The sequence below is a fragment of the Corvus kubaryi genome, unplaced genomic scaffold (assembly GCF_017639235.1).
Source record: "Corvus kubaryi isolate FWS band 111438036 unplaced genomic scaffold, C.kubaryi_AGA036_p1.0 136, whole genome shotgun sequence".
Lineage (NCBI taxonomy): Eukaryota > Metazoa > Chordata > Aves > Passeriformes > Corvidae > Corvus > Corvus kubaryi.
This window is the reverse complement of record NW_024580670.1, coordinates 4,410,671-4,482,759: the sequence shown is the minus strand read 5'-3', so window position 1 is coordinate 4,482,759 and position 72,089 is coordinate 4,410,671. Positions and strand designations below refer to the sequence as shown.

The 72,089-nt window shown below is 41.1% G+C and overlaps 1 protein-coding gene across 2 annotated transcripts; it reads right to left on the bottom strand.

Annotated features, from left to right (window-relative positions):
- Window positions 1–21,083: 21,083 nt before the first annotated feature.
- Window positions 21,084–69,156, bottom strand: MDFIC2 (MyoD family inhibitor domain containing 2). 2 transcript variants are annotated; one of them, XM_042014065.1, is made up of 5 exons: window positions 68,880–69,156; window positions 68,118–68,205; window positions 33,781–33,849; window positions 28,619–28,840; window positions 21,084–25,075 (listed from the first exon to the last, which is right to left on the bottom strand). In XM_042014065.1, exons 2-5 carry the CDS (start codon window positions 68,203–68,205, stop codon window positions 24,816–24,818), a joined length of 639 nt encoding a protein of 212 aa, XP_041869999.1. In that variant the 5' UTR covers window positions 68,880–69,156; the 3' UTR covers window positions 21,084–24,815. The 2 variants fall into 2 exon arrangements, 1 of the variants encoding a protein (XP_041869999.1); XR_006013780.1 differs by lacking the exon at window positions 21,084–25,075 and having other exon boundaries at window positions 28,729–28,840; window positions 33,781–34,054.
- Window positions 69,157–72,089: the final 2,933 nt, after the last annotated feature.

The window sequence follows — 72,089 nt, the reverse complement described above, 5'->3', positions numbered from 1 at the left end:
TTCATTTCCAAAAATTTGCAAAGATCTTCCTTTCAAGAGGATCTTTCTGTTGGCTATGGGCTTCGTAAGCTGCTGACTGTGAAACCTTCCTGTTTTATCTATTCCAAACTAGTACTGCTCTGTTAAAGCAACTCTATTGCTTTTCATGCCTCTCAACTAGCTGGGTTGCAGTGCTGCAGGAGCAGTCTTGATCACAGAGTGAGCTTTAAAAGCATATCATTTAATCTAAGAAATTTGAATGGAAATATTCTAGGGCAATGTTTTCACTTTTTCTAGTAGTTAAAAGGCATTAGGAAATGTTAGCTTGGAGAACAGAGCGCAAATAAAGCATTTGTACAACACAGATAAATTAATATCACCCCATTTTACTGAAACAGAAATTGTAACTTTTTTTTAAAGAAAATTGTGAATATGAATTTGTAATCCAATATTTATTGGCCTAGGTTTCTTCAAAATATATGGTTTCCAAACCTGAATTTAAATATTTATACTCTAGCACATATTCCTGATATAGCTAATATAAGTAATATATTTATCTTTCAAGGCAGCAATATTTTTTCACTCAATCTTGACTTTTAAGTTAAATATGCGGGTGGGAAGTGGTGCTATCTGGAGGTTGTTGTCACTTATTTCTATGTAAAAATCAAGATAATTCCAACTACTCTTTTAAGAGGTAGCATTTTTTTATTTCTGTGCTCCAGCTGATCAAGCAGATTGTAATAGTTCATTGTTACTTTTCATTTTTCTACCTTGAGTTGGACATATTTTTGTATGCACCTTCCAAAATGAGGAGGTGAATTTCCACAGCTACTGGAACTGTTAGAAAAAAGTTTAATGGTAAACTATGCTTTTCCCTGTAAAAATCCAGGATAAAATTTTCATACACGTGAAGTCTGTCTTGCATCATTCTCACACTCTAAGGGGCATATGATGGGTATATATTTAGAAGAGCATGAGAAGGATTTAGGGTAACCGAGACTCTTGTCCATATCTCTGAGTAGGTGGAAACATCTGTTTCTGTAGGATATTGCTGATAGATCCCTGAAATATTCTTGTTTGGTATTAAATCCAGTGCATTTATAGCCATTTACTACTGCTTAGGAAGTGATCCTGAGACCCTCTACTTCTTGTGTTTCCAATCCTCAGTTTTGCTTTGCACTGAATTTTCTTTTTATCAGACAGAATCCCTAGATGCAATAAATTTTTCTTTATTGTCCTTGTGCTCGAGGAATAACTTTTCCCCCAGAGAGGCCTTCCCTCCATCAGTTTTTCTCCCTTCCTTTTATTTTTCACTCACTTGTACAGCACAAGCAGATGGCAATGGGATCTTTTTCCCCTCTGAGTAGGCCACTTTTGCCTGCACTGGTATCTTGGTCAATGACTGAGGGACCGTGTGCTCACTGCCTGGGGAAGGGATGGATCCCTTTCAGCAGATGACTGGCTGGGTACATGGGGAAGGAACATGCCAAATGGCATTCTTGTCCTGGGAAGCAGTTTTGTCCTCTTTTGGAATGTGACAATGCTGGTTTTCTGCTCTCCTGCTGAGGAGGTTTGAGCCAGCTCTGGGAAACAGCCCAGTCAGCTCTTAAAGAGGTGTGGCTCCAAAACTGATCCTTGTCCTTATTGTCCACATAGCAGAGTAGGTATCAGCTCTCACATTCAGAGGTGCTGGTTTGTAGAGGGAGCTCACATTGGGTTTCACTGAATTTTTGCATGTGCAACCCACCAATTAGTCCAAAAAGAATTTCGTGGGCTGAAGATTCTGCAGCTGCACCTCATTCACTCTATCTTGAGCTCTTCATATGGGAGGACAGCAGTGAAAAGTCTTCCCTTCCCCCTTCCCAAAATGGAAAGTGTCTCATACAGCAGCTTTGTGAAAGAAGCATTATTCTGTCAATACAATGGCCCTTGGGATGTCAGTGGTAAAAGTTAAAAAATCCAAAGTCAAGAGAAAAGCCTAATACAGTTGCACTGACTTTGCATACACTTTGAATGAGCCATCACTGTGTCAATCAAGTGTCTAACACAGAGCAATCTCACAGTGTCAGTGCAAGCTCTGTGCTAAAATCAATGGCAGAGTTCCTATTAATATTTGGAATTTCTATTTTCTTAGACTCTTAAAGCTATTTTCATATCTCTTGAATATTCAGTAATGCATGTGAGAAATATTGCTGCTCTTCAGCAGTCTTGTTTTCTGCATTAGAAGTTGTGTGACAGTAAAGGTTTTTTTATAAGCCCACTTGCTGTCTCCTTTTTTTACAAGGATGCCTTGAAAAGATCTCTGCTCAGCTCTGTGCACATATGCTAAAAGAAAAAAAAATGTTCCCTGTGTGGTGAAACACCCTGAGGTCTCTAAACCTGCCATCACTGCCCCTTGCAAGCAAGAATCCAAGCAACTTTAGAGAAGAATTTAATTTGTGAAGGCTTGAGTGTTGAGTCAGGCTTCGTTCTGCCCCTCTGCAGACAGCCCTGACCCAAATGCCTGCAAGAACTCACTGCACAAACCCAACCACCTGGAATTATCTGACTCCTCCTGTAATTCTGTAAACTGTAGGGGGACTTATCAATGGCTTTAAAATCATTACCCAATGCCCCATTAAATCTCCCCGCAGCTGAGTTATAAGATGGGAAATAAGAGGCAGCAAGCAGAGAATATCATTCCTCAGTATGGTACAGCCACCTACCACACCAAGGGAGCAGGAGGAGAAGCAGCACCGGGTTTCTGGAGATAATGCTGGCACATCAGCATTAGGCAATAATGGGGAATGTATTCCTCATCCCTCTTCTCCCCCAGACAGCTAGAGGTGATATATCTTTTGGCACTGTCAGCCTAATCTAGGTCAGTCCTATTGTCAGGCTCCTCAAATAGTACCTGTCCACAGTTAAAATTTATGTTGGAAAAGCATTAATGCAAGCTTTTAATAAGATGAAGAATTTAACAGTATGCTGTTATCTGGAGATGATATATTTTATATACAGGAGACATATTTAATTAGCTCTCGAATAGGCAAAGTGGCTTGTGCAAAGCCATGGCTGCACCTCCACTCCTTCCCTTCTGTAATTAGAGACCGCAAATGCAAAGCACATATTAACTTTTCTGGTGGCTGAGCTGCCTTGTGTGGACCTTCATACACTCTGCTGCTCAAATATAAATTAGCTCTTGCAAAGTATGCTCAGTGGATAAATAAAAAGGAGAAAAAGGACTCCTTGAAGCTTCTCTGTTAGGTACCCACAGCAGGGGAGGATCCAGGAGCTGCATGATCTGCAAGCAGATCAGGTCCTGCAGGGAGGAGGACAACCCAAAGGGGTGGGTGAGATGCTCCCTGTCCAAGGCCCTTCCTGCATTCAGAGCCACCCCTACAGCCAAATCTTTCTCACAATCATCTGGTGGGAATGTAGGGCGCAGGGCTGTTCCCATATTTGTGAAACCCTTCATTTCCTCCTGTTCAGCCTGTTCCAGAGGAATGATGTTCAGACACCCATCAGAAGTGAGGGGGTCACCTCCCTCCTGCCTGGGAGATGCTCTGGAGTCAACGGTGTGGGTGAAGTCAGCGACACTGTCAGCTGGAGCTACCACGATGGTCCTGTGCAGGTCATTACAAATGCCACTTCAGCTGATCCCATTTCTCCCTCAACCCTCCTCTCTTCCTGTCCATGTGTTACAGAGCCGGGAAAACACACATTCCACTCATGCAGAACAGTGGCCAAAGGCACCCTTGAGACCCTGTGAGTTTTTCTGCTCATCACATACAGCCCATGCCAAGGCTTTGCTCCAGACCGCAGCCCACCTGTGCATCAAAATGAAGTCCACATGAGTCAGAAGGTTGCAGGGCTGAGTGTGGAGCAAAATGACCCCACATCGCTTCTCCTCCCTTATCTTTTCCTGCCCAGGAGATGGTAGATACCCTCCACAGACAAGGTGATGTTTCTTTAAGCCGCTCACCCCCGTGCACAGCCCAGGCCTTGGGGTGCTCTGTGTCACCATGGGTGGGGTCACATCTGGCAGCTGATGGCTGAGGGACTGTTTCACTTGGACCCCATAATGCGACAGCCAAGGTAAGCCCAGCTTTGCTGTGATTTTTGTCTCTAGTTGTGACCTTTGTCTCTGAGGACAGCTTAAACACTCTGTGAAGGACTATTTTAATACCAAAACTCTTTGTATGGATTGGTAATAGCCAGCAAGCCTGTTTCAGAGGAGACCCATTTATTAATGCACCACCATGGAATATCTGTATAGAGAAAAGTCAGGAAAAATACTTTAGTCCTCTCATAATCATGATATATCTGGGGTTAAATAGACAAATATGTTTTATAAATATAGTCTTCTAGGCTATTAAGGCTTTTCTCCTGGCTGAAAAGATACAAGAAATCACCATAAACTAACTAAATTTAAATGGCTTCTGTTCAAAAAAAACAGCTCGCTATTAATAAGTTGTTGAATAACAGGCATTTAAAGAAAGGCATAACTATGATATTAAATAGATAAATGTAAAATAATCTGTGTGCATTTAAATGTGAAGATCACATTAGGAGTAGAAAATTACAAAAATTTAAATACTGTAGGAGGTTGTTATGTAGGTAGTCTATAAAAAACAGGCAATTTGGAATTCCTCTAAAGAACATAAACCCTAGATAGAGCTGCTAGTTCCTTTGATAAAGACAGGTCTCAAGCTGAAGGTTTGATGTATAAAACCCCCAAAAGGTGTCTGAGCTATCTTTTTCTAAGGGATTATATAAGATAAAAGCTTGCACTGTAAGTCCCTATTTTAAGAAACAGAGTTGCTAGGAAGTTGCTAATACGAAAAGGCTAATTGTGCATGCAATGAAAGTACTGCTCCATTCACAAAATAAACTGCTAACATTTTAATAAGGGCTGAAAATTGTCTGCTCAGGAGCTGCTGCAGGGTGTATGTCACTCAGGGACTGCTGCCTCCTTCCCCTGGCACTGGGGCTGCTCTTTGTCCAGTTTCAGCACTGGGATGTGCCACGGACATCACGGAAGTGCTGTTGTCACTTACAGCGGTGTTGGGGGAATAAGAGGGATATCCAGGTTTTGTGCAGTTCAGTCATCCCAAACTGCTCACGTCTCAATTACCTACTTCTTTTATTCAATTCACCACATTTTCTTCCCCTTCCAACTTCCAGTTTCTCCTCCAGAGTTCCCATTTTCCTGCATCAATTAGCTTGTTTGCCCTGGGATACTTTCTCTTTTGGGTGTTGGGTCAGAGCTGTCCAAGGTACAATGCAGTTACTCAGCACTCCCTTTGCTGTCAGTGAAATTAGATTTTCACCCCTCAATTAATTTTTCATTTCCTAAAAAGGGCTGAATACCCATCTGGTTAGGTCTTCCTCGTTCTGTGGATTAGGAGCGCAGACCTGGACTGCCAATTTAAGTATTGCCATTGGTTGAATTTCTACAGTTTGTTGAACATTGTGTAGGCTTCAGAGGATGACTCCAAAGCTGGTGTGAAATGTCTTTCCTCCATTGGATTTGCTGATTCATGTAAGCTAGATCCAGGAGGAGAAGTGTTTTGTGGTGGGGCCCTGGCACAGGATGCCCAGAGAAGCTGTGGCTGCCCCATCCCTGGAAGTGTTCTAGGCCAGGTTGGACAGGGCTTGGAGAAACCTGGTCTAGTGAAAGCTGTCCCTACCCATGGCAGGGGAGTGGAACAAGATAGTCTTTATGGTCTCTTCCAACCCAAAACATTCTCTGATTCTATAGTTTTAATGTGGGATGGAGTTAAAAAAGAGCTGAGCAAAATTGGGACAGTGGGAACCCTACACCCAGCACCACCACACGGCCTTGTGGCACAGGGCAGACCCCTCTCCTTTCCTCTCCTCCTCCTGGGCTGAATGCATTCCCACCCACAGCATTTTATGGGCTCATTTTGATCATGGAGGTCTTTTATTCTTGGCAATGCAGCAGGTTATCTCTGTGTATAAAAACTTGTATTAGAACTACAAAACAGATTCTCAGCTGATGTAAATTGTGTCACTTCATTAATGTGGCTACTCCGGTGCTATCAGTGTAGCTGGGTTGATGTACAACAGCTGAAAATCAAGCTCCAGAGCTTCCTTTTATTAAAACATTCTTGATCTGTAAAATAAAGTTGTGAATAAGATGCTGGTGACAGAAGGGGATAGCCTGCTTTGTAGTACCTTGTTCACTAACATTATAAGTGATATGGAAATTCAGTTGATGTTTTGCCTTTAAAATATTAGCTAAATCATTCTGTCAACACATATTTTTTAATACATATCTTCCCTGTCAGATTTTACACTTAATCTTGGAGTCTGTAGACAGCTCAACAGCATCGCTTTCTTCAGCAACTCCTGCACCAAGGTCTCCTTTCCTGTTATATTCAGCTTGCATCTGTTTAAACACAAGATACGAGATAAATGATAGTGCCAGGCTTAAACATACATCATCAGGACTCTGATGTGAGGCTCTGGAAGTGGCAGGCCAGATGGCGTAACACAAAACTCAGACATCACAGTTTGTCATGCCGTGCTCCAGTCCTCCACACTAAAAAAGGACTTTGCTGTGTACTTAGTCAATCATCTCTCCGGTGACCAGAAAGCAGGGGTCAAAACAAGAGATGGCATGAAACAAAGGTTGTGGTCCTGCTCGGCAGCTGTTCAGCCCTCCAAATCTGACCATCGTCCTTGCTAGCTGCAGAGATGGAATTAGTAGTGGAAGGAAATACTCCAGATAATATCAGTAGATCTGAACAACCACTCTAACTTTTTTATTATTAACATAAAAGAAAACATGTTTATTAATTCTGCAGAACAGAGTCAAGAATGTAAGAACCCATTTGGAATAGTGCTGCATTAGGGAGCTGGTTTTTTGCAGGACACCAGAGATCAACACATAAATAAGATCCTGTGATGTTTGCTGTAAGGGAACTATGTAAATGCCATTCAGAGAAAAAAAGAGCAACTACCTTGCTATATTTATGTGAAAAGCATTAATCAGAGAGAAGAAAGGAGAGGCAGAGCCAAAAGACACTAATTTGAATGAAAGTTGTAGGCATTAATTTTGATTTATGATATACAACCACATTTGAAATGTGGCCACACTTTACAGTTTTCACATGCTGACCTCAAGACTATATTTAGAAGCCAATCTTGCTGCTGAGCAGAACTCAAGGTGGTATACAAGGAACTTCTAGGAATAAGCATATTTCATGTTCATTAATAATCAGAACACTTGTATTTGGAGGTTAATTCATTGCTGTGTTACTTCAGTGTTTGGTGTGTGTAATTTCAGTGAAACTTGAGAGTCAATTTCTTTTGAAATAACTTGAAAACCTCCAGTACAGGTGCTTTGCCCCAGTTGTGCATCAGTGCAAATCCTGGAATAACAGGATAGTGGCAGTGGACCGAGCTCGTGGTGCTAAAGGTGAGGAAAGCAAAGGAACCACAGCTTCCATCAACAGAGTGAACACCTTCCAACCCCACTGAGTTTGAGATGTTGCTCCTAGTTATTAGAAGAATATTTGTTACATTAGGCAGGTCAGACTTGTTTGCTAAACTCTGTCAGCTGGGGAAAAACACCACATGAGAATTTGCTTTTATTTAGCAAGGTAAGTTACTCCTTGCACTGCTAAACTTTGCAGTAGGAGAGGAGGTTTCTTTGCTCATAAAATGCTCATCTCTGTGAGATTCTGCTTTATCAAGCAGCAACTTCAACATGTGTGTGAGGAGTGGAGAAGATTCAAATAAAACAAACTGGCATTTAAAAAATTTTGCTTCAATTTACTGTTCTTTCTATATTTTCAAACTGCCCTGAGCATAGATAGGGCTGAGTAAGAGGCCAATGTACCTTCTTGTTTAGCAACATTTATCTGTGCACTGTGAAATCCAGTTTAACCTGAAAGAGGACTATAAGTCTCTTACCAGGCTCCTGCTATCCCCACAAAGGTTGCACTTGCTCAGCTGTGGATGTCCTTTGAACCAGCAAAGAAGGCACTGGAGGAGCAAAGTTCTGTCCCATTTGGAAAAAAAAAGAAACCAGACACAGAGTTATCCCTGAATACAAGTAAGTGGAATTGGTTTTAATTCTTTACTTTACGAGGAACAGATCATTATTTGTTGCCTAGAAAGAAGTTTTTGGAAGTGCCTGTTGCTGACACAGTTAACTTGTTGGAAGAGGTCAGGAGATCTAGAATCAGCCTGTTTTGAAAGTGTAGAGTTAAGCTGAATTGTATTTATGGGACCAAACCACCAAGAGCCCATTGGTATTTTATAGAGATTTGATTTGATAGGTTATTGATTTTGGCTTCGGGGGATATAGCCCCTGTTGAGAAAGTATCAAACTCACACTGAGTAAAATTGTCAAAAGCCTTAAAACCAGTAGTGAGGGACTGGCTGGCTCTCACTGCAGTGCTTCAAATGGAGTGGGGAAGATATGCCTTATTGCCTTCAGACCTCTGGAAGCAGTTATGTGTATTAAATACTGGAATAACTCGATATTTTAAAAGCTTATACGCTCATCCAAGTAAAATGGGTTTAGAAGACTGCTGGGAGTTTCATTATTTTATGGCTAAATCGATACCCAGATTTATGCCTTTTGGACATAGAAACTTGAATTTAATTGAGAAAATGGATCTAATGAGGATAGACATTTTTTATGCAGGTGCCCTTGTTTAAAAACACACATGCACACCGTTCTGTACCACATGAAAAAAAGAGAACAACTTAGTTTTAAGAGCTGAATAGACCCACCAGAGAGAGTGACACACCCTGAAAACCAGGGAACAGGCAAAGAAACAGTAATACTTCTGAGCTCCTGAGAATCCAAAGAATTTTTTGTTGTTCCTGAGTAAAAAATTAATTAGTTAACACAGAACAGCAAATTATTTTCCAACATACCAGAAAAACTAATGGCCAGATGGCAGTAACCTGGCCATCATAAATCAGCACTACTACTGATTCAAAAGCAGCATCATTATTTCCTATTTGCCCACTCTCTGGCAAATGCCTGATACTTATGGCACACTTTTCCTAACACAAGCTATTATCTATAGTGATGAAAATCAGAAGGAAGCAATATTCAATATATTTAGCTAAATTCTGCTCCCTGTATGGAATCAATTTTTAAAAAAAAGCCCCAGACAAGAATGTATGCATGTGCTTAATTTTATTCCTGTCTCCAAGACCAACTTTAGACCACATGCTTTGCCAAATCGAAGTCAAAATGCAGAGTAACCCCACTGACTTCAGTGAAATAACTTGTGATTCAGTCCCATATATTTGTCTCAGTATGTATTTCATTGGCTATAATAAGCAGAAACTATTTATGACACAAATTTCCTGGACTTTTACAGGCACAATTAGCACTCTGAAGGGCAGAAGAAAACTCATAGGAAAAGCTAAAAAGTAAAGAAACAGAGATGGAGAAATCATTAACATTTCATTTCTTCTATACATGTGCTCACGCACACACACACAAATGACTCTCCTCTGGGAATGTACACATCCTGAAAATCTAAATTACACACTGAGAAGAGGTTTGTGTTGCAATGTACTGCAAGAAATTTTCAGGTTTGTATTTGGCAAGAAATTAGCATTTACTACATAGAGAGACAACATGATGGAGTATATTTTGCTCTTTATGCTAAACTTCCATTGATTGCCATGGGAATATTCTATGTGTGGAAAGGCAATAGGAGCTGTGCCTTTAACAGTAAACAACAGTGATAGTCAGAGATGTTTCTGTCTGCACTGAAATGAAGTGCTAATAAAAAAAATCTGTGTTCTTATTGTTTAAAACCCACAGTCGATAGATTTTTATTTTCCCTACTGACTTGAAGAGTAAACTTCTATAAACAAAATGTGACGTGCCTATGTTATTAAATGTAATTTAAATGAGCACTTGGAAAAAAACCCAAAGAAGCCTTTAGTGGAAAGACTCCAGGATGGGACTTGGAAAGTCTCAGGTGACACTACTTTCCTCTGTAATTTCAGGTATGGTCCTTGAGTTTTCTTTTCCTTGCAGAAATATCAGGGAGCCAGGTTCACGTGAGGTGCTTGGGACAGTGAGGGGACAAATTGTGAGGGGGCTCGGCACGGTGCCCACTGAGCTGCTGTGGCTGTGTTGTCCCCATGCTTTGGTGACCCGTACCCAAACCAGGTTTGACCTGGAGAAACATGGGAGTGCTCCCTCCTCCCTCTCCTGAACTCCCTGCATGCCAACCAATGTCTGTTTTCCTTCCAGCCAGCTGGGAATTTTAATGACCATTAATGGGATTGATGCTTAGGCTTCATGGGTGATGCAGCCCATGGTGTGCCCTCTACCCACTCAGCTGAGCAGACCCGACATCACCTTCCTTGGCAGCCAGATTTGTCCCTGAGGTTACTGGCAGGTTTGGGTGCACACAGAGCACAAGAACACAGCCTGCAGCAGCAAACCCTGGGGAGAGGAGCCTGTGTGACTTGGTGGCCCTCGGGATCGCACTCCACGGTCCAGGCTGGCCCAAGCATCCACAAGTGTGCAGCTGCAGCTACCTCTGTAAATAGCTCCCAATAAAAATAAATTTCCAGAGCGAATAACTGCGGGCTGTGTGCTTTGTACCTATTACTCTTGCTGTGCTGGGAGAAATTCCCTGGCAAGTCTTTCCCGTTTTATTCGGGCGAGCAGGTTTCTATTGGAGTTAATGGCACGGCTGTCATGTACACTGAGCTGGATTTGCACAGGGTTTTGCCCCAAGTAATTTTATAGGCAAGTGCATCCTATGATGAGCTGATCAGATGTCCTGCACAACTGTACAGCTTTGTCCCATGACTCTTGTGTGAAGCCTGGCTGTTGCTAACTAATTCTGCAAGTGCGGTGTGTTCAGGAGGAATTAGCTGGTTTTAAAAATAGATTACTTCCTGTCACATCCCAGTATTTTTACTGAGTGTTTTTCACACTGATTTTCTGTGTCTCACTGATACTGACATTTCTGAAGGTTTTTTGGTTTTTTTTTTTTATAAACAGCATATTATTAGGGGAAAGAAAAAAACAACCCTGGAAAAAAATCTGTAAGGATAGTGCCAAGGAACTGTGAAGTGCTGGAAGAATGAATGTTTTTCTGCACTGATGCGGGTTGAAAATGGATCTAATTTTCCTGAAGTTTGCGTGAATCTGGAACACTTGGGGAAAGAAATCACTGTAATGACTATTAAAATCTTCCAGGTTGGTTGTGCCTGTATGATGTACTGCAAGGACCAGTCCAGCATCTCTGTGTCAGGGACAATTCTGAGGCAAACGAGTGTCACCCAGTGAAGGCTGACCTCTACACAGGGGATACAGGACCAGCCCAAATTCTAAACTTCTGCCATAACCTCACCTTAATGAACCCACTCACAGCAGTATTGGGGTGTAAACTATACACTGGAAGATAAAGGATACATTTTTTCCTGTCAGATTGTAATGGGATACTTGGAATGACTCTGACAGTCTCACCCTCTCTCCTTTGCAAAGAACACCTAGTGGAGGGCTACTCATCTGACCTCTCCTTAGAGAAGGAGGAGACTTTCAGCTTCATGATTAAGTCTATCTAAACTGCTTAAAAAAGAGTCTGCACTTTCATGCTAGATCAATTTGCATTAGGTTTTTGCCAAGCGATTTTTTTTTTCAGGCATGTTTTTTTGCTTTATTCTGTACATGAATAGCGTCCAGGTAAAATATTTTTAATTCATTTCAGGCTGGATTAGTTATTGGAAAAAAAGAGATATTTTTTTCCCTTGTTGTTACTTGATTTAATTAGTGCTCTGTTTTTAAAGTGGCAAGCCAAGCTTTGCCAAGTCTGGCTCTCTGACTCATGCTAACAGGGTTTTATAGCCCCACCTGCATCTGAAGCAGGAAAAAAGCCCCAAAGCTTTATTTTTAACTCCACGTACATACCTTGTCCATTCCATTAAAACACACAAACGTCAGCACCCTCTGCCTGTCCAGTGCTGGTCTGGGGGGGGAAGTGGGAACCCACCAAAACCACATCCTGAAAGATCTGTGGGACTTTACTGCTGCAGGCAGGAAGGGGACAGGCAGGGAGGCTCACTGATGTGCTGTGTTTGCTACGGACAGTGTGTAAGTGAGCCTGCAGGGGAGAGAGCTTCTATTTTTGTCTTATAAATTTTGTTTTTTCTTCTTCTCTTATAGGAACTTGCATGCCTCCAGAGGCAGGGCACTGTGTGGTTGGAGCTGGGGCTGCCTGCAGTGGTGACCCAAAATCTCATTTACTTACCCAACATCCATGTGAGAGCAGTGAATGAGGAAACGTGCACCTGCAACTCCCTTTTTTCCCCCTCTCTTTTCCCTTTCCCAACCCAAATGCTCTTTTGCACTCCTGGACCACATCCAGATGCTGATGGAGGCTGTTGGGACATGGACACAGTTCCCTTCCCACCTCACTGCCCCTAAGGCAGGTCTCCCTCGTTCACCAGGAATCTCCGTGTCTAAACCTTTAATCCCATTGGAAAAATGTTGTATTAAACATTGCTGAGTCTTTTTGCAGGATGGGGCCTATTTTGATGAATTTTTTCTGTTTGAAAAGGTTTGTGGTGAAAAAATGCTTTTTTCAAAATATGGAACCTGTCCATGTTTTGACTGTTAAATTTTTTGTTTTCTTTGAAATAGTCATTACTTTCCTTTTTAGGTTAAAACCAGTAAAAATTTGTAAGGTAAAAAATTGAAGAAAGGGTTTCAAAATTACCAAAATTAGTGATTTGTTTAACTCTGCTTTTTCTTCCCCAGTGGTCAGCCCAGAAATACTTTTTTTAAACAATCCCTCTTTTCTTCATCCCAAACAGGGAGAGAAAAAAAACCACTGTGAGGTCAAAACCTCTGACAAGGTGGGAGAACCCCAACTTCCCAGAGCAATCCTTCCATGAAGGTATTGGAGTCTGCTCCCCCAGAAGGTCCCAACCGCTGTGCTGGAAGGCTAGGGATAGGGAAGCATGCTCCAGGAGGTGGCTGATTCCTTCCTCCTGCATCTCCCAGGGCCAGGATAGCCTGGCACGGGGCTTGTCTGCTCACCCCATGCTTTGCCTCATCCCTTTGGCCTGTAAGGGCCCCAATCCTGCTCTTCCCAACGCCGCTGGCAACCTCCCCACTGGCTTTGGCAGGAACGGGCCTTTTGCTGTTGATTTTTTTCCCTGTCAATCAGTTACTTTGACATCTAAATGTCAAATGACACCACATGGCATTTTTTCCTTTTTTTTTTTTTTTTTTTTTTTTTTGTGCTTTTAATTTAATTGAAAGTGCAAAATGGTGGGATCAGTGCGAAGGGTTTCGAGAGAATGTATCATTAGCAAATTCAATTAGCTGGCACTTGTGCCTGCTGGCATGGAGGGCTCTGATGGTGCCAGGGAGGCTGGTGCTGCGCAGAGGGGGCCACGGCAGCTCTCCCAGCCTTCCTGGCTCACCTTTTCTCCCTACCCTCCAGGAGCAGGAGAGCCACCCCTCCTAAACAGCTCAGGAGAAGAGGCTGTTCAGTCAAATTCTCCCTCTGCAATGATAATAACACAAGAGCCTGTCCTGCTTCCAGGAATTGTCTTACTGTACCAGCAAATCAGCATTTCTTCAATTGTAACATCTTTCCTGGAAATAGTGTTACATGACATGCCCTCGCTGCCTGTCTCGGTGTGAATGAGAATACAGCAAAGCTCATGTTTTCCATTGTTGAAATACGAGCATAAATCTTTCACTAATGCACTGCTGTCTTTTATTATAACAGTCACTGCAGCAGAGAAAGGTACGTCAAATCTCTCCTTGTTGGTACAGTCAGTTGTTGGCATTGCCCTGACATGTTGTTTCTTTCCTTAAAATGGCTTTGTAAAGGGACTAAAATGAGTTGCTCAGCCTCTGGCAGCACCTTTGCGTGTTTTGACAAATCTGAGGCTTCAATGTTGTAGGTACAAAGGTTCAAAACAGCAGGGAAACAGAGCTGTAATGATAGGTTTTGACAAAAGTCAGGCCCACATCAGATGTGGTGGTTCTGGATCCCTTTATCAGGGCAGATCCTGCACTGACGCCTGCACAAGGTGCAGGAGGCGATGCAAGGGATGAGGCAGGACCTGGGAAGGAATAACCCTTTGGCTGTGGGATGGCTGGGACCATCCATCCTGTGCCTTCAGGATGCTTGTCCATCCTCTGTATCACCTGCTGATGCAGAGGAGCACGTCCTCCCTGGCAGTCACTGGCAGGAACCCTCACTCCAGCCTGAAGATGCCAGTTTGCAGGAGCTGAGGGTGAGGCACAGCTAACCCAAAATCAGTTGTTCTCTGCAAAGGACAGATCTGGGCTGACCCATGAGGGTCTGATGTCCCCCCCAAAAAGACTGCAAAGCATTTTGCATAGGTGTGAGGAAGCAGAAAGTGTTTGGCAAAGCTCCTTGGCATTTTTTAGGTTTTTAGGGTTTTTTTCTCCATGCTGCACAAGATATTTTACAGCCTTTGTGAGTCTGTAGAGAGGCTGGTTTCTGGCATGGGGTGTGCTGGAGGCTGCAGGCTGTGCTGGAGCCTCAAGAGTGCAGCTGGTCTTTAAAACCAGCTTTATAGGAAGGAAATTTTCTGGTCCCGCTGGAAGGAGGTATGGTCTTGTGACACTTAGTGGAAATATAGCAGGTTTAGTTTGGTCAAATGGGGAGCATTTCCAAGGAAACATAAGTTTTTTTACAGTGTCCCAAAGCCAAGGCAAGTCCAAAACTTTTCAGTCCAATTGTCTTGCTTTCCCAGGCTAATTTTATGAGGAGGCCCTAAAATGTGAATGAGGAGTGATCTTGTTCAGCCTGAAAAATAAAATTAACGCCAGTATGAAAAGGGCTGAGCCCCAGAGAACCTCAAATGTCTTATTTTTTTTTAACGAAAGGATGCAAAAGCTCAGCTCAAGATGTAACTGAGGTCCATTTGGAATAAAGTATTTCATTCTTGCCTATGGATGCAAACACTTTTTTAGTGCAATAAAGGAGAATAGTGATGCTCTTTCTCTTCCTTCACTTGTAGGACTTTCTATTCTATCCTGGGACATTTTCCCTCAAACCTGCTATTTTTCTTGGGTAGGAAACTCCATCTCTCCCAAGTCAGCCTGTCCTTCCTTTTTTTTCCATTTTGTTCTTGGCACCGTTACAGTTCTCAGGCAAATTTCAACCAAATTCTGTATTCCCACTAGCCAGGAACAAGCCTGGGCTGTGCCACCTCCCTCCTCATGACTGCTGGTCAGGTTTCTTCTCTTCCTTGCCAGCAACTTTGGAGTTCATCTGGAGTCTCTGCCCTTTCTTTTTGTGCCTTAAATGTGTTTTGATCCCCTCTCTTTCCCACTCCAACCCCACACACCAGCTCACCCTCTGGCTGCAGCCATTCCTGATACATCACCCGTGGGGTTCCAGAGGGGTTGTTAAAGAGCAACGATGACAAAACCTGGCTAACCTGGCTTGTGATGGATGGTGCTGGTGGCTGCCAGCAGCAGCTGCTGTAGGTAAACCAGAACTCTGATATTTGTGCCATTTAAGTTGCCTCACTCCCCTGAGTGAATCTCCACAGAGCTGCTCCTCTAGGTGTGACTGTTTAGGGTACAGTCCTCCCTGTAAGTTAGATATTCTTCCATAAAACAGATTTCAGCAACTACATTCAACTTCTATATATAAAGTTTCCCTCAAACCTTTTTTGAACTAAGTCCTGTCTCCTCCCTAGGAAGCATCTGCTCCCCATTGCCAAATTCTTCTGCGTTCCTGTCCCTTTGGTCGTGTTTTCTTTGAATCCTTTAAAAAATGTGCATTTTGGCTGTGCGGTCATGCCAGGGAGTGTGAGAGTTTGCACATTTCAAGCAGGGATTGGCCCATCTCGAATTGGTGCATCCAGAGAACCTGTCACAAGTTCCTTGAAGCACTTCTGCCTTCTGTTGCGCTGGCACGGAGCTGACGGGCGCTCATTTTGCATGTCTCGGCTCCGCGCTTGGCTGGGGAGGATATTTGCAAGGCTGGATATTTCTGGTTCTACTCCATGGAAGCCTTAAATGGAGTATTTGCTGTGCCCTGCCTCACGAAAAGGAGCCTCATAATAAAACTTTGAAGGCTCCTGTTCAAAACCCTGATGTCAGACCCGCCTGGGTGGTGGTTTGTCTCTCTCCTGGTTGCTGAAGGAGTCTCTGAATTTTTTGGCTGTTGCCATGCTCCTTTAGCTCCCCTGCAGCTCTGCTGGCTTTGCCTTACCAATGGCTTTCATAGGGCTTTTAATGCCATTTCCTCTCATACTGCTCAAGCCACTTTCTCCACATGGATTCAAAGATTTGGAAGTGGCTTGCAAGGTGGTTTGGGCTAGTTTCCATTGTGCAGGGCTGCACTGATGCTGTTCCCTAAGCTTTGAACCACCCCACAGGGCTTACAGCTGAAAGTGTTTATGGTCTGAAACCCCAGAGCAGGTCCTTTTCCATGAACCAGTGTCTTTGGAAAGCTACATTTCTGCTAGTCCCCTTGGGACTTTTCCATCAGGTGGTGGCAGAAGGAGCCTGACTGATTAGCAAACACCAGCAGCTGTAGATCCCTATTGTGCAGCAGCAGCCTTGAGGTTACCAAACTAGCAGTGATAGCATGGGGATGCAGGTCTATCACTTGGCTCATCTGTCAGTGGTGACTTAATTAACTGGCACCTGGAATCCTCTTACTTACCCGAGTAAGAGGGAGAAATGACTGATTTAAAACCTCCTTTCTCCAAGTGGATGCCGATTTTGTGTTGCCAGATAATATTACTGGTGCCTTCTGACCTTAAGAGGGAGGAATCTTAAGTTAAATATCAAGCATTTGGATCTTGGCAAAGTTCAGATTGCCAAAATGAAGAAATACAAATAGCTAGGAAGGCGACGCTGCGCCTTCCCTGGATGGCTGAACAAGTGCCATTAGCGCTTGAGTGTATTCCCAACTAGATATAAAAGGAATCGGGAGTGTTAAGGAAAAACAGAGTAAAGTGAATGCCTCTTACAGCTGTCGCAATGGGAAAGTTGCAACATTTGCTTGTAGGAAAAGATGCAGAAGCACACAGAGTACCTGTTAGCGCGAGCGGAGCCAGACTTGGGCAGGATTTCAAGTGTTACAGACACAATCCTGAAGGCTATATGCAGAGCAGCATGACTTTTCCATGATGCTGGTTAAGAAGACGTGCCATTGCAAATTTTTTTTTTTTTTTAAGGCTGCCTAAGTTTTCTTGGGCCTTTATAGAGCAGATGTAGCTTAGGAGTGTTGAGTGCGCTGGGGGACTGAACCGAGGGAACGGCATCCTTGGCTGTGTTATAAACACGGCTTGTCCCTTGGCTCCCCTTGCTGCAGATCAGGTTTCTAGCTGAGAAATAAAGTTTTCTGAGGGGGAAAAAATCCATCCTTGGTCTCTTTGTTCTGCTTTTCTGTGGCAGACTGTGCAGTCTTGTAGCGTTCCCTCTTTTGTCTGTAAAATTAGGAGCTCTCTGGCTCAGACATTGTCTCTCCCATGCCTATAAACAGGGGTTGTGACAGAGCCACTATGGGCAAAACCAGAGTGATTTATTCCACCAGAGATTCTGGAGTTTGGGGAAAAATATTTGTTCAGATAGATTTTAGAAAATTAAAAACCTCATGCAGGAGGATTATCAAAGACAACTCTTTCTGGAATAAAAAAGGAAGGTTTCTCTTCTAGTTATGTTTTAATATTTTAGTGGAATGGAACAGAGGGTTGACCTGAATCTCCAGGACTTTCCAGGCTTCCAGGCAAGGGCTTGGGTCATTCCTTTTTCTGTGGGCTGCCAAAGATCTGTGGAACTCTCCATGGAACTGAGCAGTTCCCAATGCCCATGGTGCTGCAAGGTCTGCTTTAGCAAGTGATCCCTCTGTCATGAATAACCCTTTCAACTGGAAAATTTATCCTCAGCCTCATCTGGGATGATTATACAGCTTCTAAGGGTATTAACAAATAGCACTGGTTCTGGCTTTGTCTTAAGAAGGTTTCTATCACAATTAATCTTTGCCTAGTCTCCATCCTTTTTTGTTTCTTGGAACATAGAGACATTGCTATTAATATCTGTGAGTCTAAATATGGATTTCTATTTGCACATATAGACCTAAGTGCACAAATGGACATTTTATCATGTCATACCATGCTGCGTCATATCATTTAATATAATATTGTGTGTCTGTAGTGAGAAGACACATTTTTCTGTCCTGGTTAGTCAAAGTGAAGCATCAAAGGTTAATTTCTTTCTGTCTGAAATTTGCACGAAGCAAGTTAGACATGGCTTTACTGTGCCACGATAAACTTTGCATAGTATACCTTGTATAAAGGTAAAATACATTTTCCATGACTTAAACCTTTGTGGATCGGTGCTATGCTAAGGGCAATTAGATTTAACATCCCTGGAAGCTCCAAAGCCATTTTAAAGGACTCGCTCTTTTGTTCCAACTCTAGCACTCAAAAAGACTGAGACATTTTTGGAATAGGTTTTGATGGACTTATATGAAAATTTATATGACTAAGAATTGGATTTGTTCCTCTGGAATATTATGGATTATTTTTATGTGGGAATTACATAAGTGTGCAGAGCTGCATGCAGTTGGCTTAATGTAGCTAAAAATATATATTCTGATTTCTATTTGGAAAGGTAGCTGGATTTTTCCAGCTTCCCCTCTCAGTGATGACTTTATGGTGTGTACAGGTTATAGATTACAGGAAAAATTGAAATGCATAGTAAAATCAAGGGGTTTAAAATGGATTAATATTTGATTATATCTTTGAGAAGATGAATACTGATGTGTGTCCTTCTCCACTCCTGATTTTGAACTGTGGGGAAATCCCTTACAAGCAAAACTTATATGAGAGAGACCACCTGGATGTAAACAAGAACAGGAGTGAGCAGCACAGGAGGAAGCAGAAACCTTTGGGACCTGGGGCAAAGGCTCATCCTGCTTTCATCCCATGGCTCATTTGCCTCTGGCGCAGCAGAAATCACAAGGATTACCCCGACAAGAGAAAACTTCACAGAGCAATTGGAGATCACAAGTGAGAAACAACTGCTCTCAATTACATTGCCCAAAGATACCCATCTCCTTCTGCTTCTTAATCCTCTACCTCTCTCTCTCTAGCTCTATCTCCATACACATATATGGGAGACTTTGTTTGACACAGTAGTATCCAAAAAATGCTTATTGGAGGAAGATTTTTCCAGCTGTATTTTTGATTGAAAGCCTTGTGAAGCGGAGGCTGAACTCTCCTGTTCCAGAAGAGAACTCCTTAGAAAACCTGATCATTTTATTTAAAACTATTGGCTGTCCCATTTAACACCAAAATTTGGTACATTTTGCTTCACTCTCCACACGGAGCAACACCAGGTTACAATACCCCAAAAGCTTTTATGAAGTAGAATTATGGTTCTGTGGGCAGCTTTGCTGTTCCATTAGAAGGGTTTGTGTGATGACTGTATCAAGTGATGCAGCACAGTGACTCTCTGAAGGAAAGAATGATGCAAATATACTGCAACAGAGATGAAGGGTGTTCTTCTAAATTATCTGCACATTTGTGACTCACCTAGAACAAATGCAGTATAAAATTGAGGAGCTGACAGGGTGCTTCCATCAGGTTTTTAAATGCTGTGTGAGATGGAACATGTTTTACAGCATAAAACCAAAATTCTGCTTTTGTTTTGCTTCTTCTGTATGTTTTCTAAAATGGACATGTCACTTTGGCTGTATAATCTTATCATATTTAGATTTGATTTAAATCCTGTCTTTTCTCAGCTGTGCTTGCTAATGGAATCATTCATGCTTTTTATACAGTTGATCTAATAATATTTTCTTCACTGCTCTCTGGCATTATTTTTTACTTTGTAGGAAGCGTGGCAAAACTGGCAATATATATTGAGTCTGCATTTTAATGACATTGATGGTGATTTTTGCATGCATTTGGATAAGGTGGGGTTTTTTTCCCTCTTTTTGTACCATGGTCATTTCAATATACTGTGGTGTGAGCGTGTGAATGACTGGTTGATTTGCAGGATTCTCTAATAAGGAAGAAAACTTTTCCAATATTACTTTGCTGCTTAAACTGTTCTGTTCATGCAGGCCACCAATAGGATGTCCATGAGATATCTTCATTCTTCTTTCTTCATTTTATAAGCAATGTACTCCGGCGACCTGTGAACTTCTCTGTGGGAAGTCTCTGGTCCCTCTTCAATACAAGGGAAATGGTGTCTCCCACTGGAAAGCACTAGGAGATGGTAAGCCAGTGACTTTCAGCATTTTCTGATAGAAAGATTTTTCAGATTTCAAACAACAATTAGTGAACAGACTCTTCTCATATAGTGACAGTATCTTTTTTCTGGATACACTTAGAAAGAGGACAAATTATGGACTGTAACAATGACCGTCTCCACTCCATTTTATACTTGCACAGCCCCCATGATGACTGTAGTGACTGTGGGAGGAAGAGACACAAGTGTGGCCCTTCAGAGTGAGTTTTCTTCTAATTTTACCGAGCATCCAAGATGCCAAGTGCTACCTCAGGAGAGTGAAGCCCTTTACAGAGGCAGCAGATGCAGTTCGGCATTGCTCATTCTGTTGTGCTTCAACTCTGACCATGGAAGCACGAGCTCTTGGGACAGAAAGTGCTCTGTTTACACTCAGACCTTGGCATTTTTCCTAAGGGTACCAATTATAATGGTGTTTTTTGTGATATGGGCACACATCCATTATGAATTGGCTTGCACCCACCAACTCATTTTGCACAGGCCATGGAACATCCATCAGATGGCAACGATTCCCATTCATGTGCAATGTTAAGGAAATCTAGATCATTACCAGCAGAATAATGAATTCCATAGAATTGTTCCACTGTGCAATTATATGAGGTATGCTAAGAGAAAGGGCAGTTTCTCAATGAACTCCTCCTTTTTTTTTCCTAAGCCACAGGAATGATAGATTATTAATCATGATTAATGCTCAGTTACAGTGAATTATAGTGGAGCAGTGCCTGGAAATCCCAGTCTGCTTGGTAAACTCATTTTCTTGCATAATAGGAAACTTACCTTGCATTTAAGAGAACCCAAAGAGATAAAGATGAAAGCAATGGAACCACCCATTTCATATAATTAAAAGAAAAATTTAATAGATACATACATTCTTAGTTTCGACACTACTGAACTTTTCTTGATACTGTACAAGCATAACAGGAGAAATACAATTGCAAACATCTTAATTGTTCCTGTATTTTGCTTTCTTCCTGAGAACCAAAGTCTTCTAGAGCTCAGCTGTAGCACTCAGCCTGAATCCCTAAGCAGCATTGGAGTTAAGGCAGAATTGTGCATTGTCTGGACATTTGGAAGAGGTTGATGATTGCTTGAGAGAGTATGAATGATCAAAGTGCTTTAGGAAGCAGAGGAAAGTTGAATGAGGTAATATAATATGTTCCATTCCTATACTTGGGGGTGTACATGGGACTCATATTGTACATGGAGAGTAAGGCACCAGAATGACATTATGGAAGGGCTCATGGTCAGTCAGACAACTTAATATCCTCTGAGATAACTCATCTTTAAACTTTTGCAAGCCCCCAGAGGCTTTTCCAATATTTAGCAAACATCAATTCCTCTAAAGTTTACATCCTAATCCATATTGTGTTCTGAGAACAGAGTGAAAGGAGGTGAAAAGACATTTTTGTCTCAAGGATGAGACTGCTGGGTCATTTCCAAGAGGAGATCCTTAGACAGCATCCCATGGTCCTTTCCTGTGGAAGGTAGCAATGCAGCTTTCCGTTATTCTCTCTGTCTCTCTCTTCCCCCAAGCAATCTGTCAGCGCATTTCTGGTGCTGGGGAGAGGCGTCGTGTCGGAGCGATGTTCCCGTTTGCAAAATGGGAACTTCTATTTGTTGTTCTCAGGAGCTGGTTTCACACGCTGACATCTCCCCGGGAGCACAGCTGAGTCCAACATGTTCCCAACAGTCATCCACCCAAACGCCTCCTACTCAAGCACCCAGACCTTCCTTCCCAGTAAATAAAAAATACAGAGACAGCCCCGAATTGTTCCAAATGTTTCGGTTTCACTGGAGTATCTACCCATGTTCAGATCTGATAAATGGGTATTTTTCTGCACCAGGAAGTCAGTTTAGTTTGGGAATAGGATGGCATTTCAAAGAGGAAACACAGTTTCTGGAATAGTTAATGGAAAAGTCTGATTGACTTTCTCTGGTGTCAATATAATTAAATGTTCAATGTTGGAATTAACAACTTTATGAGAGAAAACAAAGTTATCATAAGCTGCTGATTCTACTGTGTTGTATGAAAAAAACATGTTTTTCAAGGTTTCATTGCTTAAAAAGGTCTCAAAAAACCTACTTCCTAAAGCAGGGAACTGAGCAATGTGCCATTGTACACCTCAGGGAGGGAGATGTTGCTGTGTTATTTAAAACACCACCGTTCACTACAACAGCAGCTGGGACATCCTGTCTAATCATGGCTATACCTGTGACCATTGTAATTCTGTCTTTGACCTTACCTGTGTCCTATAGTAGACATGACCTCAGTAGGCCTTAATTTATGGATTACAACACGAAAAAATCTTTTGAATAATGATTCCTAGGAAAAGAGTTGAAAAAAATTCCACATTTCAGCCAAAAGTCCCCGGTACAGTTCCACACCTGAATGAGACTTCAGTTGCCATGAGTTATCCCAGTGTGGCCAATGTGTTTTTTCTTGCAGACTCAGAACTGGAACAAGACATCCTGGCTTGAAAGGAAGTTCCCTATCTCTGATTCTCTCACTGACAACATTTTGGGGTATGCCACCCTCTGGTTTCCCCTCTTGGGCTCCTTCCAGCCATTGGACATGAAATCTCCCCTTTTGGAGAGTGGCATCAAGAGCAAGGACTGCCAATGTGCATCTTTATTGGTACTTCTCTAGGAAATGGTATGTGGAGCAAGCTTTCTGCTTTTCTGACTCCTAAATGCCTCGGGTCAGAGTTTTTATTCACAAATACTCACATGCCACTTTGTCAAGGACAACTTGTGGTAGAAAGGATGGAATGACGCAAGCGTCCGTGGCCTGGTATGTAGCAGTGAGAGTTTAGCTTAGCTTTGGAAGATTTAAGATCAAAAGTCTGTGGGAGAATGCAAATTGAAGCATTAAAACTCAGCATTGCCCATCCTGGGGTGGGTGACCCAAACCAGTGCCTCCTGGAGGGCAGTGGGCTATGCTTTGGGGTTTGGGTCCAGACACAGCCAGCAGGCTGGTACTGGTGTGGTGATGAAGGACTAATGATTTTTTTCCTTTAGGTGACTACAGCTCATGATGTGACAATGTAAGATAAACAAATCTCTTCTATTCCCCACCAATGTCCTGGAAGGAGCACTGAAACGAGGTGTTCTGGGCTGCTCACTGCATTGCTGAGGTTTGCTGTCTTCTGGTCACTAGGTTTTGTAAGACACCTGGACAAAGGTTGTTAGTGGTTCTACTTCTTACTTTCTGATTTTTTGAAAATGTGAGTTTTACAGAAAGAAAGGAAAATCTCATTATTATTTTTTTCCTATTAAATATTCGTGCATCAGGACTACTCTGATTAATAAGCAAGTGGCTTCAATTATTTTAGAAATGCTTAATATCCCAGTATCTTGCCCAGGATCCTTGTTCGGGATTCCACAGGCACTTCTGCACTGAGATCAGTGGGGGGTTTGGGAGAAATTTTAGTGCTTATACAAAGCAAACACTGATTTTGGTGTTAGTCTATAAATACCGAATGGGAGCAAGCAACTCTGTATTTTTCTCTGTGCTTAATACCTGTGTTCTGCACCCTCAGGCAGCAGAATTTACATGCTTTCGTTGTCATGTGTAATGTGCAACATGTATTTCCTTTTTATCAATCAGACCTGCCATCAGAAAAGAGACAGAGGGAGTTTGAAAGCACAACCAGGATAGATACTGTCGTTTTGTAATCTTTGGTGCACAGGTGGAGATGCCTGTTTGCACTAGAATAGGTGGCAATATTCTGTTTCTTGCAGAAATCTTACAAATGAAAATCAAGCAAAGGAGTTACTGGCTATCCACGGGGTAATTCTCCTCTGGAAGTCTGCAGTCAATTCCCATTTAGGCTAATTACACTTAAGGAGCCCTTTCCTATAACTAATGAACAATAGGCATAACCTGTTATTACATTACCGTGGGCCAGCACATTAATACACTGTTGAATTGCACTACCCCATGAAAATTCTTCCTCCACAAAATTCGCTGGAGATTTTTAGTGACATTTGCTGTAATTACCAGTAGCATGGTTTCTAATTCATTTAATTTTTTTTTCTACCTATACTGGCATATAAGAGTGTTTCAAGAGATTGAATAAATAAATTTTTAATTATAAAATGATGCTATATAATAAATTATTTATAATAACCAACAATGTGTAATACATGTTTAGGTATGAATCCATTAGGAAGATGAACTAATATATATATCAGTCCTAAAATAATATCGTAATTTGTTCTGTGTTTATGAATGGGGAAATCCGTGTTTAAAGGAATTAAAGGTTTATAAAAGCCTTGGATTTACAGCGGCTAAAGCAGCGAGCACGCTTGGCACTTAGGAATTCTGTTGTCATCTATGGCAGAGAAGACCTTTTTTTGTCCTTTATTGGCTTCAGCAGTTTGTGATATCATGCCACCAGAATGGTACAGATATAGAGACCTCCAGGGAGGGAGCAGCAAGATGCACATAGTCCTCATTGGCAAAACCTCTGGTTATGATTAATATTTAAAAAAAAAAAACAAAAAACCAAAACCTCCTTTGTAATTTGTCAGGTTGTTTTGAGGAATTTTGTCAATTATTTTCCTATTAGCGATAGCAGACTTCCGAAATCTCCATGGCGAGTTCCAGGCACTCCCCAGTCTCGTGGCAGGACTCAAAGAGGCTGCAATCAATGTCACAGTCACAGTTGCAGTCGTTGTTGCCGTGGTCTTCATCGGAGGTCTGGTAATATCTATTGGATGGACAACAGGTATCTGTCAGCCAATGTTCACAGGTATCAGGCAGCATTATAAGAAAGTCCCAAAATTGGCAGAACAAGCAGGCCAGGATAAGTGTTGCGCATTCATCTAAGAGAAAGGAAAAGCAGGGAGATGTAAGAACAAGGGTGAGCTGAGATTACCCAGTTTTAGGCCAGTGTAGCTACACAGAAGTGAGAGGGGTGAGCTAAAAATACACTGATGATAACTACTTCTATAGAGACAAGTGAAAAGTTTATTTTCTATTTTGTTTGCTCTGGAAAAGCAACAGCTGCATGAAAATAATTTGAATGAAAATATCCTGTGGCAGTGACATCCAGAAGAACAAGCCCTTTAAACCAAATTTTATCTTCTCATGCTCGGACAGCAAGGAGGCTGGAGAGGCACAAGGACCTGGGAGGGGACACAGCCAGGACAGCTGACCCTAACTGGCCAGAGGGATATGGCAGACCATATGGCATCAATTTAAATTAGGGAGAAAACAAGCATGAGTTTCTGCTTGAAAACTGACTGGGCATCAGTTGGTGAGTGGTGAGCAATTGCAATGTTTGTGTATTCTAATTATTTTATCACTATTATTATTATTATTTTCTTACTTTTCTGTCCTATTAAACTGTATTTATCTCAATCCATGAGTTTTCTTCCTTTTACCCTTCTGACTCCCCCATTCTGCAGAGGGGCAGTGAGTGAGGGGTTGCATGGGGCTGGGTTGCTGCCCAGGATTAAACCACGACACCAGCACAGGTGACGCTGCAGTTTATTTTCATTTTCACAAGAGTTTACACTAAAAAAGTTTAATGACCACCAAGGACAGGAAGGGAGAGCGGGTCTGGAGAAGAGCATTCAGAGAGGGCAGTGTGCTGGTCGAGTCTCAGCTCAGGGCCCTGCCAACTACCCACTAAATGTGGTTCTCATTTTTTTGTTCACAAATGTCAATTTTTTAAAGGAGTCAAAAGTTTGGAAAATAGATCATGTAGGATGTGTGTCTGGAGCCAGTGAATATTCCTGAAAACTTGGTCACCATGACTAAAACTCTGTGCTATGTTTGTGCCCTCCAAAAATCAACTAATTAACTCCCCATCCCTCAGCCTCCAGCATCTGGGGAGGCTGCTCGGGTGCAGCAGGTGTGAGATTCCAACTGTGTGAATCCAGTTGGAGCACAGACCCAGACCTTTCCTTTTTTTTTTTTCCCTTCTTGTTTTTGGAAAGGAAAAATGCCTTCAACAATATGAATGTCTTTTCATTGGTTCTTTCAGGAAAGCATATGGTTATAACCACATTTCTTGCCCTAGGATGACTAACTGTGAACTCATTCAACTGCATTGGTTCTGTTGTGGCATTTTCTATCTCACGTAACATTAAGTTCACTGCCAGGAAGTTTCCAGAATTATGCTCTTTTTTTTTTTTTTTTTTTTTTTTTAGAAAGCTTTCTTGATGAAAAACAAAATTAAAAAAAAAACATTCCAGCTTCTTTATTAAGAAAAAAAAAAACAACGGCAGTTAAAGCAGGAAGCAAGAATAAATAGCATATGATTGAACTTCTTTCTAAGTGGCATATCATCACCAATGTTATCAATTTTAATACTTATTTAAATATGTCAAGATCTATTTAGGTTCAGACAAGCACAACTAACTTCTAAGTCAGTTCTGTTGAATAAGAATGACTAGATTTCAGTGATACTTAGTAAATTCATTCTTATATTTTTTTCTAGCTAAATGAACTGAAATAATTATAAAATTGAAACATTTAATAAGGTGACACCACTGCATTTAATTGTATGAAATTTACAGTGTAGAAAATGTAATCATTTTATCCAGTAGTCCTTGGTGTAATTAAGACAATTCTTTTTAGATCTCTTATGTTTTTGAAATTTCCTTCCTATACATAGATGTGAGAGACAGAATTCAAAATTATGTCTTAATTAAGGATTTGGCAATTTTTTTTCTCCCTCTCCAAAGATCCATTTTTTTAATAACAGGTTTTTTTTTCTTGAATGTGTTAACCATAATGGTGCTTATGTAATCTGGAAAGAATAGATATGATTCGTAGGGCTTCATCCAGGAAAGAGAGCACACAAAAAGCACAAGATTTTAATAATAAAGTAATGTTTCAGCACCGACTCTGTGATGTGCAGTAAAGATGCTTTTAAATTCCCATCAGAGCACACACCATGAACTGTGATAATGGATGTAACACATTTCAAAAAATCTGCATGCGTGAGGCTTTTTGGTCCTGTTTTAAGTGGGGTAATGTATATAAATAATAGATATTAGCAATTAGACATCCATTCCTATGCATTCATTTATATATTTGAAAATAAATTAGCCACAAACTGCATAAAAGAAGATGCAATCTCTTGTTTTCCCCTCTGTTTTCCCTGCTGTTTGCCAAACGGCTTTACAATGTTTATCTCAGTGAGAACAATGACCTCAACTCTTGTTCTCTACATTAGTAGATTAATTAGCACAAAAGAAGAATTTATAATAATTTTTCTAGCATGCCTCATCTCTAATCTTTCCTGCTCTTGTTTGCTGGCATCTGCCCACACAGATGAGGCTCAGAACAACCCTGGTCCAAAGCTTGCTGGAGACTTGGTGGTCATCCTTGGAGAAACCAATGAGTTTTGGATTTGCTCTTGTCTGAGCACAGGGAACAAAATAATCACCAATTTCCTCATCTATTGCTCTGCCTTCAGAGGTTCTCCAAGCACCAGCAAACAGGATTTGGCCTCGTCTATGTGGAATAAGCAGTAAGTTGTCAGAGTGGAGTGAGCTGAGTATGCAGTGACAACCACAAATCTGGCTTCCTTTGGTTTTCTTGGCTTCTATCCAGCCCTTAACATTATTAATTAAGCACAGATTGGGGTTTTTTTTTGTTGTTAATTTCCTTCATGTTCAGCTTTTTTAAGGAGTATGAAATCTGTTATTTGCATCACATGGGACACACCTGTGTGCCAGTAACGGTTGAGATAGTCCTCAAGCTCACAAACAGGGAGTATCTGGACAAGAGGACAAGTCCCCTAAATAAAATAAATACTTCAGATCCTTCCTTGAAATTAAGTGTATTCCAATAGATGTATCAGAGACATCCCTTTTATGAGGATCAGTGACACAATAGAGATGTTAAGGATTCCTGCAGAACATGGCACTTTATTGTGTTGATCTGTATTTAGAAATGCTCAATTTAGGAATTGTTAAATGATATGCACGATAGATGCCAGCTCCATCGGATATAACACACCAATCCATTATTGTGAAAGGCACTCAAAAGAAACTTCTAAAATGCTTCACAGAGCCTTTTTTCAACATCCACTGGAATAAGCAGGAATAGCATTTATCTGACACTGACACTGGTGCCTCTGTGCAAACACTCATTACTAAAGTACAAATGCTCTGTGGCACAATAGGCTCTAAGCTCCTCTTCTATGACTTTAATATCACTGACAATTTAAGATCATCTTCTAGAAATTCTCATCTATCACACAAATGTCTGCAGGGCAACTTAACATTGCTTTTGGCGATGTTCTTGAACCTCCTGTTCAACATTTAATTTCGAGTTGGTTATACATAGTTCTTTTGCAGTGGGCATTATTTAGAAATCAGCTCAAATGTGATCTGTTTTATAAAACATACCATCACTGTCTCTCTGATGTACTGATGCATCATCTTCAATGTAAGTGAATTCTCTGCATTTCTCCAGGGAAGCAATGGATGATCTGCTTGCATCTGACAATTTCTTCTCATTTTTGGTACCCTTTGATGAAGCGTCTGTGATGCTGAATTCTGCGACAGAACTCATAACAATACCTTTCATAGGCTTTTCATCTGTGTGTTTTTCATTTGTAAGCTGGTTATCTGGTGGGATTAGGGAAAAAAAGACTGTGATACCAAGGCAGAGATCTGAAAGAATAACATATGCAGAATTTTCAAACCTACAGTTGTTTACTTCCAAGGCCTAACCCTTCGTACCTAGTGATTTCAGTCCCTTTACAGAGGCTTATTCATAGTAAAGGTATTTGTGAATTTGCCTTCTAAGGTTTTCTCTCAAACCCAGAGGACTCAGAGGCTAAGTAATAATTCACTTCCAGTTCGTGGGATTAGGTTTGGAAAGAAAACAGAACTATTGCCTCAGTTGACATCGATTTTGAGTTTGATATCCTAACTTCAATTTGTGACATAAAAGAAGGCAAAACAATTATCTTGTTATTTTTCAGCTGCAACTTTGTGTCCCTAAATTAACAGCCAACAATGTGCACGTGGGCGGTATCTGGATGCAGATGTGCCAGCTCACTGTGGCTCATAATCTTGTAGCAAAGAAAGCCAGATGGTCTCTGTTTAGCATCCAGATTCCTTATTTCATAACTTCATCCCCACTTACGTTGTTGGCCTGGAAGTCAACTAGGAGATGGGATACTTCACATGCTGTCAGCGTGCCAGAGAGGCAGCTCAAAAACCAGAGGGAGAGCTTAATTTTAAGCCCCAACTACGGGAAAGGTTAAGAAGAGTTCTGAGTTCAATTTATTCCTGAAGAACTTCTCAGGCACAGATAAACACGGGTTGATATATAGTTTCACTCACTCTCTGAAGTGATCAAGAGGCCAAGAAACACAGTCATTCACTCCATGGCAGGGATGATAAAACCTCATCAGTTCTTATCTACAGCTGATTAACTCCTGCACCTCACATCAAGCACAGCCTCACTTTTTATCTTACTTAAATCTTGTGATATGCTTGCTCTTGAGCTATATACAGAAAATCAATCTTTACAAACACCTCAGTTTTGCAAATGCTACTTTCTGAGAAGATCAGTAAGTAAGTGCTCTAAAGTGGTTTGTTTACACTCAGCTGCAAGGAGCCTGAAGAGAGACCCTGCACATCTCTTGGGTTTTAGGTAGCTTTGACTTCTGACATATATTAAAGAAAAGCCAAGGAAAGGCTCACAGAGAGTGAAACCTTGATGAGACTGTAGTTGTTCCCCCAGTATCCTTGCGGCCGAGAGGAGGAAGTGTGGATGGGATGGATGGATTGCAGGGTAAGTGAAAAAACAGGGGAACCATAAGGCCTGAAGAGGGGGGAAGCAAGGATTTGAGGGCTAAGTGGCATCTGGCACAAGCCCATTGAAGGCTACTGAAGTGGTGAGGGGTCTGGAAGACCTTCTGTGTGAGCAGAGGCTGAGGTAGCTGGGCTTGGTTGGCCTGGAGGAGAAGGCAAAGAAGGGTGCTGGATGCTGTGCTCCCCTCCAGAGCCAGGGTGACGGAGAAGCCACATCCCAACTCCTCCCAGCAGTGTGCAGAGGAAAAAGGAGGGCACAGTCAGAAGCTGCAGCAAGGGCAGCTGGAGCTGCCTAGGGAATGAATTCCTCACCATGGGAGGTGTAAAGCACCAGAGCAGACCCCAGCAAGGCTGTGGTTGTGTGAAGAGCTCACCTGGGCATGGACCCCAGCAACCTGCTCTTACTGCAGGTTTCTGACAGAGGCCAATGTGATTCTAGAAGTCCCTTCCAAACTAATCTTTCTGTGATTTCTATGACTCAATTTACTTACAGAATGAGTGAGCAATTCATTTAAATTTCTGCTCGTAGTAGGGTCTCATGCCATTTTAGATAATTTTTACCTGGCGAAACATGTAGAAGCAGAAAATCTGGGTAGAGGTTAGTAGAGTAAGACCTTGGGATAAGGTAAGCATAAAAACTAGGCTATCATTTTCATTTTAAATCACTGCTTTAAAGTTGTGTGGCAGAAGTATTGCCTTGATTTTGAAGTCTTAATGACAACAAAGTCTACTGTGATGGAAATGTGGGGTTTCCCTGTCCTGGAGAGTTTACAGGTTGGCCTTGGGCAGGGAGTGAACGATGGCATGGAGGCAGTAAGAGAGAAGTGGCACAGAGAGGAGTCTCAGAAACCTATAACTGTCAGGTTTTGTGAGCATTAAGATAAAGGAAAGCCGCAGGTGAGATGGGAAGGGCAGAGGAGGCAGTGGCTCTGCTGGGTGTGACCCAGCAGTGCAAAGCACAGCAATTCTCCCCTGAGGTTGTACCTTTGGTCGGAGGAAATCAGCATCCTGGGCTATGCATGTCTGGGTTTGCCCATCTGTGATGATTTATTGATGGTTTTCCCCCCAGAATAAGCAAATAAAGGGGTTTTTTTCCCTCTCTGACTTCTTGGCCAGCCTCTTCAATCCAGAATGTGAAAACTCATGTATTTTGGATGTCCTTACTTGTACAGTAATGACTGTTTTCCAGTGTTCACGAATCAATGACATTCCACAAGTTTGCCTGCACTTCCATTCAATAACAAACCATCTCCAGGAAAAGTTGTGCTAATTGAAGCAGCAGGGCTCAGGAGGAAGCGATGTCCTGCTTATGCATTGGATTTATTGGACAATAATTTATTTCTGAGTCCAAAAAACACAAGCCTCAGCTTTTATTCAGGTGCCAATATTACAAATGGATCCTGTGTGTCCGCACTGAGAGCTACCCCCAGGCTGGGCCTTTGGATACACATGGATCAGATCAAAAGGCTTAGGCAACAATAACTATTATTTTCCACTTTCAAAATCTGCCCAAAAATCTAAACTAGACATATTGTTAATTAACAATATATCTGTTGAGTTCCCCAATTCTGCAACAATACAATGGCCCACTGAATGCATTTAAGCATTCAAGAGCGAGACTGCAAAAAGCCTGACAGAAGTAATCAGTAAATGCCAGACTAACATTTACTGTATCCACCGACTTCTACTATTCATACTTTGAGTCAATTTTTATTCTTGAAGTGCCGTTGAAGAGAAATCAAAACCAGAAATAGAAAGGCATAGACATAACCTGAATTTTTCAATACAGCACCATCAAACAAAAGGGTAACAAAAGCTGTCACTCAGGGACTCTTCTGTTTGTTAAAGCATACTACATCTTGGAAAATACAGTACATTTTAGTGTCAGACTCTTAGTTTGAAAAGTTCCCTTTCAGTAATGTTATACTTGTCTTGTACAGCTAGATCAAGTCTTCATGCAATCACTGTAACAAGCAACTTGCTATGACAAGCGAGATCCTTGCTTCCAGAAAACACTGCGGGAGAGGCTAAAGCAGTGTACAATTATAGGTCTCCATTTCATTTTTATGCAATTACCTTCATTTCAGCTGTGGGTCCATCTACATTATGTCTTTTATCAATTTAATGTTTGCACAAAGTGTCTGAAGAAATAAAGATTGTGCTAGACCAGCAGAAAAAAAAAAAAAAGGTGGCTAGCAGTTTTTTTTTTTTCTATTATAGTTTGTTGCTGGGTGGAACAGCAGTAGTTTGAGAGTTTGGAACAAATAGATGTAGCCAAATAGGCTTTAAAAATATATTACATACCACTGATACTATTTATGATTACTGTTAAATGACAATATAAAAAGAAAACTAAATTACAATTAGAGATGGGAAGAGGGTCAAACTTTCCAACTCTCTTTTAAGAGCCTGTATTCAACTTCAGATGTCCACATATGTCTGTGTTTTTAACATATAGAAATCAACCACTGAAGTGAACTTGAAGGGAAAAATAAGTGTATCATGATGAAGAAATCTCAGATTATTCAGTGTTAGACTGTTAGGCAGAGGCTGCTAAAGGTACACCCCCACAATGTGCCATTTTTAAATAGTATGAAGTAGCAACTTTCTTCCTCACATGGGGAAGCTGGGACTTGCCTTGGCTGTTGCAGAAGAAGACTGGGATCATTCACCCATGTTTGTATTAAAGATAGTCTCAATACTCGCATGGAATTTCTTTTTTCTTTTTCTTTTTGGAGTTGGGTGATTCAGATGGCTGACTACAGTGTCTAAATTCATGAAAGCAGAAAGTAAGTCACTTACTTTCCACTGATGCCAGCCCCAGATCCCTCTGGTTAATAGGGAGGAGCAGTGATACCAAGACTTGCATTTGCAGTATGTCCCCTGACCTCTGTTTCTCTTCATTGGCTTTAGGCACAAACCAGCATCTTGCAGTCCTGGAGAAGAGGAGTCTGCAGTTTCCCTGCATGCTTCTGAAATTAGATTTAATATAGAGGCATACAAGGGCTCTAAGCCTATTTTTGATAAAGGACAGAGGATTTTAGAGGTGCTCTGTTCTGCTGGACAGGGACTGCAGAAGTGCAGGTAATCCAAAGCAGCTCTTGGAGCAACTGTTTAGGGGGAGATGCCACTGAAAGAGAAGGAGAATTGAAAGGGCTCATCCACATCTTACAAGCAAAGGACGAGGGAGCCTGTGGCTCTACTCGACACTGGCATTTGTTCCAATCCATCCTGGCAATGGCCCTTTGCCTCACACCCCTGTGATAAGGAATCCCAAGGGTTAATGCTAAACTGTGTGGAAAACTGTAGCAGTTTAGGACCTGTAACTTTTTAATTTCCCCCGAGGCATCTTTGTGTATCAGTGCAGCGAAAGCACCAAAGAACGCCTGGCTGCTCCCCCTGCCATTCGCTATCCCATGCACTGCTCTTGCTACCTGTCTGTTTAATGTATCACATGCTCATCACTGAAAGAGCTGTGTGCCATGTCCTTTCAGTCTTGAGATGACACAGGCAGAGCCACATCAGACCTGATGGATGATAACTTGTACATATAAAGGCTTGCTCTGAACTCACTTGGTTTGAAAGGACTCACAGAACAATGAAACACAAACCTCAGGGTTTGATGGCAGTGCTTCAAAAAAGCAGAAGTAAAAAGAAAAACAAAACACTTTTTCTTGCTAGTTTAAAGGATATAATTCTCTATCAGGGAGGCAGTATCTGCATGCACGGGGCCAGCAGCTTACCTGGATGGTCCTCACTGCTTGATGTCACCCCAGGGAGGGCCAGCAGAGGCAGGGAGCTGGTGCGACGGTCTTGGTGGAGAAAAAAAAAACCAAAATTGAAGAGGGATAAATATCAAATAAATGTGGTTTGGCACAGCTATCACTCTCAGCCACTTAGTGACAGTCATTGACTTCAGCAGTTGTTGCTCTGAGGTCAAACAGAAGCAAGTGCGCTTCCTTGCAAAGGGAGGTTACATGGGATGGTGTGCTGTTTGTGTTACCCTCTGTCTCATAGCTGGAAAGGAAGCAAAAAATCAAACAAGTTGCTAAGAGAGAAAGTTTCACCTGAGAAGAGGTGAAGAGGACCACTGGCAAACACAGAAATTCAGGTAGGTACAGAAAATTTGAGAGCTGGGAGGTCTGAGATGTAATATGGGGCATCATCCATGCCCACAGACCCCAGAAACCTTAGATGAGGTTCCCAAGTAATTAACAAAGGAGGAGAGAGGAAATTTCGGCCCAAACTCCAACCTTCATGGCCTGGCAGTCTTGGTGGACAAGATGCCCAAGGTCCCCGTGGTGGCAAGCCCAGGCCCCCACATGGAGCAATGCTCCTCCACCTTGGCTGTGCCTGCCAGGCCCTTCACTCCATGCCTAAGGCCTGGGCTTAAACCTTCTTTCCTCCTAAGTGTCAGGGGGGGAAAGCAGGAGGGGGTGTGGGACTATCCCAGCAGTGAGTGCAGCAGATGGAGCAAAATCCATGGGAACTGCTGTTGCCCACATGGGAGAGGCTGGAGGGAGCGTGGGCGCCACGGCCCATCAGAAGGGAGCTGCTCTAGACCAATATATCACAGGGCCTTTCAGAGATTCGTGCCCATTACATTCTGCTGAGCTCAGGCATAAGGATGCAGGGGATTTAGAGACTGTTTATTTTTGTCATAAGGAAACAGGAAATAGTACACAAGGCTATAAATACATCCCGGGCTTCAGATGACATCATGAACTCGTGCAAGTGCTTCACTGCTGATTTACGATGATGGACTGGTAATTCACAGGAGCTTTGGGTTTACTTTATTTTGCTGTTGCAGTAACAAAGCTAATGGTGCAATCCCGGGAGGGGGTATTTTATCAATAGTGTATTTTTGACCTCATTGCATACATTTTAACTTCATGAATTAGTGACCCAGCTAACTGTAAAGCCTTCTATAGGCTTATTATAAATCTATCACAGGACTGGCAAAAACTTTTGGCCCAGATCCTAAGCTCTGACAGGCATGTGTTGATGGACTGCATAGCAAGCACTTCCACTAATATTTCTCACTAATTATACCATATATTAAGAAAAAATGAATGAAGCCAATGTTTATATGCTGCTTTAACTGCTTTTCATATAAGAAAGAAACACAATCCCTAATAAATTTTCACCTTCAACATTTCTATTCATTATAATTTTTGCCATGATGAATGAAGTTAGAACTGGAGAGGGAGGGGGTTCATCTTGAAATCTGTTCAGTGAATGACTGAATTTACTTCCCTTCCCCGACTTGTGTCGAGGAAGGAGGGAACAGATGGACACAGGAAGAAGAGGGAGGCGAGTGCGGAACGAAGGAGATGGGTGAGGAACAGATGGAGTCAGGAGAAAGTGAAGAGGAGAGTCAGCAAGGATGGTAGAAAAGTTTTCCACTTGACCTTGAGTTGAAATGAAGATCTGCAGGCGGCATGGGGCAGCTAGATTTTTGGGATGCATCCTTTTTTCTCTCCATGGCACTTATGCTGCAAGGTCTTGTGGGCCATCCCAGCAGCCCAGTCCATCCCAGGGGACCTACAGAGCCAGGACTTGGATTTTCCCTAGGGGTCACCTGCTGCAGAAGGGCACCTGCACTGTGTTCAAGTCCCATAATGGTAATAGAAGGGGAGAATTGTGTGCCAGCACAGGAATAAAAATGGGTTGGGATGTCGTAATTCTCTCAGGCATCCCAGCCAAGCCAGAAATTGGAGCTTATAATTTTGAAGAGGTGTACTACACCCAGTTTGTTAGGATCTAATGGCCAAAATACTCAGAGTAATTTATGATTTTACCTGCTTAAAGCAAGACATTTGAGATGGCCTGATTTTCAGAATATGCTGAGCATCTGCGTTTTGAGGTGTATTGAATTATATATCCCAAATCACTACTAAGTCCTGGAAAATCTTGATTGTATTCTTAATTCTGTTAAATTGCCTGCGTATACTGCATTGGTTCTGGCTTTGCTAGCTGAAGAATGGAAGAGGTGAAAGCTAAATATTGGCCATGTGTGTCATTCCCTTTGAAGAAAATGGGAGCCATGTGCACTCACCTAACAGCAATGTTTGGCCCCAACTATGATTTCACAGCTGGGCCCTAACTTCAGGAATGCCAAAGCACTAAATGACTCAATTGGAGTAATCTGATCAATGCTGTATTTTCACTGTGGATTTAAATTGCACACACAGCAAGAGCAGAGTTGGTTTTCTTCTCTCTCAAAATCACTTTTCTCTGCAGATTTGATAGCATAAATATGAAGTATTGCTCTCATCACACAAATAAGTGAAATGGCAGAAAACGTATGTCAAATAAAATGCACAACATTACGTCCTTTTTGCTTTTTGGAGGCTGTTTTAAGAAAACGGCTTCATTAATTTTGACTGAATAAAAGGTTCCTTTAAGGGATTTCAATAGGTGACATGAAAAATGCTAATACGAATGATCAAGACAATGGAGGTTAAAACTGTTTTGAAAATACGTTTCTTTTATAGATCTCGGCTGTTGGAAGAGTTACAAAATAAATATACGGTAGTGCTGACATTCAGTGCTGTTTCATCTTAGCAAAGAGTTTTTAATAAAGAAAATTCTTTTCAAGGAATGCTTTCTGCAGCCAGTCTTCAAAAAGAGGTTTTCCCCCATCCTAGTTTAATAAAATTAAAGTAATTTATGTCATATTGATATGTCGATATGTTTTTCAATAAACTTTTTCACAGAGATTTTTTTTTTTAATTCTCTTCACTTTAAAAATTATAATTATATGTCTTCCTCCCACTTTGAAAATGGCACAAGGTGCTCATTTGCAGAGCTCTACTGTTCAAATCTTCACTGAGAATAGAAATGTCATGACTCAGTTAACAATGCTTTATTATTCACATTGATCTTTTTTTATAGTGTTCTTTATCTCAAAAACATTGTAAATCAGATATCTTCCTCCCACTCTTTTGTTCATTTGCAAATTTTTATTATTCTAGTTTAAAAAAGCAATGGAGTGTCAAGAGTCAGTGTATATTGTTTATGTTCTCTTTTGCTTTAAAATTACTTTTAACTATAAAAAGTAAGATGTATAGCAGGGAAAAAAAAAAGCTGGATTTAAGGATGCTTAAAAAAGAATTGAAGGGATTAGTGTGAATTTTATGCTGCTCTCTTACACCTTGGAGTTGTAACAACTTTGCAAGAAGGGGGACCAAACACTATGAAAAGGTTTTTATGTGCTAAGTCCAAAGTCCCTGTTGCATCAGACATCATCATCTATGTTAAAGGCTGGACATAATTCATGCCCTAAATGACCACAACAGCAAAATCCACAGTGGGTTTTTGTTCACTGGGCGGTTTGCAGGGCCTGCCCAGAGCCCTCCCTGTCCATCGCTCTCTTGGCGAGAGGTCCTTGGGAGCCCTAGGCTGATAAGCGCCGAGATAAATCACTGAATTTTCGCAGGAACCTCACAGCTTTGGTATCAAGTGTTAACTGCAGCAGAAACACAACCTCAGCTGGTCAACAGGCAAGGCAATCCCTGAAACCCAAGGGGCTGGATGTGGGATACAGCTGTGCATCCTTCAGGAGAGCCTTATCTGAGCCCCCAGGACTTGTTTGTAGATTGGATCTCCTAAATTTTCCTTCACCCACTGTTTTCTTTCCCTATCACATTTTTCTTTAGGTCCGTATTTCTGTCCTGGCGGTTGTGCCTTTATGAAATGGCTTCCTTGAGATAAATCTATTACAGGAATTGGGGTTAGTTCAGGGAGCAGCAGGATCTCATGGTATTTCACATGCTTCTTGCTGTTACGTTGTTTTTTTATGTTTTGCCTCTTTTGAATTTTATGATCACAGCATCCTGGCACCCTGTTGTTATTCCAGCAGGTCTTGAAAGAGAATCGTCCTCTCTGGGAGTCACTGTGATGGAGTGGCTATACCTGAAGTTGTATTTAAGCCCCAGACTGGATTTTTTGGTCTTATGGAATTATGGAGTGGTTTGGGTTGGAAGGGACTGAAAGCCCAGCTAGTTCCAACCAGCCACCATGGGCAGGGACACTTTCCACTGGACCAGGTTGCTCCAAGCCCTGTGGAACCTGGCCTTGAACACCCCAGGGATGGGGAAGAACTTTTGGTGTGTGGTGGCCCTATTATATGAAACAGCCCTAAGAAGTGTTGTAAAGAAAGCTAAAGTCTGCTTTCCAAGTTCTTTTGTTTCTTGTTGTTTAAGACTGCACTCTGCTGATATTTGCTAAAAGGGATAATTAAAAAAACTCAGAACAAGTAAGTCACAAACTGAACTTGAACTGAAAACACACAGCCCTGTCTTTCCCCCTCCAAGTGGAGGGCTTAGCAATGTTTGTTTTTATTAATGTCAGTAGGCCACCCCAGTCACCATATGGCTGTGCCAGCCCCTGTCCTCTTCCCTGGGCTGGGATTTGGGATGCACAACACCACACAGTTCCCCCGAGGCTACCCTCTGATGGGGCTGCCTGCACATCCCACGGGTGCTGGAGCAGGTCCATCCCAGTGCTCATGGGCAGCTGCTTGTTGTTTTGCAGGGTTAACTCAAACCTCTCAAATTCTCTTTATTCCTCACTGCACAGTGTGAAACTGGAGGTTTTGATGCATTGTCTCATCTGAATTGACTTTGTTGTTTTCAAAGCAAAGAAAAAACAAACATTACTATTGTTGTTGTTGTTGTTGTTGTTGCCTCGATTTCCCTGCTGCATTATTTCACTCTTCCTTCCTCTCATGGTTAATGACTCCCCCCACAATAAGGTTAAGGTTGTCTGTCGATATGATCAAGTTCCAGAAACAAAATCCTAACCAGAGCAGAGTAGCCAGAAGTGGACGGGGCTTTATTTAATACCCTGGTACAGTACCTAAAGGTAGGTCACACCCATGGACATCCTTGTGTAATTGTTCACTCTTTAGCTGGGGAAATTTATAGGTAATGTAAAACAGAAAATGCTGAGTTTATTACAACAGAATTTTTTTTCCATGTAAAACTCTGTGTCATTAAATTTGGAAGGCACTTAAAATTCTCAGTTTTATTTTTGGTAAGCACTACATATTGAAAAGTGAAAATATCAGAGGGATCTCTAGGCAGAATTTGTGAACTTTCCAATGAAAAGACAGCACAGTGTCTTCCTTTCATGTCCCAAGGTCCTTGACAACTGTGCCACTCTCTGAATGGCACTGAAGTTATGTTTATTCCCAAAGCAGGCAATACACACAGTTATGGTCACAAAGATATCCCTGGATGGCATTAATGCCAGAGCAGCTCCAAGACTGTCAGCATTTTCATTTGGTGGGGGGAAACACCAACAAACCCATCTATATTAACACCATCAAACCCATATATATTCTTAAAATACATTCAAACACTTTAAACGCTGTGAAATAGAACTGCAAATCACAGAAGATGCAGCATTTCTCACTGATTGTCCTCAGAGCTGTACTGGTGGTAAATTGACTCATGATAATATATGACTACAGCCCTGCATGTCTTCTAATAAGGTATAAAAGCTTTTCTTTGATTTGAACCCAATGGTGAGTGGTAGTCTGCGAGAGTCTTACATCTTCTATGAGACTTTCCTAGCAAACACTTCCATTTGTTTCTCTCTTGCCTGCATGCCACGCTGGAACACAACTGGGAGCTGGACTTGCACACTGTAATAAACATTATTAATCTTATTGCCATCTGAGCACCTCCCCAGGTGTTGCAGAACAGCCTGTGCTGGACCATGCTGGAAAACCATTTATTTATCTTCGCAAGGGCTTGATCCTGTATCACCAGATGTCAGAGAAAACAATTCCAGGGAGCTCAGATCAGGCTCCAAATCAGCCTCCAGTATGGTGGCCTTCTCTGGGTGTCTTCTCTCTTTTCCTCAGAAAAAGCCATAGACAAAGCAATTAGGAATATCTGAAGCAGAAGATGTATCATGCTGTGCATCTTTTCACAAATCCTTTTTTTAACCTGCACTGAAGATGCAGAACATCTATTCTGGGGGCAGACAGATGACATCCACTGTTACTTATGTATGTAATAAGTACTCTTAAAACAGTGTAGTCTTGCCGGCTCTGGCAAAGGCAAACATGGTAAGTGTTCTGCTCACAGCATTAAACACACTTCTCTCACTGTGCAGTGGAAGAATGTGTTTAAACTCGCAGTCTATCACTATTCCTGGATAGTGTAGGAGAGTCAGGAACACTCAAGATGTCTTTTCCTGTGTATATTAACTTGTTCTGAAGAAAATAGAGTTCTTAGAAAACACGAATCTAATGGCAGAAGAAAGTTTCCTTCATGATTGTGCTACAAAGGTTTCCGAACAGCTGCTTGTTCCTTTGGGTGCATGAAATATGAGGTTCAGCCTGCTCAGAAGTGCAAACACGTAATTTCTTCTCACCGTGGCACCTTCACTGCGGTCATTTCCACCTGGCTTTGTGATGCTGGCAAGCTCAGTAGTAACACAATGTCTCCATTGTGTGAGCTTTTGGAGGAGAGCTGGAGAGCTCCACAGCCCCGGGGAGATGCCCAGAGCTGTCTGTTTGTCCTGCTTCACCAGGAGCTGCATTCACAAGGAGTTTTGTTAGTCTGATGTGGGCAGATGAACACCAGAGTTTCAGGTGTTGTTGGACAGTAACACTGCTCCCACCTGTCTGTGCACCATGCACAAGGATCGAAGGGTTGTTGGGCAACCTTCAGCAGGCTGGGCTTGCCAAGGACCTCGGAGTGGCACCCCTTGTCCACCCCACTCGGGGCTGCCCAGGCACAGGGGCAGGTGAGAGCCCAACCCTCTCCTCAACACTCCCTGACATCAAAACCATGACTGAAATTTTGCACAAGGCTCAGGTGTACAACGCCTTCCAAGCAAGGAGGTCACAGCCCAGGCCCTGAGAGGAAGAAGTGGGTGTCAAAGAAATGGAAGAGGTATCACTGTTTTAACACAGTTTAGGCAAAACCTAACCCCCATTAATCCTTCAGATCAGGGCCACTGGTTTGTTCTTTTTTCAATCTGTTCTGTATTCAAAGCAAGTACAGTTTTTTCTGTCGCTATACCGCTATTGTTAACAACTATAAATGTATTAAAAACACAGGGGCATTTTAGTATGTGTATTGTGCATAAGAAATATTGTTACATGACAAGCTCCAATTGCCAAGTGAAAAGAGGTTTTATTGAAGGAAATAGCAGTAGCAAACAGTGAACTATGCAGAATAATGGTAATTGTTCCTTTAACATTGGCAGCGCGCGTTCACTTAATATGACTGCTCCTCTGTCTCTGCCTCATCCAGACCCAGAGGACCTGTTAGACAAGCAGGCAGCCACCTCTCTCTGGGATCAAGCTGTCAATGCAAACTTGCTTTCTTTCTGTTTCTCCGAGCTAAGCTATACCCCCAGAGCTCCTGAAGCTTTTCCTGAGTGAAAGCTTTAAAAAAGCTCCATTCTAAATTACATCACACGAGCTGTTCTCTTCAGACTGACAGAACAAAAGCAGGAGGGGGGGAAAATGCCAAAAGTACCATCTGAATCACTTGAGTTGCACAGGATGATTTACCTCTTCATGCTTTATCAGAGCAGGCAAACATCTTGACCTTGCCTACCAAAGCCTCATCAGTGTCCTCTAAGCAGCAGAGAAAGTTTGCATCATGTGTGTTTCCAGTACAAGCAGAATCATAGAATGGTTTGGGTTGGAGGAGACGTTAAAGAACCTCCTGTTCCAAGCCCCCTGCCATGGGCAGGGACACCTTCCACTAGATCAGGCTGCTCAGAGCTCCATCCAGCCTGGTCTTGAACATTTCCAGGGATGGGGTATTCACAACTTCTCTGGGTAACCAGTGCCAGTGCCTTGCTGTCTTCTCTGTAAAGAATTTCTTCCTAATATCTAGTCTAAACCTACTCTGCTTCCGATATAAGCCATTCTCCCTAGTCTATCACTACATGCCTTTGTCAAAAGCCCCTTCCCAGCTCTCTTGTAGGCCCCCATCATGTACTGAAGCCATTGGGTTTAGGCTTTTTGGTTGCAACAACTGTGTCTTGGGTGCCCCATTAAGAAAGGTCCTAATGGGGCCGTGGTGCTTTCTAAAATTTTTGGATGATGTGGTTTCTAACACAGCCAACTTATTGTTACTGGAAGAGCCCAGCCTGTGGGTGCTGCCCAGCCTGGTGTACTCATCCTTTAATCAGCAACACCCCAATTAATGGTCATGGTGAGGAGTACTGAGGGCCACTGCCAAATTCTGAAAGGTCTCTTGGGTTGGCTCCAGCTGGGACTCTCCAAATGCCATTTTCAGAAGTAATTGGAGCAGATAAGCATTACCCACTTCTGGAGTGGCTGGGTAGAAAGCAGATAAATTGGCATATCTTCCCATTCTAAAGGCTTTCAGATGGTGTTAATTGGTATGAGAAGCCTCAGTTAGGAAAACATCCTCAGCTGGGAGGGGACAGGGCCACAGGCCTTGCTTCTCCTTTAGCAGATAAATAGAGGAAAAAGGGCAAACAACATCATGGCAGTTCTCCAGGTAATGTGCAGAATTAGTAGCCCCTGAAAGGAGACAGTTTGAGGGCTGTCTGATACCAAAGTAATCAACTGAGATCCTGCAAATGGGAACAAGCAGCCTTTGTGTGGCTCCTAAACTGACCCTTTTGGGGTTCCTACTCAATTTTCATAAGAAAAAGCTTCTTCTCACGCTTTAAAGCTTCTAGGCTTAGCCCCCTGTGCAGCATTTCTGTGCTTGTTCTGTTGCTTTGAGTAAACCTTAAAATGTTTCTTTAGCATGATTAACGCAAAAAATAATCTTGATTTAAAAATGGGCTGTAGGCTGAAACAGATGAAAAGCATTAAGGAAAAGCTCTTGCTTACATCCCCCAATGGAATTACACTAATGGAGCTAATTTTTTTGCATGGAAGGTGCCATGTCAGTGGTTGAAATGCTGTGGTTCCATGCCCTATGTGCTATGGGGAGAAGGAGATGACAAGATGAAGCCTAAGTTTATAAGGGGCTGCCTAGTTTGAGAAAATAAGAACGTGAAAAGAAAGCTTCACTAAGTAGGAAAAGCTTCTCAGCTGGTGATGTGCCTTTATCCCACATGGGTGTTCTGTCAACACCTCAAAACCGTATTGTTATCAGAGGAAAGAGGAAAGTCAAGCTATGTCCCCTAACTGACTTCACAAGTATGTTAAAAATAACTCTTAATAGAAGTTAGGAGATACCCCTTCTCTTTAATGATCTAGTCAGTGTCCTGTGGCCTCTCACTGAGATGATCTTGGAGGTGTTTTCCAACCAAAATGATTCTATAATTCTGTATTTTCCCCAGGGAACACAGCAATTTTCATACCGTCAACACAACTTGTCTTACCCAAAGGGACAGAGACTGCTTGAGGATTCTGATTCACTGATGCAGCATTGAACCCTGAGCTTCTGAGTGAGCAAAGTTTGTCTTTTGCTGGTTTTTTTCGGTAGCATGTGTCTGAGTTTTCTTTATGTACCCGTGAAATGAGTCTGCCTCGATCCATGAGGGACCATCCCAATGCCTGTTAAAGGTGCTGGTAATGTTTGGCTGCAGGGCAAACCATATCAAGTGTTGTATCTGATTCCTACACCAAAATGAAAATCTTAATTATGCAAAATCTTTATTAAAATGATCACAACTGAGGCAACCATGGATAATGAACTGTATGCTTCATCACATCCCCGCTCCTACCAATGGTACAGATGAAGATGCTGGACTTCTTGAACATAGTGGATTAAGTTATTAAACATAACCCTAGTCCAGCTTTCAAGGGCTTAGGATATGTTGAAAGTTCAAGTTTAGCTCACCCATCTTTATTTCCCTGTTTCAGCACAGCAATGCTTCCTACCTTTTTAGGTGTATTAGGCTTTTGCACTGCCTCTCACCACCATGGGCTTTGACAATCTCAAAATTGCTAACAGTGGCAAAGCTGAAAACTTGGTGGCTTCTGTAGCACTGTGCCTTTCTCCCCTGCTTGGAGGGGAAGATGTAGTCCTTATCTAAATGACTGAATACTGGGGTGGTCTTGTGATCCCAGTGGAAGTGGGATTTTGTGCCACACAGGGGTCACTAAAATAATGTTTTGCAGTTTCTTTGGTAAATCTTGATCTGAACACAAATTGTGAAAAACACTAGCCTATCTTGTAAATCTCAAGTTGTCCTTGTAATAGTGCTAACCAGTAGCGTGCTTTGTTATAAAATGAGGAAAATGTTATCTGGAAATAACATTCAGATAACAGGCAGGATGCCATGGTCCTATTCCCAGACTCAAATCCAGCATAGCTGGCCTTTCAGCAGGACAGCAGTGCAGCTTCTTGTGGCTTGGGGACAAGTGTGCTTGTAGGCAAAGGCTCATGAGTCTCTGACGCTCTGCCAAAAGCCAGACATGGAGTCCCAGGGGAACTGTCTGTCTGAGAAGGGATTAATTTGCTTATGCCACCGCGCAGACCACACTGCCCTCTGCTCCCACCCTGTTTGATTCACATCCTGGGCTGCTCTGTCTGGTACACTGCAGCCTTTGGGGGTGGACTGAGGGAATTACTTATTCCCATCTGGACTGAGGTCCAGAAAATTTGCTTAGAAATCTGTAGAAAACATTTCTCCCTTTTATTCTCCAAGAATGTGTAAGACAAGCTTTATGCTGTCTTTGAGCTTGCTAAAAAAGGAACAGAAATTCATGCCTTTTTCCATATGTTTATTTTGAGTTGCGATTCTTCTGGGAAGGGTGATTTGTTTGTCTTTCCATGACAAACGACAATGGTTTAAGTTGCATCTCTGCCAACATCTTTCTAAGTGGTTTCAAGTAGTTTACTTACAGGGATTATTTCATCTACCACAGAACATGAGGCAGCTCTGAGGTAGTGTCTAACTTGCACTGAACAAGACCATGGAAAGTTAGCTTAAGGCAGGAAATGTAAGGCTCAGTAGACAGTAGGATCACAAGAGCATGGAGTGATGGTTTGCAAGTGTGTTGCACTTGGAGAAAAAAGACATTATTTGACTTTTCCTCTCCTGATGGCACCAGGAAGACCAGGAAAGACTCGTAACGCTGGATGTGCCAACTGCTTAAATTCTGACCGTCCCTCAATGAGTGCTCGTGCTATTTAGCCCCCTATAAAGTGGGAATATGTAGTACCTAAGCATATGTGATTTGGTGCTCAAGTCATTGCTGTAAGTTAATACAGGCTTTGTAAATGTCATTGTCAATGTCTTGTGGTTGCCTTGCTGAGCTTCAGAAAGAATCTGAAATTTCTATTCAGCAAACTTCTCCAGCTCTCACAGCTTATGGTCACTCGTTATCTACAGCAGGAGGGTCAGACTTCAGAGACTGCAGCTTCTTCCCAGCCTGCAGGTTTCCTCCCCCTTCAAGTCTGTTTTTTGCTCTTGCCAGTACCCTGCCTTCTGTTTAAAAGCATTAGTAATACCAAATAAAGCTTAAGACGCTTGTTATAACAACTAAGTTGCTTCCTTTTTAATCAGAGCACATGCTTATGCCAGGTTTGGCATGAAGAATCTGTGTAAGTGTTTGGTTCAGGGCACAGTAAGCTGATCATTTGTTAGAAGTAGTGCATTACATATCATTTTGCTTTTAGTGGTACAATTTACTGGGAGGTTGGTGCAAGCACTGGTAATATAATTTTTGCTTGGTTGGAGGTGGTTAAAACATAAAGAATGAAAAATAATTCTATTGCCATGTGTGCTGAATTGTGGTTTGGTAGCAGCAGTTGTCTGTAGCTAAGTGGCCATCAAAACCTTTCTTGGGGTGGCAATAAATTATAAAAAAATCTTCTGAAAAATATCAGTTTTCAAAGAGTAAAAGATGCAGCAATTATTGTGACACAGGTTTGCAGTCTGTTTCTGGTTATCTTTTTGGCTGGAGAGTTGGGTTTCTAATTGTAAGGTTAAGGAATCCTTTTTATCTATCTCTTGCCTCCTAATCCTATGCTAGACAGTATTGATTTCTGTGCCTTTTGTCTTCTAGGGAAGGAGACAATCTCTGGCTCATGCGAACATCTTGTTAGAGTCTGCTGAGGATTAGGGGGTGTGACAGTTTTCTTGCTGAGCCTTTTTATTGGGGATTTTTATGCCTGGTTTTCTGGGAGGTCTTTGAAATGTCTTTTATGTAGCAATCATTTCACTCTTTCTTTGTTGTCTCAAATGTTGAGGCTGTATTCTTCTCATCTGTTCCTGTTTATATTCCATACTAGCTGGTCATAACAGTTTAGCTTGAAACTATCATCACACCGTGTGCTTCTGAATCACAGGAGTGTTGCTAACTGCTCTAGGACAACTGCAAATTTGAGCTTTTTTTTTTTTTTTAGGGCATCTGAAGATTTAGCATGGTAGTTTAGTATGAAATACTGATAAAGAGGTTCCAGATGAAAAACAGTCTGGGAGTTGGACTTTTCAAGCATCCTCAGCCAGGTATAGGCACTTGAAAATGCTCCTGCTCTAATGAGAGAGGTCCTCCTTAGGGTGGTGTTCATCATTCCAGCTCTACCTCATAGGTATGATAGGTGTTCAGTCTGGCCTAAACTCCTGCAGAAATCAATGAAAGACAAGCCCATCCTGCTGGCAAATCATCTCACCTTGACTGAAGAGATTAAGCCAGGAAAAAATTGCTTTTTTGGAAGTCTGGTTTTGTCCCTACTCTCATCCCCTCCCCCTGCAGCTGGCTACAGATAATTATGCAGATGAGAACCCAAATTTCTCTGAAGTCAGATGATCCTGGCCAAAAGAAATGAGAGAAACTTAGCTTTTCATAAGTTTCCTCATCTCAGTTTCGGGGAGTAATGGGTTCAGTCAACGTACTTCAATACAAGTAAAGCAGTAGATTTTGCTTCCTAAAATTTTTATTAAATCAATGCTTCTATATCTTGAGTAGCTATCTTAAAACATATGGACTTAAAACATATGGACGGTATTTCTGACACTATGTAAGTTCAGGTACCAGCTGGGCAGATCCCAGATTTAAGGTTAGGCAAGGAGCCAGGGTTATGTAGCCTTGCTGATAATGAAGACATGAGAGACAGGTTTCTGGGACATTCACATAGGAAAACTGGTTGCATCACCTTCCCCTTTGATAAGGTTGAGGTAAAAATTTTGCTATTGTGACTTCATTACCAAAACTGAGTGACTGATGTGCACAAGACGCTGTTTCAAAATATTAATCTGTCTCCCATTTATTTCACTAAACAGTGTATCATAGCTTTGTGGAGGAAGAAGCTACCTGCATACATGCTTATTTTTGTTGCAATAAATACTTTCCTGAAAACTGGTTTCCTCTTTTTCTCTCCCTACCCAAAATTTGTCCCATATAACAGCACTTCCACCTGCCTTTGCTTACTGCCTCTCTAGCCTAATTTTTAGTGTCGAAAGCCATATTTAATACAGTTCAATTTCACACATAACCGCAAACCCCATTCTTCCAGATATGACCTCAGTTTATTTTATATCACATGTCTTTTTGTTAAGGTATTTTATACATAGCATAATATGCAATGATACGGCACTGATGTTTATCAAAATTGTTTTACACTGTACTTATTTCTATTCCTGTCTTTTGGATCAAGTACAATACAGCTGCAGATTAATACCACCTTTTAAAATAGGTTTAATGTGTTTATTTTCTTACCACATTCGCTTCATCCACTGACTTGTTATATGGATTATATTTAAAGTGAATCTTGGGGGACTATCAAAGGGCATTTATTTTCTATTGAAATAACAATTAAGATAACACTCAACTAATATAGTAATCAAATAAACCTGACAAATAACAAAAACTTTTTTAAAGCTGCAGAGGCATGCTAACAAATCTATTTGATCAATATATGGGATGTGAAAAAAGAGGAGACAAGATTGACTGATGAATAAAATGGAACTGACACAAATAGGCTGACAGCCAGTCGCAAGTCTCTTTAGGGCAAATGCAATTAACTTAGAATAATAGACTCAAATTTGATGGTTAGAAATGCATTTTTATTAACAATCACAGCCTGAATCATTATGCACTCTTATGAATAAAATTGTAGTTATACTGAAAGTCTGTGTATACATGTATGCATGTACGTACAAAAAAGCCTTGTTGAAGGAGAGCTTTATTTTTGTGACAGAATGGTTGTGTGGGATTTAAAATATAAAGCATACACAAGTATAAATCTAAATATTCAAACCAGTGATATAAAAATCACATATGTAGTGTGCTAGTATTAATGATAAAGGCAATAAGCATCAGTCCCAGGACTGCTTGTTCTTTTGGGATGTGAAATTGCAATCAGGGATTTACAGATTTCATTCTGAGGCAGAGAAGTCATTACTAGAAACATAAGCTCATTCTCTTTACTTTAATAGCTATTTTAAATCATTTATTTAGAAAATACATTAACTATTTATTGTATAGGCAATATTTCTATTGGCATTTAATTTTCATGCTTTTTTATAATCCTTTTTAGCAAATTATTTTATTAAAAGAAGATTAGAATTAGCAAAAGGATTCTACCAATTTTTGAAAATGCTACTCTTGAAGAAGGATATTTCCCATTATTAACAGGTATGCAGTATTAAAACTTTAAAGGAAGGGAAGAGATTCAATTGCTAATGTGTCCTTTTTCTTTTGACCTTCATTGCAGTGGCTGATTGCTATTTGTAAATTGCTTTCAAAATTATTAATCTCATTTAATTTCTGAATAAATACATAAATCTTCTTTTTTTTCCCCCTCCCAAAAATCCTCAGGCTTTAGACATGAATAGAGCTGCCCATAGGATTTGTTATATGCAGACATCTCTTATTTGTGGGAAAAGAGAAAAAACACCACAATGCAGATAAACACGGTACTAAAAAATATAACATGAATATGAAACCATCATACTTGCAATGCTTGGTGCTTAAATATCTTGAGAAAAAGGTGGAATAGTAGGAAGTAAAACTGCATGGGAAATTGTTTAATTCCAGCGTTATCCAGGTTCATGTTCGTGGTGGACTACTGGCTGGGCAGGGACAGGAGAGCAGCAAGACATGATGCTCTGGTTGCCTACAGCATGAAAAACCTCACTCTGGTTCTCAGACAGTTCCTGGGGTTGCTGAGATGGATCCAAGCAGCATCCACGCTTGGTTTTCTCCACCTTGAAGGTGATTTTAAGTCTTCCCAATTCTCCAAAGTGAGAAGTGCACAGACATACCGGGGAGGCAGAACACCTCCTGTCTGGTAGGGGAGAGGCTCATGGAAACCATTGAGAGCAGGGATGGTGTCTGGCTGGGGAACAGATTTTTCTGGTAAACACCTGGTGCCTGGGGAATTTGCCATTTTGGTTTTCTGCCTCTAATTAGCCTTAAAGTCATTACTGTGAGGAAAAAACTTCTTGGGAACTCCAACAGTTGCTGGAGATATTCCAGCCATTTCTTTCTCCCATAATCTATTCTAGATAGTCCCAGCAGCCCACCACAACACTTTGTGAGCTGGCTTCTTGAATACCTGGCATTGCTTGTTCTTAGAGCTAAAATGGATGGATCTCATGTTGCTCTAGCACCACCAAACCTGGTGTGTGCCTAAAATGGCAATAATCCTGTCGATTCTGGCATAGTTGTTTTACTTTGACCCAGAAATCACCGCAAAATACTCCAAGACTTGGATTGCTGAAGATTTCTCACAGATCTGCATTTGGTGTGGAGGGAGTTTGAGTAGTCCAGCTTGTGTTATCTATTTAATGTCTCCTTCTTTGTAGGCATGTTGCAGGAGACTGATGGAAGAAAAGCTACTTTTTTGGATGTCTCGCTAGAAAAAAGAATGTTGTTTGACCACATTTACTTTACATTTTAAATGAGGAACAGGTCTTACTAAACTTTAGTAAGTCACTTTAGGTAAACAGACTAAGGAAGAAAGACCAGATGATCTCCTGATTTAGATGGGGCAGCTTCTTTAGACTCTGTGCACAACTACTTTGTGGAATTGGGGCTGTGGGCTCAGTTCTACCAGCTTGTTGGTTTTAGGCTACTGAAACACTGACTAACTTCGCACGGTATGTCCTGGGATGATGTTATGAAGCCTCATTATTCCTTAACTGTCTACTTAATGCCCAAGGACACTGTTTCTTCAGGATGGACCCAGGGGCGGGGCCGGAGCCACGGACCTGAGGGGGCGGTTGAACGGTTCAGCCCAACGGCTCCAGGGTCTGGGCAGGGCTCAGGAGGGAGTGCACCGAGAGCACTGTGCTGCTTTTCTGGGTTTCCTTTGTGTTCCAGCTAGCTGGGAAAAGATTCTTCGGGTTTTTCTCTTGTTCTTTTTTCCCTTTCCTTCCCCTTGCCTCACTGTCTCCCTTCCCTCCTCCCTGGTCCGGGCAGCCTGCAGGTGGCCCCGGCGGGCCCGCGAGGTGGCCCTGGCTGGTCTGAGCCCGCGTGTCTGTTCCCTTTCCAGGAATTTGTTGTATTTTGAGGTTTTTTTGTATCCTGTTCTGCCCTGTTTTGTTCGTGTGTTTATAAACAGTTTCTTTTCTCCACTGTCACTTCTTGTGACCCATTTGTCTCATTGATGGAGGAAAAGGGGAGGCCCTTTTCCCTTCGGAGGAGACACTAATTCTAGAGTGCTTCCTCCTGAAGTTTTGTCTCAAAAACCGAGACACAGTTTTTCCTGATGTATGGTGATGTAAGAGAAAGGAGGCTCCAGCCCTGCATGATGAGAGACTAATTCCCCACTGATGCAATCATCCAACCAGAACAGGAATGACTCATTCTATCCATAAATATCTTGAGGCCTTTGTGTGATCATTTAAACTTGTTCACACCAACCTCATCTCATTTGCTTGAATGGTTTTTCTCCTGAGTTAGAATGATACATGTAAGAGAAAATCCAGGCCCTTAAAAATAAAATCATAATTAGTTTCTCTTAATAGCTGCTCTATTAAAAAGAGTCAGATCTTCAAAAAATATATTAGCAAAAGACGATGCATCTAAGTACATTGGGTTTTTTTTCCTAACTCAGCAGCCATAGGCTTGTTGCTGATGATTCATACTTGCAATAGGTTTCTATTGGCATTTGTGTTCCATATTTTTTATATTGCCTTCTCAGAAATTATTTTGTTTAAGGAAGATTAGAACTACCAAAATATAACTACCAGGTCATGAAAACACTAATCCTGAAAAAGATATTTCTCCCCAGCACCTGCCACTTTTGTTTCACTCCATCTTAAACCTGCTCTAGTTCTGAACTCTGATTTCACCATTTCATGCTCCCAAAATATTAAGAGATTACATTCCCCATTGGTTTACACTTTCCTCAATTTTTATCTTCTTCAAATATGGCTTGGCCAAAACGTTCTTGATGAAATAAAAATACTTTTGCTTTGCTTTCTGTTCACCTCATCCTCAAGCAGGTGCCAGGCAATCTGCGGCAGCTCTTCTGCTACCTGAGAAATGTTCAGATATAGAAACACCAGGCCAGCCTCTGTTGTCGCAGCATGGAAAGCCAAAAATAGATGACATGAGAACATATTTCTTCCAATAAAAATTTTTGCAGCTACATGAAGTCTTCAGATAAGCAGGTTTTAGTGTTGGAAGAGAATAGTGTTGGAATGAAGAATCTAGACTGTACATTTATAATATAAAAATAGTCTGTGTAATATATGCTTAATTAGATAGGGATAGGCGTATTTGAATATTCCTCCTTTCAGTGGTGAAGAATTGGGGCCAACAGCTGGTTTTCCATGTCAGGTGTATGTTTCCCCTTATTAGAATGGTTGGAAAGCAACAAAATAAGTTTCTTCCTAAAGCCATATTTGTAATATATTTCCTTTGCCCTTCCCTGGTTTGCTGTCTTATTCAGGACTATCCTGAAGGCTGGGTTGCACCAGACATCAGCTTGTGTTAGGGCCACTGGCATGGGGGAAGATGGAATATTTTAAAGCTGAGGAATGATGCCAAAAAGAATTACAGGTCATGCAGCTGCAAAGGACCTCTTAGTTCAGCTTGACCCAGTCTTCATGACATGAAAATCTCTGTGGGCTAAATCCTTAGGTGTTTTCCCTCTCATTTCTCCTTAAACATCGTCAAGTGATGGTGCCTGAAACAGTTCCTAGGGCAGAGCATTGCCTATTCATCCTTGCTTGGAAAATATTTCCCTGACATTCAAGCTGTTTCATTCTTTTCCCCAAATAAGCATAAGGACAGGTGTCTCACTGAGAAAGTGGAAAGTTATATAACGGGTAGGTAATTCCAAGTGGAGTAAAGAAGTCAGCACTGCAGATTCTTGAAAACTTGATATTTCTGGAATAATTTGTTTCCTCCTGGTCTTGGTGGTGCTGCTTACTTGTGCTTTTCTTCACAGCAAAGGGTCATATTTGTTCTCTCATGTGGTTTTCTTTTAAATCAAATTACCCTTAAAGACACCCAAGGCAATTGCCATTTCAGTTAGGATTTAAGTATGCTTGATGGATATCTTATTTGTAATAGGCAGTGTCAGTGGTGCTAGGAAAAGGGGTTGATTCTGCTTTAGCTTTTATGACAGTGCTAATAAAGTTCTCTGGTTCCTAGATAACATGTAACAGCCCCGTTACTGCAGTGCAAAATTATGGTTAAGACTCAGCTGGTGGTTATTGTCCTGTAAATGTTCAGCATATTTCAGTGGTGCATTAGCAGTCAGGAGTGACTGGTGATTTCTGCCATGGCCAGAAATCTGTCACACTAAATGCACAGTGCAGACACAGGTGAAATGTTTCTGTCCCTGAAAACTTAAGGTCTACATAGACAGCAGAATTATGGTGATTTTACAGATGATAACTGGCAATATGGACACAGATTTATTTTTTCTGAAGAACACAAAAGCAGCTCAGGTAAAGTCAGGCACAAAACTGTGTTCATGTGAGTGCTAAATGGATAATGAAAAGTCTATTTCTTCTCCAGTTTTAAATAGTCTCAGCTATAGCATTTATTCTCTATATCTTAAAAATCCTTGCTTCATTTTCTGCTGTCATCAGGGAAAGAACTACGTTGATTCACCTTCTAGGTGGCTTTCCAGCTGTGTACAGTGTATATTTTTAATTCCTATAGGTTCAGTTTGAATTGTTCATAGAACACTTAATGTAACTTCAGTGAAAGTTTTAATGTTCTCCCAAGAGAAGGTGAATTCATGAGGGTTGTCATTGCGCTTCTTTTCAAACAATCTCTCCCAAAATTTTAAGGAAGGAAAACCACAAAATTGCACTAAAATGGCATAAAACACCTATATAAAATGTTGCTTTCTTGTGAAAATAAGCAAAAGAACTGTAACTACCTTGGAATTCAGAGTGGTCTATAGAGTTCTGTGATTTTTGGGAACAGGCTAGCCCAGTACAGTTATCCTCTCTGTCTGGAGCTCACAGAACTCTCCTCAGTAATTTTTCTTTCAGAGGGATTTATTCTTTGCTGCATTAGGGAACACAGTCAAACCCCAACACATCAGCAGAGACTCTGTCTCTAAATCTAGGTGCTGCTCCCTGAAAGCCAAAGGGAGTTTTGCCATCGACTTTGATGAAAGTAGGAACAAGCCCTTTATTTGCAACTTAAAGCAAGTAGGTTAGAATTATGAAGAATGATTATTTAAAATAGCAATGATGTAATATCAGTGTCAATTCCATTATTTTAACAGATGTAAATTTGCTCTGCTCTTGAACTCTGGTGAATTTTAATGGCAATATTAAAGAGATACTATTAAGACTACTTAAAAGAACTATTTGTAAAAAGTGTCTCCAGATAGGGGGGGAAAAAGTTTAAATTGCTTTTTTATTCAGTCTGCACAATTATTTATTGAAGGGTTTTGTATATTACAAATTAATATGCATTAGAAGCTGAAAAGATCACACAATAATTCCAGTAGTCATTGAATATGGGAGAGCTTGCACTGTTTAGACAAAGCAAATAGAGTCTTTATCCAGCTGGAGTTTAGGCAGTCCTCACCATAGTGAAAATAAGGATTTTTATAATGTACATTATGGACAATGTAGATGAAGAAAGCAGTTTGAAATCAGCTGCTTAAATAAGTGTAGTGTAAATTTACATACATTCCAAGACATGAGCCATGCCAACAACTCCAGTGTTGTACCTGGCTAATGGCGACTGCTGTCTCTTTCCTGGCAGTCCAAGGGAATCCAGGATTTGGAGGTACTTACAGGATTCACATCTAATTTTTAACAAAACCTGCATTCCAGTGAGGACACTGATGGGAGAAGGAGGTCACAGTGACCTCGAGAGACACCTCTTAAAATTTATGTACAAAGCTGTGAGCATCTGCCTCAAAAATATTTATTTTCTGGAGCGAAAGTTTAGTTTTAAAACCAATTCTAGGGCTTCAGTTCAGAGCTGATAAAATTAAATATAAGATTTTGAACTGGTATTGCACAAACAAGGTTATCAGAGGCCAGAAAAGTAGGTGTTGCCACTTTTTTTGTGTGTGTGTGTGAAGAGTGATAAAACAAATAACAGAAAATGAGACTGAGAAATCAGGGAAAGCCAGATTCTAACAATTCGGTACTGGCATTTTTATTAAGGGCTCATTTCTCTCGTTAAAACCAATGTCAGTCCTTTGTGATTTTTACCTCACCTGCAGCTAATAATTTTGGGTGCTAAAATTATTTGTTTATTTCTTGGCTACATGCAGAGTTCATCTTGAGAGTTCATCTTCATTAAGAAGTGCTGGGCACTGGAAACTGCAGTCAAGGGTCTCAGATACCCATAAAGCTGGGTATTTAGAATATCTAAGTATTACATGTACCTAAAGTAATCACACTTCTAAGTAATTGCTTCACCTCCACTCCTATTAATCACCTTCATGGAGCACATAGGCTGCTTTAGTGGTTAATGGCTGAAAAGGATTTGAGACTCTCAAATGAAAAGTAAAAATTTGTCAGGTTTTTTTACCTCATAAGGGAAAATAAGGTGCCTGAGCAGAGCTGGACTTTGTGAATCATTTGACCTCACAGCTGTTTCTTCTGAGTAAAGTCTGGGAATGCACTCTTGGAAGAATTCAGCTTTGATCCTAGAGGAAATGTCTCTTTCCATTAGTTTTTATTTCCTCCTCTTGCTGCACACAAACTTGAATATTACAAAGGGCAAATCCATGAAGTTTTCTCCAAGTTTCCCTCGGGGAGTGAATCAGGCTTCATCTTCAAGTGACAGTCTTTCAGTTGTGCAAAAAATGTCTTTAATTCTGTAGAAGCCACCAAACTGAGAACTCTAGGCTGACCTACTGGGGCAGGAGAGAAGGTGGAGCGTGTATTTGACTGCAGCATCTGGTGTAAACTCACATACAGATAGATTTAGACTTCACTGCATATAAATATAATCTCCACGGGTGGAAAGAGCTTTTTTCTGTCAACGGAAACACACCATGACTAACAGTTTTTTGTTTTCTCTGCATATAACAAGGTTTTCTGTATTATGCAGCAAACCATAAGGATCAGCTGCTCAAAGTGCATCTTCTTGGCCACCAGGTCACCCTGGTTGTGACACGACTGACCCAGAGCAGAGGGGTCAGTGCAGCCTGTTTGCAGCACAGTTGACCCAAGCAGCTTTAGCTCAGCATAAAGTTTTAAAGCAGAGCCAAATGCAGCCTAACAGGGAAGGCTTGGAAGAGTTTCCCTGCCAGAACTCAAACCCTGTGCTGCCAGTTTGCTTGTAACTTATTGGTACAGTCTACACTGTGCTCTTGAGATTAATAAGTATATAATCCCATATCCCATTACCACACAGTGTTTGAAACATTTCCCATTAACAAAATACAGCACAAGCAGGTAAAAATATCAATGCATCTCATTAGTGGGGGGGAAAATGGAAAATATGTATTATATTAAAGCCAAGTTTTGGGGTCTTGGGAGAAGTTCAGGGGGGTGGGGAATGTATTTCTCCAGGTGGTCTCAAGTGGAAGGATAGAGTTTCTTGACTACACCAACAATTAGAAACAGGGCAACACTATAGCCAAGATGTGGCCTCTAATCAAAACCAAGGCATTCTTCATCTTCTATCAGAAGCAGATTCAGCAACAGACCTAAGCACAAGTCTAACTTCAGACATATGAGTAATTCTGGTGACTTTGCTCTTGAAATCTTGGCCTAAAGAATCGTATCTGATGTTTTCATTTTGTCAGCATGTGCAGGTTGTTTTGGGTTGCACAGCAACCTGCAGTGTCCTGTGCTCTGATTTTCTTCAGCAGTAATAGAGAACTTGAGTGTGACAGAAATGAAGGTGGGGCTAAAGTATGAGGGGATTGAACACTTGGGAAAAATAATACAGGAAAACTGTGTGCGATGAATACATGCATTGCAGACCCGCGGCCTGAAAACCAAACAGACCAAATCACCCAAATCTTTGAATGCCAAAATCTTTTTCTCCCATTTTATAGGAATGCTGGAGACTGAAATCAGCACTGCAAAATGCTGTTGGGAATGGGAGAGGAACACTGACATAATTAATTTCAGTGAGCAGATTCTGGTCTCTAGGTCTTCATGGCTGACCCTCTGTTAAACCACCTAAGCCTGGGCACAGGAAAGCAGACATTTAATTTGTGTTTTGGGTCTGGGAGGAACCTTGTTAGTTGCTGGACTCTGCCTGGAAGAGGAGGTTCAGATGGACTGAAGTCCTTTTATCCTTGTAAGGTTGTGCCCATGGTAGGGGGGTGGGAACAAGATGGTCTTTTTAAGTTCCATTCCATCCCAAAATGTTCTATGATTCTAAATAGATAAGCAGCTCTTACTTGCTTTTTTTACTTTTTGGGTTGAAATAATCTAACCCGTAATTCAGTGGGTGGGGTTTTTTTTTTAATGGAAGCAGCTCTGTTTGGTGTCAATTTCAAGGATATAATACACCACCTCTTGGATAAACACAAGCATGTAGTAAATCCTAACAGGTTTCCTACCATGGCTTAGGATACCTTAGGCAAAACCTGGTAACTAACTCACTGTTAATGTAGTGTTTCTGGAAAGTTCTTTTTGGGGAAAAAAAAAAGAAAGAACAGACAAAGAAATTAGAAGCTTGGAATTGGAGGTCTGTTGGTTTTCTGCTCCCAGAAATTGCCTGCAAAACACACGTGTCTGTTCAAGGGCCGTGTTGGGGTGATAATTCCCCTGGCAGAGCAGCACCACATGTTCCTGCTTGTCCATGTGCTCCGTGCAGCTGGACAGTGGATCACATAACGCTGTCAGTGCCAGCTGGCCATCCCTGGGGGCCCCCAAAACTGTAAATAGAGTGGGCAAAAAAACCTCCCGGAGGCACAGCACTACCTGTGGGAGAAGGAATGCTTGATCCAGCTGCCCAAGCCTTGTAGTCAAGGCCACTTGACAGGTGGCCGTGCCTGGCTCAGGGCGCTTAATTTGTCCCAGGCTCTTGGCCACAGTCACATGCCCAGAGCCTGGATGTCTGCCAGAGTGGCTAAGAGGTCACTTGGGGTGGCTTGGGGGGCCGAGGGGAGGTGGAGGAGGTGCTATGCCCTGCAGACCTAAGGGCAGGCTCCTTGTAAGGTGCTCAGAATAACTGGGACTCCCAAATGCTCTTGCTGACATTGCACTGAAAAATCATTCTATGAGCAGAAGTGGCACATGGTGTGTGTGCAGCTAAGATTTTACTGTTATTTTATTTTATTTTATTTTATTATATTTTATTTTATTTTATGCTTTAATTAATTTTTTTAATTGAGAAAAGTCTGGACTATTTAGTCAAACTCTTTTACGATCCATGCCCAGCCTTTCCAATACCTATGCTCTTATGTGGTGTTGTGCTCACCCTTCCCACATGATGGCCTGAAGCTCCTGCTGCATTCCTACCCTGTCCATCTTTCTTCCTGTCTCCAGGTAGCCCAGGCAATGCCTATGCAAGATAATCCAATAAGAAATGAAGGCACTACAGAGCCAGCCAGCAGGGATATCTGGCCATGGGAGGTGTGACCTTGAATACCACCCTGTAAGGTTCATCAGGCTGTGCAGCAGGAGAACATGGAAAAGAAAATTTTTGGCAGGCAGGATGAGAGTCAAGGGAAGATTAGTTTAGATGTGGCCCAAAAGACACTACCTAGACACGTGCATCGTTTGTTTTCCCAGAGCTGATGAGAATGCATCATTACAGTCCAATCACCCATTGCTCAGTGTTCTGACAAGTTTTTGTTTTATGAAAATGTACAGAGATTAAAAAAAAAAACAACTTGGGAAAACTATGGCATTTTACATATAAATCTGCTTTATTTCGTGTGAAATTTAACTGAAATGATCTTAATGATTTATGTAAAGTGAAATATTGGGTTTTCCTTTTTCTTTCTCTTTTAGCCTTGGTCTCACACAGGCATATTAATGATTATTTGTCAAAGTCACACTGTTTGCTTACAAGGTACGAAGGCTTTTTAGACACTATAATGACAGCTTTTGATTCACTTGATAATATTTAGAATAAGCCATAAAAGCCAATCTCTGAACGAACAGACCGCTTTTATTGGCTTTTAGTGCTATTACTGCTATCATAAGTGGTAAATTGGCCTAATGCAAGTAATACTGCTGTGTCATACTGTAAAAACCACTGCTTAGTTTTTGTATTTTATTTATTTTTCATGAAAAAATTTCAAGGCATGGGGACTGTACTATCCTTCTACAGGTATTGGTGGTTCCATCCAAGCCAGAGCTGGGGAAGCTTCCACTGCTGTTTGGAATTTCTTTGCTCAGTGATTATCACCTCTGGTGGAACAGGGTTGGTCATAAAGTTGGGGACCAGGAGTGTGAGTGAATATCTTCCTGAAGCTCATGGGCTATTTATTTATTCAAATCATAAACAAACTAGGAAAAGAAAAAATATTGCTTAGCTGGAAGCTGAATTGGATAAGTTTCAATACGTTATATGCCTTGTTTTATAATAGCAATAGTATTCTTTTAAATAGTAAGCACTTAAAATATCTGCTGACATTAAATTTGATCACCACATCACCTAGCCAGAATGACTACCAGGTGCCATAATTGCTTTTTCTTACGATTCCCTCCCTTGGCTTTCTTCCCCTAATCTCATCATCTCTTTTATTGTTTTGCCCACTCCTGGAATATAAACATGGATTTCAGAGATTTAAAATTAACCTACAACTTCTTCTTTTTTTAATAAGGAAATTTGATATTTTTAAAAATATTTATAGACAAGGGAAACTGTTCAGAAAGTGAAACTGAAGACACTTGAATTGACTTTTGAGTTTCCATTCTTTTATCTTCCCCCTTCTTCCCCTTTGCCTGTGAAATTTCATAGTGAATACTTTTCAGAGCTTCTTGTTTGAGGGGAAAAAGTGTAGTGTGTTTTAAATTTAGTTAAAACTTGAATATTCTGAAGGCAAATAAAACTTCATCATGGTATACTGTGTGGTTATTAAAAAAGTAGTCTAGTGACAGAGAAGTCTGAGTAATAGTCGTCAGCTTAACTTGGATGCATGTTTGAAATAATTATTCATATTCAATATGCTGTAGGAACAGGAAGAATCATATTCCAATTTAAATTTTGGCATCCAAGCATTTGCGGATACATGAAAGCATTTTGGCACAAGTTTTAGTTGCCATGGGCGTGTAACTAAACAAAATTTTTGGTGCTAGAATGGTTTTAACTTCTATTTAAGACAACTATCTTTACAAAGATCACAAAGCAGAAAGTTCTCTAAGTCTGATGTCTGAATTTTCTTCAATTGGAAGACACTGATTTGGCCTTCAGTGTCTTACACTGAAGAACTCAAGTGGTCTTATTTACCCAAAATCTACACTTCCTTTAAATTACAGGTGCAGTGGTAGAAGCAAAGAGTGTTCCTAGTTGCATCTCTGCTGCAGTAGCATCTTCTTTCTTTTGAAGCTGTTTGTAGACATATTTCAGCAAGAAGAACATAATCTGTCAGTAATCAGCTCTCTCATGTCTCAACAATATCATGGCAATGTTTGTTTTTCTGTAGAGCACAGCAGTGAGTGGTGCATCTACTTCTCTATCTCTGGAGCCCACTGATGTATTCAGGCAGAAGTTTTTCTTCCTGGGCGTATTTCTATGCTGTGTGTATTCATTTATACGTGAGAGAAGACAACATTATCATGTTTAACTGCTGCAATCATAAGCACATTAAGTAGACAGATAATAAACAATCCATCTGAATTTATGATTAAGTTAATTGTGTCTGTGTTTTTCTAATGTGTTTATTCAGATTAAAGACTGAAATTAGAATGAGACTATATAATCAAGAGACCCTAAGAGACTGTTTGACTCCTATAAAATAAAAATTAATTTAGTTTAGGGGGATAACAAAGATCCCTGCAACACTGAAATATCACTTAGGGGGTGAAGAGGGCCTGTGAAATTCTCTTCAAAGAGATGAATCTCAGGAGTAGTAGAGTTATTAAGGAACTCAGCTGACACTGAGGGCTTCAGCACCTAATTTTTGCATGTGCCCTTCTGTCCAGAAGGCAGCAGGTTCAACCTTCTATACAGTGCACGCAGAGGGTTGGGCAACTGGGACAAATAAAGTGAGGGGAGAGGTTGGGGTGTTGAATCTCAAGGATTTTCCACTTTTTACTGATAGCTGAATACTCTCCCTGACAGGAGTCAGAACTCATCTCCTGCCCTTCACTCAGGTGTCCTTTGTCTCTCTGGAGCAATTAGCTTTAAGTGGTCAATCCAGACAGAGCCACTTGGGAATCTCCAAGCCCTGATACTCCATAGAGTATCTGATAGCTGGGGATGAGAGTTTTCTTCTGGAAGGAGGGAATTTGAGTATTTTCATATGTTCATGTGCTCTGAGCCCTGATCTGAAGTCACAGATCTAATCACCAAGCTGTTTGGAGAAGGGGTTTGTGTCCAGGATTTTATTACTGGTCATTTAGAGCAGTCACTATTAATGTCTCTCTCCATTTGGACTTAGTTCTAAATACTTGTTTTAAAAATAGTTGGAAAATAATTCTGTTGAATCTCAGCTAACAAGAAATGTTTAAACTAATTTCATGTCTGGTCTTTTTTCCTGTAATATCTTTCAAAAGCAATAGACCACCAGCCTGTCCAGTATTTAGTCCATCCTCACAGCAATTTGTCTTGAGTACTTGGAGGCAGTTTTATTTTAGAGAATGATTGCAAATCTTCAGTGAGATGAGGGGAGATCTATTTTTTTCATAACCTAATTATATTTAATCTGAATATTTCATTGAACTCCTTCAATAATAAGGATTTTGCTACACCTCTGTATGACTGTGACGGTCAGTTTGGCTCTACGTACCAGTGTGTAATCTTCCAGGCCTATAAAACATCTTCTAAAAACTGGCTCTGAATAATCCATGATTATTCTGCCTTCTAACTCAATCAGGCCTGCATAGTTTTTGTTGGGATGGGCTTGTACTTGGGATGGTCTCAGATCTAGCAGACCAGTTTGGCATTTGACCCTTCCCTCTATGAAATGAGGTGGTAAAATGAGCCATGGCTTTGTTCCTCCTGCTGCAGTGATGCCCTGGGATGATTAGTGGTATCTATTCTTAAGCATATTGGGACAAATGAGATTTTTTGCAAGCCAGTGCAGCTCTGCTGCTTTAATGGAATTACTCATTGCTTTGACACTGACCCTTAGGCTAAGATTTTCCATGCACCAGTTTGCCATCTTAAGTAGGAAGTGCTATGGAGGCCCTTGGACGTGTGGGTTCTGCTTTAATGTTTATGTTGCTGAGATACTCAACAACTAAAGAGTGTCTGTACTGTTATTTCGTGTTTTGTGCTACTGACACAACTATGGGCAAAATTCTGAATGTTTTGCCCAAGTACAGCAAAGCATAGAATTGGTCTGGAAAATTTCCAGTAGTGAATGAAACAATGTGTTCAGGTCTTCCCCAGCACTAACAGTTAAATTAAATAAACTTTTCCTTTGTAGAACAAGTTTACTTCAGGAAATCAAACCTAAATAAACACTCATCTATATTTTTATAATAGATATCCAGGATATCCACACATAGAAGCATGACTTTAAGCCTTAAAATCTTTATCACCCAGAGAAATACCCCTGTCTTTACTGTACATCCAAAGTCTTACATCTTCAAGGATCTTCCAGCTCAAAGGTCAAGGACCCCTCAGTTTATAACATTGTAGTTAGGAGTGGTGAGCTGGGACCATTGCAGGTTTCATATACTCCCTCTCCATTGGAAGAGTCTTTAAATCTGCTGGTTTACAACTTAAAGGAAAGGTTGTCTTCATTAATTCATTTGGTCATAGTCCTGAAGCTGACAAGGCATCTTTCAGGAATTTGAGCCCCCTGGGATCCTTGTCATCAGTTTTTAAATGCACTCTTTTTGTGTGTGTGGTGTTCTTATCTGGAAACAGTCTGCTTGGATTAGAACATTCATCTGAGAGGCATTTGGCATTTTCTGTTACATGAAACTGAGAAGTCTTTCTTTGCTATCAGTCTTCTGTAAAGCTTTTCAATGCAATGACTTAATTCAGGCTGAAAGAAGAGAGTGAAAAAAGCTTCTGGACCCAAGTCAGCAAAATTCAGGAAACAAGTGTCCAAGCTTGTATGTAAAATTGCATTCACTGACTTGTGAAATTTTAGGAGGAAATTCTAAAAATGTCATTTAACTCCCTAAAAGAAGGGATCCAATTCAGATCAAAACACTCTGCTGGGAATAGTCTCAGCAAAAGTACAAGCCTTGTACTTTTACTCCAGTCCTCCCAAACCAGGGACAAAACTGGAAGGTTGTAAAAACTGGGAAATTCCCTGAGTATCTCCAGGACAACTCTCCTTCTGCAAAACCAGTCTTGTGGCATTATGTCCTTCCCATTTTATTAATGCTTGTAAAAGTCTCTTGAAGCCCCTGGGTAAATGGGAGAGGAGTGCTCTGGGAAAAAGGCATTTTTGAGTGCTGCCATATAGAAAGGTTTTCCTCTTATCCCAGGACCAGGCTGTGGGAAGTTTTGATGAAGTCAGGAATAGTCTGCTCCTGTGTCAGATTTCTGGGATGTACCACGAAGAAATGTGGCCCAGTCTCACCCAATGGGATTAATACTGGAATAAGGTATTATTTGAATAATGTCACTACAGCCAGGTCTATGATATGAGTAAATCTCTCTTTTCATATGAAATGTAGTCCTTTTAAGGGGTGAAATATAATCCTGAACAGAGGCTCTATTTACCACTTAAGCCCTATTTTATGGTTTAAGTGCTGACCTTGCACTGACCCTCAGTACAGGGCTGAATTTCACCCTACAGCGAAAATCTGCTGGCTGGAGAAGTGGATTAAAGAAATTGGGGCTAGACTTTTTACTATTTGCAAGACAATGAAAACAGGCTTATTTTAGACAAAAATGTTTCTGATTTATGGGAATTTTAGTGCAAAAAGGGGCTATTTTTGAGAAAGTCTTGAGATTAGAATTTCAGTTACATTTTTGGCAGGAGAGCAAGGAAGCCATTTCATTAACTTTTCACTGGAAGTTATATATGGAGGGCATTTGTGTACACAGCTGGGCAGCATAAAACAGGAGGGCTTTGTGTGAAAATATCCTGAAATGAAATTTCATTTCTGTATGACTTGGATCTGTGTTCCTGGGCTGCCGTGGCCAGTTTGGGATGAAACCATGGGAGGGCACTGTGAGGCCCTCACACATTGTTTTCCCCTGCGTTTGCAATGGATGCAGAAATAGTGAACAGACCACTGTGGTCCCTGTGCAAAATCACTGTCACCTTTTATAGCTTTATGTCCGTCAGATAAGCTCCTGCCTGCTCCCACGTATCCATATGGCTGTAATCATCGAGTGATACCGAGAGATTTGTTTGTAAGGAGCTCCAAAAGCCACATGCTGAGGCTGGTGTGAATTTAGCTCTGCTTTGACCTCCCTCCTTTCCCACCAGATGGCTGCTAATCGTGGCACTAAATCACTGCCACGGTGGAAAGAGCCCCTGGCCCTTGTGGAAGAGGCAGCGCCGTGGCCGTGCTGTGCAAGGTGGGACCATCCCAGAGTCAGCTCCTGGGAGTGCTGCTCATCCTTGAGCGTTGCCTTTCTAAAGGCATGTCTTGTGTAGCTTCCAGATTTTACAGGACCCTCTAATGACCATGTTTGGTTAGGGGCCCAGAGATGCTTCTTGTTTGGAGTGTGAGGATCTGCTTGTTGCGTATTCAATCACAGAGTGGTTTGGGTTGGAAGGGACCTCTAAGGTCATCCAGTTCCATTCCTTGCCATGGGCAGGGTCACCTCCCACTATCTCAGCCCCGTCCAACCGGGCCATGGACACCCTCCCGTGGAAGAATTTCTTCCTAACATTTAATTCAAATATCTCCTTTTTTTTTTTTTTTTTTCACTTTAAAACACTTCCCACTTTTCTTGTCACTCTGTCTCCATGGAATGTTGTGAGTGCATGAAGCAGGTGGGGACTCAAGGCCTTGCAGAGGACATTTCTCTAATATTATCTTCAAGTTATATTGGCTGTTCTTTATTTATACATGTACATTCACATTCTATGTTGTGCATGTCAGGGCAAGACAAGTGGAGACAACACATGCACTGGGGATTCCTGCTCTAGTTTTTCATGGCAGATAACTTTTGAAGTCCTTCTTTGCTAATGAATCCAATGCTTCACTCTGCCCTGATGTTTTGTAAGCACTAACACAGGGATCTCTATAGCTCCATCCAAAAGTGACTCCCATCTCCAGCAATGAGCTCTTCCCCATGGGAGGAAGAAAGTAATAGCTGTCTCCACCAGTAATAGCTGTCTCCACCCCTATGTAAAGTAGGGGTCATTGTCTGGTTTTGCTGCTATATCCCAGGCTTTCCCTGGGTTGGTTCACATCACTGCTAAGGTCAGACAAGCAGAACTGCCTTTTCTCCATGCTCATTCATACTGATTCTGGTTGAGTTGCATGTGATGGTCTGATGCATACCCTCCAGGTGCAGAGTTTCTCATCCGTTGTGTGATCTTTAGAAATAATAGTCCTGAAGAATATTCCATACTACCAGAAAACTTTGTTGGTGTATATATTCTTTACCCTGAGACATCTTGGAATAGAATTGTAAACGTTTCACCATCCTTGTTCTCACTTTCAGCCCTGGGAGTCTTTCATGTTGTCCACATCTAGACTTCCCTGCTAAATGCCTCAAGAGATAGAGATGTTTTGGGACTTTTTTAAAGTCTAAGCAAACCTAGGAAACACATTTAACACTTTCTCCCCTGTTCACATTTTGATTATTATTTCATTATGGTTCTACAATCTGCAGGTGCTGCAGAGGACCCTTCACCAGAAAAAGCCTTGTAGTACAATCAAGAAAGAAAAGGAAAAGATAGATGTGTCATTGTCCTTTAAAAAAAATACAGACCAAGGCTATGATTATGTATGTGTTTCTGTCCCAGACTGTGCTAACTTGTGCAACATTTATGTCCCTGTGTCATCTTTAACTCCTATCAGTTTCCTGGTGCACTTGTGGCAGGGTTGTGAGGGCACATCAGTGAGTAAAAATGACTTATTGAGAGACAGAGGTGTGAGCTGAACTGTTTATGCTCTTCCTGCTGATAAGATACAACCCTAGATGCCCAGCTACTCTTTTTCTCTAACACTTTTCACAAGGCTGATTTGGCTTGTTTTGCTTTGGGGAAGTTTTCCCTCAGAATGAGGCTTTGATTTCTGCTGTTAGAGGGTTCAAGACAGAAGTAAACTATCTTCTTCCAAGAAAAAGTGGAAGATATTAACTGGTAGCCAGATCAAAATCCCCCCTGCCCTGATTAAACAGGTTCTAATGCTGAAAGACAACAAAAATTTATAGATACCTTATTTTGCTGTTGACCCACTGTACTACCAGTCCATGAGCTTTTACTTTGCAAAGCATTAGAAAAAAATGAAGTCTAGGAAAGAAACTAAAACCACAGCCTAGTTGTTTATTTCTGATACTATGTGGTTCATGATTGTTTCTTTAGAAGGAACAAATAATCAATACAAAACCATGAATAAAAATAACTTTTCTTTAACACTGGATGCTAAAAGAACATATAGTCTTCTTACTGTGCCTGATGGAAACAGTACAAGTCTGTTCTCCACAATTCTTTGTTTATTGGAATGCCTGAAATCTATACATGAGGTATTTTTAAAACATTTAAACATAGAAGTTAAGCTTCTGCTCCAGACAATTTGTTTCACCATATTCTAAAATCCCAGTGCCTACCACAGAAGTGCTTAAAGCAAAGAAACAACAACATTTTTTTTAAAGAAACAAACTTCAATTTAAGACAAAATAATTTCCATATTCTTATTTCAAGGAATATTTTCTTTCCTTGTGAGACACAATCATTTATTGACTCAACTGCTGTAGAAGACCTTCAAGGCCCAATTCTGCTCTGTGGCACTTTGGAAAAGAGAGTTGCCAATAGCCAACACTTGGCTCTTTCTGAGAGACTGTAGCTCCTCCAAGTACAGAACAATCAAAACATTGCTAATGATCCTGAAACTGTGCATGGAGTCTCCTTAGAAACTGGAGAAATAAAACCTTGTGAAGCAGCATCACTAAGTGAAATGAGCTCAGGTAATGTACAGCTGTGAGGGCTGTACCTGGCTCCTGGAGGAGGTCTGGCCCAGAGGGTAAATAACAATATGGGACTCTGAGAGCCCTGCCATCCATCTTACTCTGTTCAGAGAAAAGTCCTCTGGACTTTTAAATCCCCTTATAATGTTGCAAATCTCTTGTGTTCTACTCTCTAGTGATGGAATAGATACTCAATTCAGTTATGTGTTTGCTGTTTGCCCATTCAGCTGTATCCCTCTCTGGGACACTCAAACTACAAAGTTTCTGCTTGCAGAGTTGTTATTGAAGTTAACTGACCCCTTGCAAGCAAAGGACTTTGGATGTCCAGCCAAGCCAAGTCTGCATCTTGGTCAGTGAGCCCTGGTGGTCAGTGAGCCCTGCTCCAGCAGGAGCTTTTCATTCTGTTCAAATGCTGTGTAAACATGGAATGCTGCAAGGCAGGGGCATTAATTCAGGCCTACTTTGCTGCAACCCCCACTGCAACTAAAAGATCAAATGTACAATTAACTACATGAGCTTAAAACAGTGATGCACATCTTGCAGACAACATAACAGTGGCTATAAATGTGCCTTTTGCCCAATACCCCCATAGCTGGTGTTTTCAAAATATGAGGTCACCTGTTGAGTCTTTACAAAATAATTTTTTTAGGATTAGAATACAACCATTCTCATTAAAAGCCATAATTTGCACCTAACCATGGACATTTAACGTCCATCCTGTGCATCTTGAAAGTCTACTCTTGGAAATTCTATTTAATTCAAATCCTACTTGTCTGTATGAAATGCAATAAAGTGATTCTGCTATGACCAACAAATATGCATAAAGATGTAATAAGCTGTGTCCTAACTTGGCAAATCAATTTTTTTTCAGCAAGAAATACATCCTAAGAACCTTCCTTCTTTATGTGTACAAACAATAAGGAAATATTTCCAATTTTTTTCGTTTTTTAAAAAAAAGTAGCTTAACAAGTAGAATGTAGTATTTGAAATACTGGTATTTGTTGCAAATTAGTTACTTAATGCCCTTTATTTTTCAGCCTTTAAAACCTGAATGGTCCCCTTACTTGTCTTTTATGACTTCTCCACATTTGAGGGTCCGTGGTTTTGTACATACAAACCGCTGACAACTGAAGTTACTTTATTCTAAGATAATGCACTGCCAAATCCAAAGATTCAGGCTTGATCTTTACTCAAGTTTGAGAAAATGAAATTAATATTAATCCAATTCAGTAACAGGTAATATTAATAAAAACATTAATTAAACATTTCAGTTAATAAAAACTTTTCATCAGAATTAAGATGATCACCAATACTTCTTATAGTTCAGGTCAAAAAAAAACTTACCCAGGAATGCAAGGACATTGGAAAAATGAGCTCTCAGGTTACCCTAAAATTTGGTAATTTAGGCCTTTCTGTACCAAAAGAGATTGTACATGCATTTTACAGCGAAGTCAAGCTATGGAATTTTTATGGTAGAAATTTCAGGCCATGTTTTAGCCTATAAGGTATTTTTCTGCATTTTTCTTTAAAAAAAATTTAAAAATGAGAAATGTCTGAACACAAACCAGTAACTAATAACTCAATGTAACTTACCTTTTCTCAGCCAAGAAATATTTTGCTTGTCATGTTCAAAACTTTCAGCTGGTTTGATTTTTACCTTGTCTGTCTTATCCTCTGACATCTGTGGGAGAGAAAAGAATTTGGGGATGTCAAGTTCTCTTAAAGAAAGTTTGACAGAGAAAAATGTTCTCTGTTTAGATTCCTGCCATAATAAATTGTGCATACTTACACAGACACTTTTTTTTCCTGCAGATTATTGATACTATATAATATCTGAGCCATTGAATTTATGTTCTGTCCCTAAATGCTTTATCAATATTACATAGTTGCTATTTGTAGAGGGAGGCTTTTGTAATGTAACTATAAATTACATTATGAAATGAATTATAAGCTCAAAGCATGGTGGTAATAGATAAACACATAACACATAGAATAGGTACGGTCAGGCTGAGGAGGAGGCATCCAGGCTGCCTGTTTATTGTGGATCAAAGTTGCTGTAAAGCCTGCTGTCAGAGAGGTATAATTATATAAATAGTAATAAATATTTATAAAGGAGACTTGAACAAAGTGTACCCCCCCCAAAAAAAAAATCTTTACCGCACTTGCACCAATTTATTTGCTGTAATGCAAAGAATCCCGAACAAGTCCCGGTACCTGAGGGCATTACGTGCACAGCCCCTGCACTGTGGTTTACTTCCACTGCCTGCTAGGAATAAGATTAGGCAGTCTGGGCTTCTCCTAACTGCTTTATATTGCCACTGAATGCAGTTAGCTCAAGCATTTCTCTATTTTTACCTGTATCTCTCACCCGGGGCAGAGAGCAGCAGGGTTCAGGCGCTGAGGAGAGGAGCTTTTGGCTGAATCCCTCGCTGGGTGTTGGTGTCCAGCATTCCCACACACCGGCAAACCGAGAGGATGAGCAGTGCACTCTCTGCCTGCCTGCTGTGTGGTGCCAGATTTGTCTTGCTGCCAGCATCAGCCAACTTACTGCTGAGGGTTTGGGGTTTTTTTCCCCCCCTTCCGTTGTTGTTTGCATGCACTTCTAGAGCTGGGGAGGGTAGGGAAGGAGGAGGGTAATCAGCATCCCAGCACTAGTGGAGTTCTAAAAAAAAAAAAAATCAGAAGCTTTTCAAATAGAAAAAAATTGGTTTGGAAATGTTATTACTGCAGTTCATAACCCAGTGAATCTGTGAGAGGAGGAAGAAAATAGAAAGGGAACCAGGAAATTAATAGCAACAAATCAGATAAATGTGTCATGGTTTTGGCTAAATATAAGTTAAGATACTGAGGGATACAGAAATTAGACACTAAATATCTATTTACAGCTGTCACTTTGGCAAAGAAATGGTCTCAGCCCATGGGGAGCTGAATGCTGACTCTCCCCAGCTCAGGAGGGTGCAATCCATCCTCACCCCGAAGGGCAGCTCAGCCCTTACCTCCAGTGCCACAGGGCTGAGTGGTCCCTGCTGGGGACAGCACAAGGGCTGGGTGGGCTTGACAGCAGCACAGCCTGGACTATGCCATGCCTTGAAGGCACTACAAAGTTAAGGTTGTTAGCTGTTTTTAAAAATTCTCTTGCCATAGTTACCAGCAATATTGCTAGTAGGAGTAGGGTGAAGCCTAAAGAGAGCAAGATTTTAGGGTGCTCAGGCATTTCATCTTTTCATATAGGACAAAAAAAGTCACTCTGCTTCCCAGAACTGAATTTTGAAAGGGTTGATTGTGAAGTAGGTGCAGAATAAGTCATTTATCATACTTTTTAAGTGATATTTACGAAATTTCAAGCATCATTTGTCACCAGATACTATAATCCAGGATTCCAGTGCTTAAGTGTGGCCAATAAATAATAACATATTCCCTTTGTTATGACAATTATCTTCCTCTATTCTCCCATCACATGTCATTCTTGAAAGAAAAAAAATGTTTTCTTTCTTTTTTTTAAAATCTCCTGTGCCAACATGACTGAGATTCTTCTATCATCTTTAGCTAATTGTGAATTGCATGCTAAGTGCCTACTTACATCTCCAAATAGCAATGATTAGTCTTGCATAGTTTGAAAACCTATTTTAAGCAGGGTACTTCAGAAACAATTACAACCACAGGGGGGAAAACTCTAGGGGTAGTATTTTAAGATCTTTGTTCCATTCTCCTTGGATGCAGCTTTGAGAATCATGTCTTTTCAACTGCAGTTCCTCTTTCTCCCAGAAACACCTATTTTTCATGTTCTTGCATCTGCAATGCTTTAAATTTATCAGTGGTGCTGGTTCTTCAGCTGGATTTGTCAGGCTATGGAGCTCCTGGTGGGTCCTAATAAAATCATCTGCGCTCCACACAGAGCTGTCTAGACCTGTCTGATTGTAACTTGGACCTGGTGCTTCTCTGCATTTCAGAAGCCACTGTTTAAAATGGTTTCCAAACTAAACTAGAGTGACAATTCTCTAGTTCATCTGGCACATTCTCGCTGTTTTTCTAAAGGTTTTTTCAAAATCTCCCAAAGAAAGTAAAACAGATGAGGAGAAAGCCCTTCTAAAACCACAGACCTGAAAGCTGCTGTTGCTTGAGATAGCAGCCCCCAATGTCTTGTCCTTCAGGGATTTTGTCACTTAAACTCTCTTTGAAGCCAACAGGAGCAAGGACCGAGCCTGGACTCAACCTCCAGGAATGTGAGCAGCCAGTGGTGCTTGAAGGCAGCCCATTGCTGAATGTGTCCCCAAACCATGACAATGCCGATTTGACAACACCAGGCAAACACAAACCTGACTTTATATCGGGTTTTATACCTTCGTATTTGACCTTACACCTGACTTTGAGCTTTAACAAAGGTAATGCAGATTAGTGCTCTGAGATGTTCTCTCCACCTGCTGTCCTGAGATGCCCTGCAGGACCCCCAGGTGTTGGTAGCTTGTAAAGCTGCAGAAATTAAAGAACATGAAATAACCCACCAGTGAGTTAAGAAAACATTAAATAACTTTCCTACTCTTTGTATTCTCCATTAATGGTCCTAATGTTTTCAGTCCAGGAATATTAAATGTAACCTTTCATAATCTTGATCAGCTCCAGTTTTCTACTGAGACATGTTCCTGTGTGCTATTTTTTGCTTCATTTAATTATTTTGGATAAATGCATCAATATTTCTGTTTCCTAATCAATCTTAAAGTAGTTAGAGGAAAGGCAACCTTGCCATACATCCTCAGTAATGCTGGGCTTTGCAAAGGAAGAAAAAAACATTATGAGAGAAGGTTATTAAGATATTGAGTAAACTTGTTTCTGTTAAAGCTGTAATTGAATTTTTAAAGCCCTGGCCCATTTTAAACACCGAACTTTAGTTTATGGTTTGATAATTCATTTCATTTTCATTTCATAGGTTTTATTTTATAGCTACTAAATATCTATGGGCCATCCCATGTTCCTTGTCCTTCCAGATTGTGAAATAGGGTATTTAAATGGAGGATTAAAAATAAAAATCATAATGCCAAAATAGATGTGGTATCAATCAGTTCCCAGATAAATGTACTGTATCAAGTGCTTGTTGAGATTCAAGAGTATATTTTTCTGGTCTGCTCAACTGGGACTGCAGTCAAGTCTTTGCAGATTTGGAGAATAAGAAACTTTAATTCGTTGTAATAACTATCAAAGCGGAGGAAAAATCTTGTCGTTGGTCCTAGCAAGCATCAAAACTGTTAAAGTTTCCTTAATGTTAAGGTCAGGAGTCCAGTACTGGATCCTATCCTGAGTACAAGGATTTGTAGCCACAGTGAGGAGAGTTTTTGGTTACATCTGTGGGTACAGCATTTAAAACATTTAATTTCATGCCCTAAAATGACTTTTTACTGGAGGATATGAACAGTGTGCCTAAAAGTTGAATTTTCCAGCGTGAATTTTATACATCTCAGTATTGAATTAAGCAGTTACTTCTTTCTTGCACAATCCAGGTAAAATATAGCCACTTGTCCACGGGCAAGTGGCGCTCTGTAGCTTTGGAATACCCCACACTGCAGTAAATGT

Coding starts and splice junctions, on each gene's coding strand:
- MDFIC2 (XM_042014065.1), bottom strand. CDS start 68,205: ATGTCAGAGGATAAGACAGACAAGGTAAAAATCAAACCAGCTGAAAGT. Junction 33,850..68,117: donor TATTTCTTGGCTGAGAAAAG/GTAAGTTACATT, acceptor TTCTCCACCAAG/ACCGTCGCACCAGCTCCCTG. Junction 28,841..33,780: donor AAGCAGTGAGGACCATCCAG/GTAAGCTGCTGG, acceptor TAATCCCACCAG/ATAACCAGCTTACAAATGAA.